The following is a 60,948-nucleotide window of genomic DNA, read 5'->3' as shown; positions in this document are numbered from 1 at the left end:
ATAATTTCACTATTCTGTCATTGGATCTTAAATCTGTACCATTTTACATTCTGAGCTATTGCCTACCAGCTATGCGTGGCTCTGCTCACTGTGCCGGATTCCTTGTCTGATGAAGCGTGCTTAGAGAGCACACCTAAGCTTACGTTCTAAATAAAACTAAGTTGGTCTTAAAAGTGCAACTTGACACCTATTTTGTTCTACTTAAGAGTATTTATGTGTGAGAGATGCCTAGGTATTTCTTTCATAGAGCAGCTATGCTGGTCTGTAGTTGAACAGTTAAGATTTGAGTCTAGTACCTCCTTAGAGACCAACAAAGAACCCCAAAAACGGGTTCACGGTTTTTTTTTAATTTGTGTGTGTGTGCTTGCTTGCATAGCTGGAAGTCATGGCGATGTCTAGTGACCCCTACTGGGGTGTGTTTTTCACAGAGGTGGCTTGTATCGCCTGCCTTTGCGAATACCAGGGCTTCTGAGGTCAGATTTGCCCGGGCTATCCTGGTTAGGGCCAGGGTTCGAGCCTTTTGAGTCAAACCGCCCTTCATTAGACAAGCAGTTAGCTCTGTTTGACAAAGGGAGTTTTGGCTGTCAAAAGTTTATTCCTTTTGTCCTGGCCAGATTAAATGCCAGCTCATTGGTGGCTATGAGGGGCAGGTTTTTGTGCTTACCTTACTCAGAACCAGGGTTGGAATTCTAGCAGGAGCACCTTTGCATATGAGGCCACACACCCGATGTAGCCAATCCTCCAAGAGCTTACAAAAAAGAGCCTTGTAAGCTCTTGGACGATTGGCTGCATCAGGGGTGTGCGGCCTAATATGCAAAGAAGCTCCTGCTAGAATTCCACTCCTGCTCAGAATGTGTTGTTGCTGCTTAGGCAAGATTGACACCATTGTGACACTCTCCTGGAGTGTCCAGTGTGTATCAACTTTAGGAGACACTGTATTTCACCCAATGGGAGAGTTGCATCTTTGCTTGCCCATAAGGACCTCCCTGAAAGCCACAGAAGTTGCAACATTTTTTTTGTTGCTCCTTTTGTCTGTCAGGTAACAAATGATTAATAACTATTATTTACTGCTTAAAATCTATGCTTCATAGAGCTTCTATTGGATGAAAGGAAGAGTGTCTACCCCTGCAGCTTGTTTGTTTCTCAGGAGCTACGGGATTTTAATCATATATATTTCTGGTATATGGCTTTCAGGCAAAATACAGACTGCTTACTTCAACTATATGCATTTAGGATTGGGAGTGTTACCGCTTTGGAGTTCTTGGGGAAAAAAAAATTATACTCCAGCCCCCACCTACAAGATTCAAAAAGACAAATACAACACAACTTAATCACAGGCCTTTAGAACAGTAAAATAAGAGTTTCCTTTCTATGTTTCAAGTGTGCTGCCCCCAGTCCAATCTGTAGTAAACTTGTGCTGCCATCTGCTGGCCTTAGCTTTTTACAGATCGCTACCAATTTGGGTTTTCGTTTTTTCAAAGTTAGCAGTCCTGCACCAACGGTTGATGCAAACTGCACCACAAGCTGAGAGCCAACACAGCAAGGCCTTTCCTCTGCAGGGTTGCCAGGTCTTACCTGGCTGCCAGTGGGGGACCCCAGTCCTTTTCCTGGGGGGCTTTGTTGTGTGTACTTTGCATGTGCATTGTGATGATGTCACCCGGAAGTGACATCATCATGCAGGGGACGCTCTATCCCAAACGCTAGAGCATCTCCCACACGATGTGTCCAGCATGATGACATCATCTTTAGGTGATGTCATCTCGCCCCACATGATGGATGCACCAGAGTTCTTTGGGGGCAGGGCTCTCCCCACCGGCCAGCTCTGTGGTGACAGACTGGAGGCCTCAAAAGCAAGGGAAACCCTGCCCCCATCCAGGGGATGGGAACCCTATTCCTTTGGCCACCGTGCACTGAACAGCTCAGGCAGCCTGGCCCCTTAGAAGGATCTTCAAAATGACGGCAGCAGCATTCTACAGGGCAGGTGAGCCAAATGGTTAAGGCAATTGGGCTCCTTCTAACACTTTTCCCCTGTGAATCCCACACAAAGAAAACAACATTCACTAAAAAATAACCATTATTGAGGTAAAAAAACGTAGATCAGACTGTTTTTCTCCTCTCCCTCCAAGGTTTAAGAAAAATGCAGCTTGGCTTTTCCAAACTGCTCTGTAAGTCCATCCACTGGGCATTTCGTAGACAGAAACAGTGTCCCTTTGTAGCACGGAAAAGATGGTTTTGAAGAGAAACAGTGAGAAAGCTGACATCCTACAGCACCCTCACCGACGGGTCAAGTCTTCATGCAAAAAAAGCCTCCATGGTCAGAGGTCATTTTGTAGAAAAATAGGTGGCGGAGCTCATCCAGGGATTGTTATGCACCTGCAATACTATTCAATGGACAAGGAGGTGGAACTCTCAGGAGGAGGAGGAGCTCTCAGAAAGGTTCAGGAGCTGTGCTCCTATGAGCTCCCACTGAATCTGAGGCCTGTCCATGGTAATGCAGACGGTGTATCATCAAAATGGCTGCCAAAATTTATAGGCAGGTCCACATTCAGTACTGAAGGATTCCTTTTCCGCACTGAGCTGCAAACATAATTGAACTAGGGACTCCCACTTGCCCCCTAGTATAGTGTTATAGTCACCCTTCTAAATCTGGCAATGCCCACGCCCAAGGACAAGATCCTAATATTTACATTGACATGGAAGTTAACTCCACACAGCAAATACTGGGATTTGTCCATAACTCTCCTCTTTTGGTGCTCAGAATTAGATGTCCAAGCATTCCTGAATGGATGACAGATCTGGGCAGGGCAGTCTTTCTTTTATGACTCCTTTTGTACCCTTGCTTTAATTGTGGTTGCTCACTGATTTTTTTTTTTAGGCACTGTAACTGAGCAATTATGATATCTGTCGTAGGGAGAGAAAAAAGCCAAGCACGCTCACCAGAGAATTAAAGTCTTATTTTTCACAACTGCAACATCGTATTTGTGCAGTTATGAGCATCACTTATTTTTAAATCATATTTGATATAAAAAAGGGGGGGGGGAGGAATAATTAGGGGCATCTCCACCCAGGCAGATAATCCATTTAGGAACACTAGAGCACCAAAAAGGAGAACAGGAAGCCGGGAGGGGTACTGAAAAGAATTTAAAGGAACAGGAGGTCCGGAATGCCTCCACAGCTCTTTGACTATTGTGGCAATGTCGGAGCGGGAGTAGCAGAGTGAGGGAGATGACTTGCCCGACACAGGGCTTCAGGAAAGAAAATCAGGCCGACACGTGCAACTAGTGCCAAAAGGTGTATTAACATATATACACGACAAGTGCTCTCTTGTGCAGTCTATACAATATCACCTCCACGGACAAAGTGCTTCGCCTAACCACCATCTCACAGGGAGAGACCTGTGTGATGCACACACAGATCATATATAGTCCAAGCAGCCAATCCTGGCCATGCTGACTCAGCAGATTGCATCACTTGGCTTCTGCCGGCTCAAGCCGGTCTGCTGATCAGGTCACTGTGACCTAGCCTGGCAGCTAGATCACCAGCTGTCATACTGTGGCTGTCAGACTGGGTTTATGTAGATTCTTGCTCCAACACACCTCCTAATCTATTTAAACCCAGTGCACCAAAACACTTTACACAGTTTACATACATGTCCACCAGCAACATTACAGTTCATATTTACGTAGCTCGGAACCCTTTCCGGAATTCGTTCAGGAACTCATCATGATTGTAAAACACATCATCGTGTTCCTGTTCAGCCAGCTCTTTCAGACGCTTGGCTTCAGCCTCCTTCTCCCTTGCCTCGCACTCTGCCACCCAGGCTTTCCATTTCTTAGCCTTTTCTTTTAACATTTCCTCAAATCCGGGTGGGTCTGGATTGACAGTCAGAGTGACATAGGGACACTTGTACCTAGCGGGACGTTGGCCTTTGGTGGACCTGGCAGACACCCGTGGCCCTGTGCTTGGACCAGCTTTGTCCTCTTCGGGTTGCTCTGTCCCCACCTCCTGGGCTGGTTGCTCTGCCCCTGTAATTGGGTGTTGAACCTCCTGACTCTCACACTTTACCTCCAGTTCCTGCATTTGAGGCTCTGCCTCCTGACTCTGCTCGTCAGGCTCTGTGCCAGCATTCGGCTCACCTTCTCCAGCCCCACTGGGTGCCACCTCCTGGGCTGGAGTTCTGGGCTGCGCTCCAACATCGTTATCGCTACTTGGCAGCAGGACAAATTGTTTCTGCAAGGAGTGCAACCTTGGCCAGCTGCTTTTTTCATTGAACTGGGCACTCTTACTAAGTGTTATCTTGCTTTTGCTATTGCAGAAACGATAACACCTGGCCCTTGGCTTGTAGCCCAGAAAAATTAGGCTCTCTGCCCGGACATCCCCCTCCCCGCTACTCGTGGAGTGGATGCCAACCCGAGCCCGTGACCCAAAGACTTTTAAAGAACTCAAATCTGGGGTCTTGTTCAACAGTAACCTGTAAGGCACATTTTTCACAGTATTACACCAAACCCTATTTTGCAAAAAAACAGCTGCATGTATGGTTTCTGCCCAATAGGTCATTGGCAGTTGTGCATCCTCTAACATGCAATACATCACATTCTGCAATACAGCCCCATGCCCATTTTCTCGGGGCGTTGCCGGGTTCGTCAGACGGTGGGCAATGCCCTTGTTCTCCAGCCAACGTTTCATCTGGTTAGATAAGAATTCCCCCCCTCTGTCGGTTTGTACAGCTAGGAGATTAACCCCTAATTGTCTCTCCACTGCTTTGACCCACTTGGTGAATGTCTTATACACCTCAGACTTATGCACCATGGTGAAAACCCACGCGTACCTCGTGTGGTCGTCGGTGGCCACCAAGCAGTATCTCCTCCCCGACAGACTCTTTGGCAATGGGCCAATAACGTCTAAATGGACTAGTTCCAGGGCTCGTGTGCTTTCCCTTGAGCTTTCTTTAGCAACAGCACACGCCTTGCTTTTGGTCTTCTTGCAGACCTGGCAATCCAAGTAACATTTGCAAGGATTTACTTTCAAACTAGGCACAAGCTCCAGGGTTTTCTTTAACGCCCTAAATCCGCAGTGCCCGAGTCTCCTATGGAGCAAATGTATACAATTATTGTGCACAGGCTCATTCGACACCTGAGCCACCTGGGCACAATCACTCTGGACCACATACAGTTTACCTTCCCTCCTTCCTGTCACAAGCAACTTTCCCCCACCTCCCAGGATTTTGCAGCAGGTTTTCTCAAATCTCACCTGGTATCCCTGGTCAAACAGTGTGCTAACACTCAACAGGTTAGACTGCAGTGAGGGTACATACAACACATTTTGCAACATACATTTCAGTGCAGGAAATTCCACATTGCCTGAGCAAACAGAATTGGCAGTGGTCCCATCAGCCAATCTCACATACTTATGCTCAGGACTGTCAATGTTTTTCAACAACTCCTTCTCGCAGCAGAGATGGCTCGTTGCCCCGGAGTCTAAAATCCAAGCAGACCCTGTGCTCTCTACTGCAGACGTGACCAGCCGGGTTGCTTCCTCACACGGGCTGGCGGTCCTCCGCTCTCGCCGCACACGCCCCCGCCTCTTCTCCCTCTCAGGGCAAGCTCGGAGCAGGTGCTGCGACGACCCGCATCCATAGCAGCGACGGACTGCAAACGCAGTCGGCTCCACTTCCTCCACCTTCGGACGCCTGCCAGCAGCAAAAGCTGGCTCATTCTTGGCTGTCTTCCCGGACACACCGATAACAGCACGCTGCCCGGCCGACACCCCCGGACAGCTCACGGCCGCAATTCTCTCTTGGAAGTCAAGCAGGTGGGCACAGACGTATTCCATGGTCAGGGTCGCTACGTCCACCGTCTCCAGAGAAGTTATCAGGGGAGTGTACTCAGGTGGCAACGACGACAGCAAAATGTACACTCTGTCGTCTGGAGCTACAGTCTTGCCTCTTGCCTCCAGCTCAACGAAACAGTCCGTTAGCCGTTTGATGTGATCTTTCACACACCCTCCAGCCGGCATAACGGTGCGGAACATCCTCCTTGTCAAGGCCATGAGGGAACCAGCAGTGGTGCTAACATGCACCGCACTCAACGCGTCCCAGGCAGCCTTGGGAGTGTCCTTCCCTCGCACATAAACCAGCTGGTCATCTCCTATAGACAGCACTATGTTGGCCAGTGCCTTATCCGATAACACAGTCTCGGCAGGAGATAAGTCAGCAGGGGGGTTACTCACGAACAGCCATTGCCCTTCACGCTTGAGGTAGTGTTGCATTCTCAGGCTCCACACCGCGTAGTTGGCTGAGGTGAGCTTCTCAACGGCTACTCCAAGCTGTTGCTGAGCCATCGTGCCGACTCCTCCTCACAGCTGGCTGCCGACGTCCCTCCGGCTCTTTCCAACCTCACAGTCAGCTCAACTCTCAACTCTCTCCTCCGCGCAGCGGAACCGCCCTGGGCCCATAACCCTGTCGGAGCGGGAGTAGCAGAGTGAGGGAGATGACTTGCCCGACACAGGGCTTCAGGAAAGAAAATCAGGCCGACACGTGCAACTAGTGCCAAAAGGTGTATTAACATATATACACGACAAGTGCTCTCTTGTGCAGTCTATACAATATCACCTCCACGGACAAAGTGCTTCGCCTAACCACCATCTCACAGGGAGAGACCTGTGTGATGCACACACAGATCATATATAGTCCAAGCAGCCAATCCTGGCCATGCTGACTCAGCAGATTGCATCACTTGGCTTCTGCCGGCTCAAGCCGGTCTGCTGATCAGGTCACTGTGACCTAGCCTGGCAGCTAGATCACCAGCTGTCATACTGTGGCTGTCAGACTGGGTTTATGTAGATTCTTGCTCCAACAGGCAAGTGTGTGCTAAATGCAAAACAAAAGTCACAAATCAGATTTGAGAGGGGGGGGAAGCAATGTGAAAAATGGTGGAGTGAAAGGGAATGACTACATGGTTGTCTAAGTCCTCCATCTGCACAGCACTAAGTAGTCACTCCATATGAAACGTTTGCATGGAGCCAACCTGTCCCCTCCTTGAGGAATGAACACTTTGGATGTCTGAGAACAAGTTCAGTAGCATTTGTAGAGAGAAACTGAGCATCCAGGATTGCATCCCTCTGGGTGACCTCTCTTCTTCTTCTGCCAGAACATGATCTAGTAAAGTCTTGTTGCCACCACCATGGTAGGCTTTGAATATTGCTCCATCACTCAGAGTTCGTCCTGGTGGTTGGAGAAATCATGGGGTGGGGTGGGGGAGATGGATTTTATGGGAAAGAATTAATTATTGATATAGAAAACAGTATGTGAAATGAGATCGTGCGAGAAAAAAATATTCAATCACATTATTTGCATGTTCCAGCAGTGGGGAAAGGAGAACACTAAATATATTTTCCTCAAAACACATTGCCCTATTATGCTTACACCTCACACAGAGGAATCAGTATTGTCCTCAAAGGTTTCTTGGGGAAAGTAGTAAAGCAAGCAAACAAACAAAGCTAAACAATTTTTTTCCCACTAGGATAATGTCGAGGGATGGCCACAAACCACGTTCTTGTGGTTCAGTTCATAGTTGAACCATGAACCAAGATGCTGGTTTGCAAACTTAACTGGTTTGTATTGGTTCATGAGCCACTTAATTTGTATTGGTTTGTATTGGTTCATGAGCCACTGGATTTTCATGGGAAACAGAAAGCAGGGATTTCTAATAAGCTGAGCCGCATGAACCACCACTCAGCTGCTTGGTTTAATGGCTTGGACCTTACTTTCTGCTCCCTGTGAAAATAATTTTGGCTGGTTCATGGTTTGCATGACTCAGCTGTTTGGAAACCCCTGTTTTGTGCTCACCATGGCTTTTCTCAGGGAGCAGACAGCAGTGGCTTGAATGAGTCTGAGTAATTTAAACCAAATGAACCACCACGGATTGCATCAAAATTCATGGAAGTTCGCGGCAGTTCTTCAGTTTGCGAACATTGCTTCACGAACCACAAACCAGCGAAAATTCACTATGAACTTCAGTGCATTTGCCAGTTTGTGCGCATCCCTAATGTCTCTTTCCTTCTTAAAGATGCAGTATTATTACTGTAATACTACTCTGTCCACCATACTACGATGGTACAGATTGTCACACAATTCAGACACAATTTGAAAATTTTGCTTAACTATTGCTTAATGGTTTGATTGCAAGCACTGCCTCATTGCTACACCTGGTTTTCAAGGCATCTCAAATAATCCGGTTTTTCAGTAGATTCAAACATAAGATGGGTGTCAGCAAATTTGCTCTTTCGAATGCTTAATTTCTATATATACAAGCAGCACAGGGTAAAGGTGTTGAGAGCATCCAAGTTAAAAGCTCTTACGATAAATTGCCTACCTTGTTTCTGGAGGCCTTTTTCCTCTTGTTTCTAATATCTTCAACCTTGTTCAGCAGTAGATCGGCTATGACTTTCACATCCTGACTGTCTATGTGTTCTCCAAAAGCATGTTTCTTTAAAAAACACACACACACACACACAAGAGGCGTTTATCCATTTCTGGCTTAAAACACATTTTTATGTAACAAATAGAAATGCAGAAATACTGCCATTTGGATGAGTGCTTAAAAAATCTCACACCCGGGCACATGCCCATCACAAAGGGTTTTTGCACCCCCGGCCAAACCCTGCGGTCCCGCCCCCACCCCAAGTGTTCTATTCGCATATGCCCCAATGACATCATGCCCCGCAACTTTGCCGAGGCTTCCCTCAGCGAAGTCAGAAAGGCAGCTGGTGTGCTCAGAGTCGGGCTCTGAGCGTGCTCGCTGTCACGCCCCCCCAACTTCATTGAGGCTTCCCAAGCCTCAGAAAAGTCAGAAAGGCAGTGGATGTGAGGAAAGGGGGTGCCTCGTGGCGCCCCTAGGCCAGGTGGTGCCCTAGGCGGCCGCCTACTTGGTCTATTCCCACGCGCTAGCCCTGCCTGGTCGTATGGCTAAAGAGATTGTCTTGATGAAGACTACTTTAAGTTAGCTCTGTTCATGTGCTTTTCCTAAGGTGATAGGCAGATGTTTGGTATTGCAAAGTAGAGACACAAACATCAAACCATGCTGACAAATGAAGCTGTCTTGTACTGATCAGAGTCAGTAGTTCAGATTGATCTCAGAAGGGTCTAATGGCATAGAATCCACCCTCCAGAAGCAGCCATTTCCTCTGGGGGAACTATGGTTGCCAAGCCTCCAGGTGGGAAGCTGGGGAGACCTGTGTTCTACAAAAAAGTCAATTGCAGGGAAATTTGAAAGAATATGCTGCAGTTGCTCAATACAAAGAACTTTTTAAAGACTCACTGTTGAAGGAATATCTCATACTATTTTATAACATAGTAATGTACATAACCAAAATTATAAATCAAAATTACAATAAAGCATTTGCCATTTTTCATCATGAAAGAGTCCATGTAGAGTAAAGACTCCAAGGAGTGCAACGTCCCAGTAGGTGCGCTTGGACCTCTCCTGATGGATGACGATGTTGTCTGCGACGTCAAAAACTACTTTGCAGTATATTGAAGACTCAACACATGTCTTTATAATGAAGTGATAACTGCTAATGCCAGATAAAGAAACTGACTAGTCGCGTCCATATTGCTGTGAGCATTGGTTTCAGATAATATGAAGTGAATTGATCAAGATGAAGGTCTACAACTGAAACATGGCTTTTTAAACCTAGCAAACGTGTTATCATTTGCACTTCGTTATAAAGACATTGCCGCCAGGCCTCAGTTTGGTCATTGTAGATTTTAGGGAGAGTTCAGGCTTGATTTGATTCTTTGCATTGAGCAACTGCAGCATATTCTTGTAAATTTCACTGAAATTGACATTTGTGTAGAACACAGGTCTCCCCTGCTTCCTAACTGTGTTCATCCCGTTTGGTTTGCTTAGACTCCAGGTGGGGGCTGGAGATCACCCAGAATTACAACTGTTCTCTAGATGGGAAAAAGCCACACCTAGCTCCGCCCACTTTTAAGAAACACTTGTTAGGTGCCAGGACAGGTGTCAAAAGGCACCATGGTGCCCATGGGGAGGCCCCTTGCTGTGGCTTCTGTGAGAGGTTTGCATGGCAGCAATCTCACATTTCAGAAAAGTTTTTTGCCTTCAAAGGTAGAACTCTGTCTTGGAAGCATGTGCTGCGGCACCAACTTGTGTATCAATATTTACGCAAGGCAATCAAAGCAAACAACAAAAAGTTCTGTCAGCAGTGCCTATGAGTTGACAATTCCCCCCAGACCTGTACCTTTGTTCCTTGATAGGGATAAAACTTAACCGTCGGATATGCTTGTATGCCAGCAGATTGACACGTCTGACCATATGCCTGGCAGTCAACTTTCCCAGCTTTCACCTTTCCTTTGACAGTCTTGAAGAAAGAAAAAGAAGCTCTGGTTAGACTTCACCTGGAGTATTGTGTTCAGTTTGGGCACCACAATTTAAGAAGGATACAGACAAGCTGGGACGAGTCCAGAGGACGGTGATGAAGATGGTGAGGGGTCTGGAGACCAAGTCCTATAAAGAAAGGTTGAAGGAGCTGGAATGTTTAGCCTGGAGAGGAGGCAGCTGAGAGGTGATATGATCACCATCTTCAAGTGCTTGAAAGGTTGCTTTTTGGAGGATCGTGGAACAGAACCAGTGGGTTGAAATTAAAACAAAAGAGTTTTAGGTTAAACTTTAGGAAGAACATTAGGAAGAACTTCCTGACAGTTAGAGTGGTTCCTCAGTGGAACAGGCTTCCTTGGGAGGTGGTGGGCTCTCCTTCCTTAGAGGTTTTTAAACAGAAGCTAGTTGGCCATCTGACAGCAATGCTTAACCTGTGAACTCAGGGGGAAGTACTTGTGAATTTCCTGCATTGTGCAAGGGGTTGGACTAGATGACCCTGGGGGTCCCTTCCAAGATTCTAAGGGCTGTCATACAGAGGATGGTGCAGAATTGTCTTCTGTTGCCCCAGAAGGTTGGACCAGAACCAATGCATTGAAATTAAGAGGTTTAGGCTAAACTTTAGGAAGAACCTTAGGAAGAACTTCCTGACCATTAAAGTGGTTCCTCAGTGGAACAGGCTTTCTTGAGAGGTGGTGGGCTCTCCTTCCTTGGAGGTTTTTAAACAGAGCTTAGATGGCCATCTGACAGCAATGCTTATCCTGTGAACTTAGGGGGAAGCATTTGTGAATTTTATGCATTGTGCAGAGGGCTGGTCTAGAAGACCCTAGGAGTCCCCTTCCAATTCTGTGATTCTAAGGGCTGTCCTATAGAGGATGGTGCAGAATTGTTTTCTGTTGCACCAGAAGGTTGGACCAGAGCCAAAGGGTTGAATTTAAACCAAAAGAGCAAATTAATCGCAGGGTGGGTCTTCCTCTTCTCCTGCAACTCGTCTTCTCATAATTTGACCAAAATAGAATAGCCTCAGTTTGGTCATTGTAGATTTTAGGGAAAGTTCAGGCTTGATTTGATCTAGAACCTGCTTATTTGTCTTTTTTGGCGGTTATTGGTATCCATAAAACTCTCTTCCAACACCACATTTCAAATTAATCAACTTTCCTCCATTCAGCTGTCTTTATGGTCCAACTTTCACACCCATGTACAGTTATGGGGAATATCGTGGCATGAATTAACTTGATCTTGGTTGCCAGCGATACCTCCCTACGCTTCAGAATCTCTTCTAGCTCCTTCCTGGCTACCCTTCCCTGTCTCAGTCTTCTTTGGATTTCTTGGTTGCAGTCTCCTTGTGAGTTTATATACTCACCCTAGCTAAAATCTCAAATTCTGGAGCAAAATTCTGGCAAGGGCCACACCAAGGAGCGTAAAAATCAACAACCCAGTGGTCTTTCCCATTCAGGACTTTGTCAGTGAAACTCTGAGGTGTCAGATCCAGAGACGCCCGAGGCAAATATCTAAAGGGAAAAACAAAGACAGTGAGAATTCAATGAACCTCCTCCCCCATTCAAGTGATCTATAAATACCAATTAAAATTTTCAGTTACCCAGGATCAAAGGCAAACTTCTCATTCCCTTGAAGCTAATAAAAAAATTTCCAAAACGATACAAATTTCAAGGCTATACTCATTTAGAATGTCAGCTTTGAAATCTGTACAGGTAAAGGTGCAAGCACCAAGTCATTACCAACCCATGGGGTGATGTCACATCATGATGTTTTCTTGGCAGAATTTTTATGGGGTGGTTTGCCATTGCCTTCCCCAGTCATCTACCCTTTACCCCCAAGCAAGCTGGGTACTCATTTTACCAACCTCAGAAGGATGGCAGATTGAGTCAATTTTGAGCTGGCTACTTGAACCCAGCTTCCACTAGGATCAAACACAGATCATGAGCAGAGCTTGGACTGCAGTACTGCAGCTTACCACTCTGCACCATGGGGCTCTTCTTTGAAATCTGTGCCCCCCCCCCCAAAAAAAGAGGCAGTATGTGGAAATTTCAACACTCATCACATTTTATCTGGATTACAAAACAGCAAACTTCTAATAAAAATTAATCAGGAGCAATTTTTCTAAGCCTCAAACAAACAAAAAAAGTTTAATATATAATTTAGCCTATTTACGTAAATGGAAATATCTCTCTAATGCATCTAAACACAACATGCTACAGAGAGAAGTGCATATTTAACACATATACAATAATGTATGCATGCCACCAAAGGAACCTGTGATTGCCCAGAATTTTTCTACCTGTAGATTTTTTAAAAATATGCTTGTTCAGAACAACACATTCTAAGCAAATTACTGGCACAAAAATACAGTTAAGTGGGTTAGATCCAATGTTCTGCTAAATCTCTCTTCAGAAGAGTCACTAGATTCAACCCAGTAACTTAATCTATGAGAACTTGTCAAAAAGACCTTGATATAGTGACTCACCCAAGTGCCCATCTTCTCAGAGAGTAAGCATCTCTGTGCCAGCCATTATAGCTGCTATAAGAAAAGGACAAAAACAAAGTTTAGCATTCAGCTGAGACTGATGTAACTTTCAGTTGGACATAAGAACTTAATAAACTAAGAAAAGCCCTACTGGATCAGGCCAATGGTCCATCTAGTCCAGCATCATGTCTGAGGTCCATCAGTGGCAATTAGCCACAGCGTATTGTTGGAACTCTCTGTATGGGGCAAGTGATGCTCTGTATTCTTGTTGCTTGGGAGGGGCAACAGGGTGAGGGCTTCTAGCCTCACTGGTAAACCTCTTGATGGCACTTGGGGGGGGGGGGGGTTTGGCCACTGTGTGACACAGAGTGTTGGACTGGATGGGCCATTGGCCTAATCCTACATGGCTTCTCTTATGTTCTTATGTCTCACAAAACGGCCAACAACAGGGCACAGAGCCTGAGGCTTTCCCCTGATGTTGCCTCCTGGCTCTGGGATTCAGAGGTTTAGTGCCTCTGAATGTAGAGGATTCACCTTGCTCTGGATACTGAATTCCTACTTGTACATGCAGGTATGTTTTTCTTTGAGGGACAGGAAATTGCATGGATTTTCAATTCGTGTGAAATTTTTCAACGTAAAGTCCTCTATAGGAATAATTCTGAAATCAGCCCTGCGAAAGAGAATACGCTGTGATCAACCCATGACACTTTTCTTTTTAAAGGATGCGGTAAACTAGAAACGTAGTTCCTGGAATGACCACGGACAGCTTTTCTTTTGTCCTTCAAGACGAAAAATAACCTACGCACACAGTGACCGATTCCCCACTAGCCTTACGCTGCTCTCACGCTCCTCTTCTCTGCGGGGCTTCCGTCGGACTTCACACTATCTGCCCCGGGGCTGCAACTAGCTTCACCTTTTTTGGGCAGCAAACAGAAACTGTTTTTTAGAGGATCTTGTTTGCTGCATGAAAGAGGCAGAGCGAGTTGCAGCCCCGGGGCAGATAGTGTGGAAGCCCCGCAGGGAAGAAGAGAATGAGAGCGGCATAAGGCTAGTGGAGAATCGGTCAGAGACAGTACAACTGGCATTCAATTAGCCCTGCTAAGCAGTGTGCAAAACATGCAAGGGCAACTCTAGCTTCCAAAAGCATACTTTAATGTTTTTGCTATACTTAAGGTCAGATCCGTAACAAGCAGGTGTTCTCTTCTGCCTTGGAAACCCTTATGGTGCTGCCATGTCAGCTGTGATTTTCTGACACTTCTCACCACTACAGACCAACACAGCCCCCCACTTGACTGCAATCCTAAACAGAATTACACCATCCCCAAATCCACTGAAATCAAGGGGCTTAGAAGGATGCAGCGCTGTTCAGGCTTGCACTGTTAATGACAATGTGTGGGGATTTTTTGGGGCGGGAGCGCACAGGAGCAGAGCTCCGCCAGGGTTGGCCAGGGCTCCAGCTGGCATGCTGAGGAAGGTGGCGGGAGGCATCTTAAAACACCTCCCTGATGGCTTCAGCCTTCCGCAGTGTGCCCACTGCAGCAGGTGCACTGGGGAAGGCATGGGGGAGCTCCTGCTGGGCTTCTCCTACAACCCCCCCCCCTCCCCGACCATGTGTATTGCCCTGACCTGGATAGCCCAGGTAGCCCGATCTCATCAGATCTCAGAAGTTAAGCCGGATCAGCCCTGGCTAGTATTTGGATGAAAGACCACCAAGGAAGCTCAGGGCTGCTATGCAGAGGCAGGCAACAGCAAACCACTTCTGAATGTTTCTTGTCTTTAAAACCCCAATAGGGGTCGCCAGGGCTTTTTTTGTAGCAGGAACTCCTTTGCATATTAGGCCACACCTCCCTGATGTAGCCAATCCTCCTGGAATTTACAGTAGGCCCTGTAAGCTCTTGAAGGATTGGCTACATCAGGGAGGTGCAGCCTCATATGCAAAGGAGTTCCTGCTACAAAAAAAAAAAAGCCCTGGGGGTCGCCATAATTCATCTTTGACTTGATGGTACTTTCCACCCCCACCACCAAACTATTATTGCCTTCTCTGACTGGACTATTGTAGCTGGTTTACCAGATCTCTTGACAGTTTTAGCCACATATATTTACAAAGCCAAGTATACAATCCCAAGTGTTACACTGACTCACTAGTGCTGATAGGATGAAACGGATTTCTGTGGGAAGAGTCTTATCTCAGGATAGCCTTGAATGTTTTCTTGCTGACAGAGAGAGAAGTATTTTTGACAGTCCACGCTGCCAACGGAGATCATTCCATTCAGCAACTGAAACGAGAGGAGCAACTTGTGCAGCTTGAGTTGTGAAAATGAAAATGGCAGAAGTCCTGCCATCGTGATGTAGATATAAATGGGCTGGATCCAGCAAGCGGTGAGTATGAGAACTGTGGATCTTTCCAGCACTCCCAGAAATCCTTTCTGACCCCAAAAATGTTGGTGGCACAGGTCTGCTAGTTGTGAAACTGCTTGGGGCAGTGGTGGGGGGGAGGAAAGGAGAGACAGGAAAAGATCTGTACCTCTCCTCCTTCTACGGAAAGACTGCTGGATCCAACCCCATGTTTCTTTAGATGCACGCATGGATCTCTCGAAGACATGCACTTTTTGCATTAGTTTCTATGACAGAAAAGGATCTACATGCATGAGAAAAGCATGTATCTGGACTCAAGCGGACTGAGCTTCATGAATATAAATGAGTGCCGACATTTTATTTATGTATTTATTTTAAATACTTGTTAGCCACCTTTCTTCGTACAGAGTTCAAGATGGCTAACATCCCATCCACAAAAGTGAATTAAGTTCTGTATGTATAAACCCAGGAAGGTCTCTAGATATCAGAGAGACCTGCAGTCAGTTATCAGATAAGCAAGCACTTGGGAGCTCAAGCCCTCTGGTACGTGCACATGTTAAGCAGTTCTATTACCAACTTTCCTTCATCTAACTGCTATTTAAACTTGAGAGAAATTTAAAAAGTGATTCCAAAGATTTTGTGGTGAGGTTTCTTTGAAACAGATCCCTCCACTCAACTCTGGTTTGGGTGCACAGAAGGCACATGCACCTGTTAACTGTGTGCCATGATACCCAAGATGGTAGATTTTATTTTAAAATGCACATAAAATATTCCTTTTCAATTCTCATATGCTTAGTCTCTCTCTCTCTCTCTTTCTTAATATAATAGCCCCTGCTAAACTCATATTATATAAAGAACCATTCAGACATGGAAATGCAAACAGACCACAGCACTGAAACTAAAAACACAAGTGTAATGATTTCTACTTTCAGAACAAACTCAGAAAAATAATGCCCTCATTTTAACCCAGAGCTAACATTACAACAGACTCTTCTTTATTGCACGTCACACTCAGGATACCTAATAACATAGACATCAATCTGCTATTCCAACATATATTGCCTTTGTTGTCGTTTCAGCCCAGTCAACACCAATCACCAGACCCCAACTTGTGATTCTTTTAATCTGCTAAAAACATTTCCATGATTTTGCATACTAATTCACTGCCCACTTTCTCTACATTTGCATATTAGGTCAAACCCCCCTGATGTAGCCAATCCTCCTGGAGCTTACAGTAGGCCCTATACTAACAGCCCCGTAAGCTCTTTGAAAAATGGCTATACCAGGAGGTGTGGCCTAATATGCAAAGGAGTTCCTGCTACAAAAAACCCTTGGGGGAGAGGGAAAAAACCTGCATGTGCTTCTTTGGAAACTCCATGCCCACCTAAGACCCCCGTGGGGGTGTCTTTGAGAGTATCCAATACTATGAGATGGAACAGCAGAAATGTTTCCACAGAAATGCAAGGGAAGGTTCCGCTCATCCCTAAGTTCTGTGTCATATTATTGACACTGAGGACTGAAAAGAAGTTTATGACCAATTCTTACCCGGGCCATCCTCTTCCATTCCGGCATTAAAGCTTGACAGGGGCCACACCACGGAGCGTAGAAATCAACCATCCAGATGTCGTTAGTCTTCCTTTTCTTCACGAGCTGACTGAAGGTCTCCACTGTTAGAGAAACTACGGATGGGTTCATGAGATCCTGAGAATGGAGAAGGTTAAATGGAATCTCCTTTCAAGTTTGTAAACTTAAGTCAGTGGTAAAAGGATGAGTCAGGCAAAGCTGAAAACCTATAGTAAGTGAAATACTCATAGTCAGGGCTTTTTTTGTAGCAGGAGCTCCTTTGCATATTAGGCCACACACCCCTGATGTGGCCAATCCTCTTGGAGCTTTCAGTAGGCCGTGTAAGAAGAGCCCTGTAAGCTCTTGGAGGATTGGCTACATCAGGGGTGCGTGGCCTAATATGCAAAGGAGTTCCTGCAACCAAAAAAGCCCTGCTTACAGTACTTAATAAGGAAACCTTAACAACATACCAAGACCCTAAGTACACTGCATCTATTTCATAAGCACAAGTTTAAGAGATCAATTTTTTTTTAATATAAGAAAAAATCTGGAACCAATCAGTGAGCTGACTAAACTGTCCTTGAAGACAACCTAGAAACTGCAACTGGTTTAGAATGCAGCAGCCAAATTATTGTCAGGGGCTAGACAACAGGAATACACCCTGCCCGTTTTAAAACAGCTGAATTAGCCACTGGTTTGTTTCAGAGTTCAATTCAGCAAGATGATTATGACATTTAATGCCCTTCAAACATGGGATCCACACATATCTGAAAAACTCTCTCCGCCCTTATATATCCCTGTGCCAGCTGTGATCCCCAGGTTGCTAACCTGCTAGCTTTTAAAAGTTGGATGGGCACAGGGGTGGAATTCTAGCAGGAGCTCCTTTGCATATTAGGCCACATACCCCTGATGTAGCCATTCCTCCAAGAGCTTACAGTAGGCCCTGTACTAAGAGTCCTGTAAGCTCTTGGAGGATTTGCTACATAAGAGGGGTGTGGTCTAATATGTAAAGGAGCTCCTGCTACAATTCCACCTATGGATGGGCATCTACCAAAGCCTGTGCCTTTTCCAAACCTCCCACCCTACAAAATGTGCTTTCTGAGAATATATATATTCTCAGTCGCCAATGGGAAGGCTTTTCCATGCTGCAGCTGTCATCTGTGATGCAACGTACATCTTTGGTGGGACAGTGGACAATAACATTAGAAGTGGAGAAATGTATAGATTTCAGGTAACAAGCTAAACATTTTGGTATTTTTAGACTAATTGTAGTTCTAAATAATTTTATTTACTTATTCATTGAGAATATTTGTGCCCCACTATGTCTCCTCTGACCTGGGAATTTTTTATATATATAAATATATATATATTTGCCATCTATAAAGATGTCTGAGAGGCAATGCATGGCTATTTTGCTTGCCAGGGCTTTCAATGAGATGTGGCTGCAGATACTTTGAGAGGGCGAGGGAGGTTATTTGGGGTTTGACTGCACTTGGTATGTTTTAAAGACTGGCAGTATTAAGACTTGTCAAGCCACAAAGAAAAGCAGGACATAAATGTTTTGGTAAAGAAAAACCAATGCCACGTTTTCTATCCGGAACTGTTACCTCAATAAACTCCAAAATCTGCTCTGCTGAGTGATGTCCCTCATATTCATGGGTGTCCGACTGGTTGAATACCACAGTTGTAGGGTAAGCTCTAATGTTGTGCTGTGAAATCACAAAGGGGAAAAAAAAACCTCTCAAAAACACCTTGCAAAGATTTCTTTTAAGTCTCAATCATTTTTTGCCACTTCCTTTCCAGTATTTTGGAATTAAGAGTTTTCTAATGTATTATTATTATTTATTCAACTGTTATACTGCTCTCCCCGCAGGGTGGGCTCAGAGTGGTGTACAACATTTACATGAAGAAACATTAAAAACAATCCAATAATCTAAGTATACAGATAAAATAACTTAAGGCAAACAGACGATATATAAAAAGCATAAAACCTATTGTGGAAACTTATGCGTGCTGGAAGTTTAATAAAGCCTGTCTTACTCTCCATTACTGAAAAAAGTGGCATATTAGAGCAAGCTGGCAAATGTTTTAGTGCAACGTTGGGAAGGGTGCTCGGCAATGTTCCTTCTAAGCTGCAGAGTCTTGTGAGCAAAAATTCTACTTTGTGAGCTACTGGAATTAAAGCTGTGAGCTATTGACGTTGAAGTTGTGAGGTACTGCAAAAACTATTGTGCTCTGGGGTCATCCTTCCTGAGCTAAGACAAAAATGTGTGAGCTGGAGGCTAAAAATCTGTGAGCTAGCTCACACTAACGCAGAGGGGACTTAGAGAGAACACTGGTGCTGGGTAGTCTTAAAGAAGACGATATTGGATTTACACCCTGCCGCTTTGGGAACAGGCAGCAATTTTTCTCGAGGCTAGTTTGGCATATGAACATATGAAGCTGCCTTATGCTGAATCAGACCCTCGGTCCATCAAGGTCAGTATTGTGTACTCAGACTGGCAGCGGCTCTCCAAGATCTCAAGCTGAGGTTTTTCACGCCTATTTGCCTGGAGCCTTTTTAGTTGGAGATGCCAGGGATTGAACCTGGGACCTTCTGCTTACCAAGCAGATGCTCTACCATTGAGCCACTGTCCCTCCCAGGAATCCTGGAGGTTTTTTGCCATCTTCTGGGCATGGGGCAGGGGTCACTTGGGGTGTGTGTGTGTTGCAGGGGGGGGGGATATTTGTGACTTTCCTGCATTGTGCAAGGGGTTGGACTAGATGACCCTGGAGGTCCCTTCCAGCTCTGTGATTCTATGCATCAAAGAAGACAACAAATTAAACTTGCGGTTTACCATGTTGCAAATCCCTTCATGAACTGTACAGTCTAATGTCCCAAATTTCAGCTGGCCATACAGTTGCTTTGAAGCTTTCCTCAGTTCCGGGAGTAAAGCTCGACAAGGAGGACACCACTTTAAACAAACGAGAGACAGAGTAATAAAATAGCTGGCTGATTACAAGAAATCATACACCACTTAAAATACACAGCCATCGCACTAGGGGTCCCCAATGTGATCGTCACAGGCACCTGGGTGCCCTACACCTTTCCCTACTCAGTGCCGGCCCTAGGGCACATGGACCCTAGGCAGGCTCCCTGCCTGGCGCCTCCCCACCGCTGTCTCCTGCCCTTCCTCCACCACGCTTGCATGCCCCCCCCGCCCAAAGCTCACCGTGACAAGGCTGGACCCTACCAGCTTTGAGGAAGCTGCACGTTTTTTGAAGCCAGCATGGGAGGAGGCTTCTCCCTGCTCCTTTCCGGAACCAGAAGTGAGGGGGAGTGACGCCTCCTCCAGCGCTGGCTTTAAAAAACCCGTGGCTGCCTCGAAGCTGGTAGGGCCCAACCTTGTCACAGAAAGCCGGGGGGGGGGGTAAGTGTGGTGGAAGGGAGGGGGCTGGCAACAGTGGCAGCAGCAGCAGCGGGGGGGGGGGGAGGAGGCAATCTAGGCAGTTGTGTTGGGCACCGGGAAAGCCCCCCTCCCGGCACCCTAGGCAACTACCTAGTTTGCCTAGTGATCGAGCCGGCCCTGTTCCTACTGCCTGCCCAGTATTTTTAGAAAGTAGGCAGGGCCAGATGGGACATATCCCTATTAAGAGTTCTGATTAGCCACTGGAGACTTGATGGGCTGGTGCAGATTTTTAAAAATGTTGCTTTGGCAGCAGCTGCCACCGTAGCACAAGGATCTTCACTGTGTGACTGAACGTAAGTATGGCAGCCATTTTGTGGCTACGCCCGCCATGTTGTGTCAGAATTCCAAGGTGCCTGGAGGCTTTAAAAGTTTGGGACCCCTGAGTCACAGAAAACCAGTTTCTTTTGTGGAACTATTCAGCTTCCAGACCTGAGTCCTCTCTTCAGAGAAGAACAAGATTTACATATAATAAACATATCATTTAAATTCCAGTTTGCCTTGACAAATACTGGCTGCATCGCCTTCTGTGTAGTTTGGGAGGGTGTTGGTGGGGAACAAGCTAGAATTAAATCACAATTCAGCCATGAAATCTGCATACACGTGTCATACAAATACCATACTTGAGCCAGGGCTTTTTTTGTAGCAGGAACTCCTTTACATGTTAGATCACACCCCCTTGATGTAGCCAATCCTCCAAGAGCTTACAGTAGATCCTGTACTAAGAGCCATGTAAGCTCTTGGAGGATTGGCCTAATATGCAAAGGAACTCCTGCTACAAAAAAGGCCTGCTTGAGGCTATCTGTGGTTAAGAAACCAGCTTCCTGGCTGGCTGGAGGTAGCAGAATGGCCTGCATTCAGACAATCACACTAACCACAGTTAGTGCAAAGGAACAGTTTAAAATTAAACAACTTCTGGACCAAACTGTTTGGAGAATTACAAGTCACTTTCTGCCTGAAATGGATATAAATAATTTCCTGGATGACAAGGAGTATAAAGATGGACTCATTCTATTGAGCCACAGTGATAAGACTGAAGGGAGGTAAACATCAGGATGACTTTCCTAACCCTCCGAGCTGTTCAGCAATGCCTTAAGGAGGCTGCAGCCGCATCCCTTGGATTATTTCAAGGAACGGAACAGATGTTCCTCAGGAATGATGTAATGGCTGCTTTGGGGGCAAGACAATCTACCATTCACCACCACCTTCTGACTCAAAGCACAATTCCCTTAGTGGACAACTCTCCTAAAATAGATTCAGGTTGGAAGCAACAGAACTAGGATTCAATCCAGTGGCACCTTTAAGACCAACACAGTTTAATTCTGGACATAAACATTTGTGTGCATGCAAAGCCAGTTTGGTGTAGCGGTTAAGTGTGCGGACTCTTATCTGGGAGAACTGGGTTTGATTCCCCACTGTTCCACTTGCAGCTGCTGGAATGGCCTTGGGTTAGCCATAGCTCTCACAGGAGTTGTCCTTGAAGGGACAGCTGCTGTGACAGCCCTCTCAGCCCCACCCACCTCACAGGGTGTCTGTTGTGGGGGGAGAAGATATAGGAGATTGTAAGCTGCTCTGAGTCTCTGATTCAGAGAAAAGGGTGGGGTATAAATCTGCAGTCATCTTCTTTCAGTTATGATATCTAGATTAATACTCAGAATTAAACTCTGTCGGTTCTTAAAAGGGGCTACTGGACTCAAACTTCTATAATAGGTCACACTGCACAGTGCAGAACACGTCATAATTATGGTACAATACATTACCACCTGCCCTACTGCAGCTGCTAAACGCATCAATAACATATTCAGCAATACATTTGAGTGTTTTAAAACAACTGGAAATAATGGTGTCGTAGTTACAGGTGCAAAGAAGTCAACAAGCCAAGGCTCCTTCTGTTTGCCGGGAAAATTCTCAGGCCCAAGAGTGATGACGTGAGAGTTCACACTCTCCTTGGCAAAGGCCAGAATATCATACAGAATCTTCTTCCCTTCAAAGGAAAAAAAACAAAACCCTTCATTGAAGATTGATACAACAGTGCTACCTACTATTTTCTCATCAGCACTTTCATTTATTTATTTGGATATTTATATCCCTCTTTCTCCCCAAAGCGCTTTCCCCCTTTCTCCGTTCCATCTGCACGACAACCCTGTGAAATACATGAAGCCAAGAGAGAATGAATGGTTCAAGGTCACCCAACAAGCTTCCGCGGCAACGAGGGGATTTGAACCTGGGTCGCCAAGATCTTAATATGACACTGCAACCGCTACGCTGGCCTTCAATACCATCTATCTTCCTTTTCTCACAATGAGATTCACAAGCTACCAAAGATTCATTGCTCTTCTATCACGAAAGCTTACGAATCTTCATTCAAGATGTCTGCCATTTTCAGTAGTTAAAAGGGAGCGTAAACATGCAGAAGCTTATCATACCATGATGAATTTCATAGTCGTTCATTCCTCTTCCTTTAAAGACCACTACGCACGGCTGGTAAACGTACAAATCGTTGCAGATGTTGGGTGCCATCAGGCAATCAAACCTGCCGACCTATGAAAGAAACAACTGTCAATTTCGTACAATCCAAAAACTGCCACAAATACATGCAAGCTACAGTCCAATCCCGAAGTTGGCCTTTGTTTAGGACTGGGCTGGTAATGCAATCCTACCCTTAACCTCCCACTCCACCGAGTGATGTTTGGAGCTCTCCTCTGACCACAGGAACTCTTCCACTTAAACTGGAGGAAGGGTCCTTGGATGACCCCCCCAACATATTTAGAGGAAACATAATCATACTATCTTCTATGTAATAATGATAATGGTGTGCTGTCCAGTCACAGCCAACTCACGGTAACCCCAGGACCGTGAGGCAGGGCTCCTTTTCTAGCATGTTAGGCCATGCCCCCTGATGTAGCCAATCCTCCTGGAGCTTTCAGTAGGCCCTGTAAGAAGAGCCCTCTAAGCTCTTGGTGGATTGGCTACATCACGGGTGTGTGGCCTAATATGCAGAGGAGCTCCTGCTAGAAAAAGAGCCCAGTCGTGGGATAATGTAGAAAATAGCAATGTAGAAAATACCACATTGTGACAAAGGCAATGTGAAAATACCACATTGTGACATTACCAGAGGCAATGTAGAAAATACCACATTGTGACAAAGAAACTATATTCCTAACGAGAGCGATTAATCAGTTCCAACAAACAACTCTTGACAATGTAACAATTGCAGAATAAATCATACATTCCTACAAGTCCACAAAAGTCTCTATCGAGGCTAGCTTGCTGTGTCTCCCTGCAATTTATCGCAAGCTCTTTGTGCTGCATTTGGAATTGCTCTCTGTTCTTTACTGCTGGGAGTGGATCACAAAAGAACTGCTTTTCTATTAAGAATGTTTGGACTTTTAGGAATGTATTCTGGAATCGTTATATTGTCAAGAAGTATTTGTCGGAACTGTTTTATCATTATATTTAGGAATATAGTTTCTTTGTCACGGCATGGTACTTTCTACATTGTTACTATTTCCACTGTGGCCCCTTTAATTTTCTGCACAATGAACAGAAGTGCCACTGCCTTCCTCTGCAAGGTAGTCCCAGTCTTTCTGGGGGGTCTCCCAGAAAGTGCTAACCATGACCGACCCAATCCTGCTTAGCTTCTAAGTTCTGAACTATTCAGGCTTGAAACCATACTATCTAAATCAAGGGTGTCAAGCATGTAGTCTGGGGGCTGAATCAGACCCCTGGAGGGCTCCTATCAGGCCTCCAAACAACTGGCTGTCATCTGCTTCCTCCTCCCTCTCTCTTGCTTACTTCTGCATCACAGCTTGCTTTCCCAGGCTTGCTCAATCACAAAACCTCTATTTTCTCTATTGGTTGAGGCTCTTTCCTTGAGGAAGAAGGGGGGGGAGGCAAAGCTTGCTTTGCCAGGCTCTCTCAATCACACAGCAGAGCTACTGAGCCAAGCCTCTCTTCCTTCTATTGGCTGACGTTCCTTCCCCTCCTGGTCCCCTGCGGAAGGAAGGAAAGAGCCAGAGCTGGATTCCATGGGAGAGATACAAAGAAAACACCTTTAGAACAAATGAGTGCTAGTGTTTTAAGCATGTTTAAAGGTTTTTTTTTTTTTTTTTTTTTAAATCTTAGTGTTTGTCTGTGTTCTTTAGAAAGTTTATCTCTGCTACCTAATCTTAAATAAGTACACACATGGTCTGGCCCGACGAGGTCTCATTTATGTCAGATTTGCCCCTCATAGCAAAATGAGCTTGACACCCCTGATCAAAGTTTTGTCTGATTTCACTTCAGAAAACAAGTGGGATGTTCCCTCAGCACAGAAAGAAGGGCTCAAAGTACAAGGAAAATCCTTTGCAGAGAGGAAAATCAGAGTAAAATGCTCACAGGATGAAGACAGAGCTCACAGAACAGCCCCTCTCATATGCTGCAGAAATACTATGCGGCTGCAGAAACCAGCAGGCAGAAGCCCCAATGGGCAAAAGGAGAGAACCAAGCTGTTCCCAAAAAGATTCTCTTTATTATGACTAACCAGAAGCCGGAATTCTCAGTTATAGCAGAAAGAAAAAAAATTCAAAGTGTGCACAAGTATAAAAGAGATCTCTGGCTGTCCTCTGGGTTCTATGGGAGCAGTCACCCAGCAGCCCCGAACAATCAAAGATAAGCAATATTCATACTGTATTCACTCTACAGGCTACACAGGTAGATGACAAAAGATACATCTCCTTTCCAAAATCCGTCTCCTTTCCAATTCCACCATATCATACTTCTGACATTTCAGGTACAAGTCCAGAAGAAGCGATTAGTAAATCCCTCAGGGTACATCCCCAGGTGAAAAAGGGAAGGTGGCAGCCCTCCTGCTGTTGCTGACGATGGCTTTGTACGCACATCAACGCATCATACGCCCTGTCCCTCCCAACTGGAAGGCTAAAGAACTGTGGGGAAGCAACATGGGGTAAGATGGCTAAGCCCAGGCTTACTCCAGCCACGATGTTCCCCCTTTCAAAGCACGTTCCAGACGAGCCTGGCTGCAGAGGTGCAGCCGGAAGCAACAGCTTAGACAAGTAGGAGGAAAGTTGGAAAATAATGAGGTTCTGAATAAATCATATTAAGGGGGGGAGAAAGGCAATGTCTTCAAAGCCTTGGGGTTCTGCTGACGTCGCCCCAAATAAGCACTGTGCTTAATAATGCAAGACAGGTCGGAAACAAAACAAACAGAACGCCAGAAGCCTTGGACTGTCTGCATTCTCCCATTCTTACCTGAATGTGTTCTGCTTTAAGTAGAGAACTTAGCTTTTTAAAATTATGGTCGTTAGACTTGCCGCTCTCGCCGAAGAGAAAAAATATCAGCCATCGATGGCGAGCAACACGGTCCTTCCAAAAGGAAAGTATTAACAAGATGTAACAAATCCAGGTAGTTATTCATGTCCATAAGATAAAGTACACCATCGCTCAGGGTTCTAATACAACTACCTTTCTACCCAGAAATCCGGCAAGAGGTTGAACAATTCAAACAAAGAAACAGAACATAAAACTAGTAAACTCTGTAAAATTCTCAAGGCATTTCATAAACCTCCAGAACAGTGAATTTGTTGTTGCGTATACAATTTCTCATTTTGGTAAAAATTACTCCCTTTCTTTGGGTAGGAAAAAAAAATCAAAAGAACTTTTTCCTTGTTTAGACCTCAGCTGCTGAATGTCATCTTAACTGGTCCCCTAAAGAAAGTTGATATATATACTGGTCACCACTGTTCCTAACTTGCAGAGTTCTGCAGGGGTTTGATTCTCTCTAAGTTATATAAGAAGACGACAGATTTATACCCTGCCCTTCTCTCTGAATCAGAGACTCAGAGTGGCTTACAAGCTCCTACATCTTCTCCCCCCACAACAGACACCCTGTGAGGTGGGTGGGGCTGAGAGGGCTCTCACAGCAGCTGCCCTTTCAAGGACAACCTCTGCCAGAGCTATGGCTGACCCAAGGCCATGCTAGCAGGTGCAAGTGGAGGAGTGGGGAATCAAACCCGGTTCATCCAGATAAGAGTCCGCACACTTAACCACACCAAACTGGTTCTGGCTGCCTCCAATCCCATTCAGGGGAGAGAGAGCAGGATCTAAATTTGATAAATAAATGACCCCCCTCTTACACATAATAATGGCTGCCAAATTTCAATTAGATCCATGACCTGTATGTGCTCTCTGAGGAAGACTGTGAGGAGGCCTGGAGTGGGGTGCCACCAATATGCAGACGACACCTAGCTCTACCTGTTATTTGAGGAGAGATCAGTGGCTGGAATTCCACTCTTGGCCTCCTGCCTACTTTTAGAGGTGGTATAGCTAGGTGAGAACTGGTTGAAGCTAAATCCATCTAAAACAGAGATTATATGGTTGGGGAGGCCTGGACCTCAGGGGTGGCTGCTGCTATTGACCCTTGATAGGGTCCAACTTACTACTTTCGACTCTGTTAGAAGCTTGGGGATGTGGCTTGATTCTTTGCTCTCTCTGAACAAACATGTATGCTGGACTCACCGACTAGCTCCCTATTTCTCTCAGTCTCACCCCCTGCCACTTTAATTCACACATCAGTCACTTTGAGACTGGACTATTGTAATGTGCTCTACACGGGGCAACCTTTGATGACGCTTCAGCAGCTGGTCCAGAACACAGCTGCCGGAAACATCCTTCATTTTATAATAAATACATTTATTCAGGGGTGGAATTTTAGTAGGAGCTCCTTTGCATATTAGGCCACACACCCCTGATGTAGCCAATCCTCCAAGAGCTTACAAAAAGCCTTGTAAGCTCTTGGAGGATTGGCTACATCAGGGGTGTGTGGCCTAATATGCAAAGGAGCTCCTACTAGAATTCCATCCCTGCATTTATTTATTATAAAATTTATTTATTGCACCTGCTGTACTGTTTTATATGTTGTTAGCTGCCTCCAGGGCTTTTTTTGTAGCAGAAACTCCTTTGCATATTAGGCCACACACCCCTGATGTAGCCAATCCTCCAAGAGCTTACAGGGCTCTTAGTACAGGGCCTACTGTCAGCTCCAGGAATACTGGCTAATCAGGAGTGTGTGGTCTAATTTGCAAAGGAGGTCCTCCTACAAAAAAGCCCTTGCTGCCTCCAACTCCATTCGGGGGAGAGAGAGCAGGATCTAAATTTGATAAATAAGACCCCACTCTTATACATAACAATGACTGCCAAGTTGGTCGAAGGAATGTCCCATTAGGAAAAACAAGCCTTGAACCAGTAAGCGAATGGAAAGTATTTCCAGCTGAAAGAGTCCTGCCTCCGGAATCAAGATTAGAACGGCTCACTGACGCCCTTGCCACCCTTTACCTTTAATGCAGTTGCGTGGATCATTTCAAAGTCTGGAAGGTGCTGCATGACTTCCCGATATATCTCTTGTGCATCCAAAGAACTGAGGAACTGGGGAAGGAAACACATCATTTTGAGCTTTGTACAGTAAATTTATTTATACTAGCTTTTAAAAAGCTACCACCACCTGGATTAGCCACTATAGTATTTCAGGGCATAGTCACTGCCAGTGTTCCCTCTAAGCTGAATTAGCATGAGCTAGCTCACAGATTTTTAGCCTCCAGCTCACACATTTTTGTCTTAGCTCAGGAAGGATGACCCCAGAGCACAATAATTTATGCAGTAGCTTTAATGCCACTAGTTCACAAAGCAGAAGTTTTGCTCACAAGACTCTGTAGCTTAGAGGGAACATTGGTTAGGATATCTGATCAAAGCAATTTCATAAGAACATGATACAATATTCCATCTCAGTTAAGGAAAGAGGCGCAGTCATTAAGAACTCTGGCTAAGCAGAGTTTAAAGTAGTTGAATCTCACAGGCTTTGACAGGACAAATTTTAGTGTGTGCTTACGCCTTTTCACAAATACTTACATAAGTGAGAAAAAGTGCTTAATTCTGGCTAGACCATGTCTTTTTAAAGGTCTTTAAGAGTGAGAAGCGAAGTATCTGAAGCAAATTTCTGTGCTTCTGTTAAGACAGCAGAATACTCTTCCTTAAGAGATACAGTGGCCACATGTGCAACCTCTTCGCTCTAACAAATGGGCACTTTCATCATGGAGCAGGGGATTCTACCAATTCTCCCTTCAGTAGATTTGCCATTAGTCCTCTGGGCTCGTTATAAGACTCTGCTGATTCCCAGAAACAAAATTTCAGGGGTTCAGTGGGCTCCAGTGTGTGTGTATGTGTGTGTGTAGGTAGAGCCATGAAACCTCCACTCAGCAAGCTGTTTCCAGATCTTGTAGGACGCAGGCCATTGATACAAACTCATCTCATCAAAATGGAAAAGTGGATGGTGAAAGCAGCAGTTTTAGCTAGTTACGTGTTTAGACCGGAAGAAACAGCTGACTTAATACAGGGGTGGGAAGAAGGTCACTGTGGAGTGACCAGTCACTCTTCAAGCAAGTAGAAGTAGGTCTCTGCCCCTCCTCCAGTGTTGCTGTAATAACTTCCTCATACACTCATCTTTGGTCTGGATGGGAAAACATCTGCACCCTTTCCCATCTATTTCTCCACATGCACCCTTCCTGAGGACAGGAAAGGAGGATTTTATTGACTGATTCCCCCCCACCCCACATCAAACCACAGAGATAACTGTATATTCCCCATCCCCCACCCCACCCCCTTTTACAGGGCAATTTACAGTTTGAGGTAGTGGCAGTTTGCTTTGGGAGACAATGGAGAAAAGGTTTTCCACACCAAAGCACAGCTCTTGAGGATACTCACATATGCTTACTATAGGCCATGTGAGGGCAGATTTTATGTTTCTGGAAGCTACTTAACTTTTTTTTCAAGAGCTTTGGTGACAAAACGGTAGCTCAGTGAGTGTTGCTAACCACAAAATGGCAGCTTGTGGAAAAAAATAGTGTTTCACAGCAGCTCTGCAGTGCTTGGGTGTGGAAAACCTTTTCTCCATTGTCTTCCCAAAGCAGACCGCTACTTCAAACTGTAAATTGCCCTGTAAAAGGGGGGGTGGGGGCAGGGAATATACGGTTATCTCTGTGTTTTGATGTGTGTGGGGGGGAATCAGTCAATAGAATCCTCCTTTCCTGTCCTCAGGAAGTGTGCATGTGGAGAAATAGATGGGAAAGGGGGCTGATGTTTTCCCATCAAGACCAAGATTAGTATATGAGGAAGTTATAAGGAAGTTATTACTGGAGAGCTGCTAAATATTGATTTTAGTCAATAATACAAAACAAAACATCCAGTACATTCACTTAATACAAAACAAAAGCTAACTGAGCAAAACAAAAATCTATCAGGAATTAAAAATATTTATATTCCACATCTTCCTTCACCACAACCATCACATCAGTGCATGTATACGCAAGCCAATTGTAAAACAACTCATACCAAAACACCTCCTCTCTCTTTATTAGTTAAGGTGGCTCCAGGTGGAAAGTATGCTGTAGTGCTAGATGAGATATCCAAATTATCACAAAGCTCACCCTGGGTGGCACAGTCCATCCAGCCTACATTAACAAGGCCTTCCTGTGTCAAGACAAGAACAGCAACAAAAACATATTAAACCAGATAAAGACATGACAATTTTGACTACTGTTGCCTACCTCCATGTGGACCCTGCAAATCTTGCAGAAATAAAAGTGATCTCCAGACCATAGTGATCAGTTCCCTTGGAGAAAATGGCAGCTCTGGAGGGTAGTGTCTATGGCATTATTCCCTGCTGAAGCCCCTCCCATCCCCAAACCCACTGTCCCTAGGCTCCACCCCCAAATCTCCAGGAATTAATTTCCCAATTAATTTCCTAGCCTCTCATCGGGGGCAGGGTTCCCCCAACTTCAGGTCGTCCAACTCACCACCATGGAACCTGACCCCAAAGAGCACCAGTGTGCTGTGATGTGCCTCATGCAATGACGTCACCCAGAAGTGGCATTATTGCACTAGGCACATGGGGGCACTCTAGGATTTGAAATCATAGAGTTTTTTCCAAAGTGCTAGAGTGTCCCCCCCACCCGCAATGTGCCTGGTGCGATAATGTCACTTTGGGGTGATGTCATTGGTCCACACATGGAGCCAAGTAAGACCTGGCAACGCTATTCCCAACCCAAAGCTGGCAAACCTTATTTTTTACATCTCACACACATCTTGGTGCCTGAGGGTATCAATAAATCACAACACAGCTCCACCATTTATGCTTTAAATTTCTTGTGAGGTAATCTTTTCCTCAAAAATATGTCAAAGAGGCAAGCCAAAGTTAAAAGCCCTTTCAAGTTTGACAGAAGTCTAAGAGAAAAGTCACTTTTACTCTTCCTCTACTAGGACAGCCAACAGGCTGTAGAAGAAGTGCCCTTTCCCTTTAAAAGAGGCTTATTTACCTCCACATCATTAAAAGCGTCAGCAGCCCGTTTCCATACATGAGCCTCTGTAAAAGGTTGTTGGCAACCCTATGCTTTATCCCAGAAGTCAAAGGGACTTAGATGTGCTTTGCTCTGGCAAAACAGGGGGTGTGGCTCAGTTAATAGACAATATGAGAGATCTCCACCTGGGACCCTGGAGAGCTGCTGCCAGTCTGAGTAGGCAATGCTGACCCTGATGGAACAATGGTCTGGTTTAGAATACAGTGTTCAGTATACAGCAGCTTCAGTTGTGCCAGGGCTCTTTTTCTAGCAGGAGCTCCTCTGCATATTAGGCCATGCCCCCCTGATGAAGCCAATCCTCCAAAAGCTTAGTGAGCTCTTAGTACAGGGATTACTGTAAGCTCCAGGAGGATTGGCGTGGCCTAATATGCACGGGTGCTCCTGCTAGAAAAAGAACCCTGGTTACATCCTGGTCAGGGGGCGTGGCCTAATATGCAGAGGAGCTCCTGCTAGAAAAAGAACCCTGGTTACATCCTGGTCAGGGGGGCGTGGCCTAATATGCAGAGGAGCTCCTGCTAGAAAAAGAACCCTGGTTACATCCACAATTTTAAGAATTCCTTAAATAAAATGCTGCTTACCAACATGCCGGCCAACTTCAGGCGTGTTCGAGAACTTAAGCAATCTAGAGAAAGACAGTAATAAATAACTGAGAAACAATCCCTTCTTAAAGTTTATATTAATACTGCTGTGTGTTTATGTTAAAGTTTCTAAAAACTTATATTAATGTTGCTGTGTCTTTGACCAAATGTTTGGGGTGTTTCCACAATATAAGAGATGAAGATGACTTTCATTTATAATCTGCCTTTCTCATTGGGACTCAATCCATATCACAAACAGATTCCGTTTAATACAAATGTAACTAAAGGCAAGTGAGCTTAAAAGTGTAAACATTCTGGGGCGGAGGGATTCAAATATATTCAGTGCTTACTTTCCTATCATTTGTGTCTTTCTTAGCACATAAATGTCTATTAATTGGCCTACTTATAAAATTTAAACAAATAAACCCTTTAGTTTCTGCAAGCAAAATTGCAATTATATTCACTTCTAAATCAAAGGAAGAGCTGAAATTTACCACTCATCCCATAATCAATGCTCCCTCTAAGCTGCAGAGTCTTGCGAGCAAAAATTCTACTTTGTGAGCTACTGGCATTAAAGTTGTGAGCTGCTGCCTAAATCAGTTTGCTCTGGGGCCATTTTCCTGAGCAAAGACAAATGTGTGTGAGCCGGAGGCTAAAAAACTATGAGCTAGCTCACACTAACTCAGCTTAGAGGGAACACTGCCCATACACACACACACATACATACACACACACACTTCATAGGAATTCTTGTCAGTGTTCTCCAAAATATTTAGTGAAATAATTAAAAAAAAAACTTTCCAGACTTTCAAAAAGCAATTATTTCAAAAGAATAATATTTAATTGGAGGCTTTTTCCTCCAGTGCTCCGAAAGATCTCAATTTTTCCCCTCACTGGAAGTCAAAGGATTATACCACTACATGAGCAGCAGCCAAAATAATATGTCTGAAAACAGCACTAGTGGGAGGAATTTCTCTTTCCACTGCTTCTCTAGATTAGCAAAGGAATTTTCAGTGGCAGCCAGGAAAGTATTCATGCTTGCTTAATTTAATAAGCCCAGTGATAACTACCATAGCGAATATTATGTGCACGTTAATTCTGTGCCTAGAAATTTTGAAGACAGATCAAGATGGGTAGCTGTGTTAGTCTGCAGCACTAGAAAAGAACAAGAGAAGAAAAGAGCAGGAGTCCCTCTAGCACCTTAAAGACTAGCAAAAAACTGAGGTTGGGTACAGTGTTCCCTCTAAGCTAAGTGAGTGTGAAGTAGCTCACAGTTTTTTAGCTTCTGGCTCACACACTTTATGACTTAGCTATGTAAAAATGGCCCCAGAGCAAACTAGTTTATGCAGTAGCTCACAACTTTAACGTCAGTAACTCACAAAGTAGAATTTTGCTCACAAGACTCCACAGTTTAGAGGGAGTATTGGTGGGGTATGAGCTCTTGTGGGTCACTTCAGATCTGAATAAGTGAGGAGTGACTCTTAAAGTTCATACCCTGCCACAAATTTTGTTAGTCTTTAAGGTGCTACTGGGACTCTTGCTCTTTTCTATTAGAAATTTTGAAGCTGAGGGGGAGCAAATATTTCTCAGGGATGGGGGTGGGGAGGAAATGGCGGGGAAAAGTCAAATATAAGTGAAACTGGTTTTCTTATAAAATCTAAAAATGCAAAGTACGGTAAGTGATTTAACACTATAAAAATGTATCATTTTAAACAGCTTATTAGTTATATTTATAGAATTAAAAAATATAAATGCCATAGTTTTCTAAACCAAAATTTGCAAATTTATATATTCTCTATATTTAACAGCAAGCTGCACACTGCTCTTGCCCTATGCTACATCTTACAGGCAGGAAAAATAAAAGTAAAAAAATCCAAATGAATTAATAAGGTTGCCAATCCCCAGTTGGAGGCAGCAGACACTTTCCTCCCCTCCACTTTCTGATGACCCTGAAGTGGGGAGAGGGCCTCCAAACCAGGGGATCCCTTGCCCCCACCTGGGGACTGGCAACTCTACTTATGTCAAAAGTCTGGGATTGGGAGCCATCCTGGATTTGCTTGGGCCAGGCTGTCCAGCCAGGGAACTGCTTGATATCTTCCATCTTTTTTAGAAAATAAAAATACCAGAATAATTTCTTTGTTCTTGCAGACTTAATCACACAAAAATATACAGGGTGGACATAAAAACCACTATGATGGCACAAATAATTTACAGGAACCAATGTGATGCATCTTACCCCCCGATAGTGAAGGCATGTACCAAACTATAGCATTCCAAAACAATATGGAGTGTCTGTAATAGTGCAATACAACATCCAAGTCAAAATAATACAGGCACTAGACAATCAAAAAAATGGAAATGAAGTCCCAAGTAGATAATGTCTTAGCCCAAGTTCTCCAAACGAAGACTCAGGTGCTTTAATTTCTCTGTTTCAATTTCTTTTACAAATCTTCAACAGTGGTTACTACTTACAGTGATGTTATAATTCACATCACAATGTGTAAATAATCAATTCTTGTAGTCAGAGGTTCTGAACTCTCATCTGTAATACTCTTAGTAGTCAGAAGTAGGGACACTTCTGACTACTAATAGTAATACAGATGAGAGCTCAGAACACAGGAATTAATTTCCTTGGTGTCTACAAACATAAGGAGTAACATTACTGGACTGAAATAAGACTCAAGAAGAATTGATTATTTACACATTGTGATGTGAAAAGTCTGCTGTGAAAGCAACATCACCCCAGAGTCAGAAATGACTGTAAAAAGTCTGCCGTGAAAACGTTGTGAAAGCAATGTCACCCCAGAGTTGAAAATGACTGGTGCTTGCACAGGGGACTACTTTTACCTTTTCTTATTACGGACACTCCATATTGTTTTGGAATACTATAGTTTGGTACATGCCTTCACTGTCTGGGGGTAAGATGCATTACATTGGTTTCTGTAAATTATTTGTGGCTCTACATAGTGCATAGTGTAAAACATTGTTTATTATTTGTATAGTTCACTGAGGAAGAAGTCATCGGAAGGAGGTATTATCTAGAATCCTCGTGTGGACTAGGACTTCATACCGGACTTCTCATGGACTTGATGGTCTCCATTTGAGAACTAATGAGTGTGAACTTATAAATGAACTTTGTGAATTAATTTTTTTGCTTATTGGACTATATGAACTCTGCCTGTTGCTTTCATGCTCCATGTTAAGAGGCAATAATATTGTGTAAAACTATAACAAGATTCTGTCATCACTGACATTAATGAAAATTGTTCTTTATTTTTGTGCTATTACAGCTAACTGTGTTGGTTCTATTCGGAGGGTACAGGGAAAAGCAGGTGAGCCAATGTCCTCCACGACCCAATCAGGGTAGCCAGCAAAACAACAGCTTAGGAACACTGGTCTTTCCCACATTCTCATTTTACTGGGTTCTGCCCGTCCCCCACCCGGTCTGCACATGTTTTGTCCCCACTAGTGGTTGATTTCATATCCAACATCTTTATTTCCAGTTTATCTCCCTGAAGTTTAAATCGAATCAGTCACTAGAGGGAATAAAACACACGCAGAACAAGAAAAATACCCCAGAGAAACAGGAACATAACAGCAAGTAAAATGAGAATGCGGAAAACCTGAAAAACCGGAGCTGAAAAGTAACATGCTGAACACATCCTGGCATCAGTTCATTTTATAACTATTAATATATTAAGGGGAGGGGGGTGGAATCGTGACAGCTCTTATCTTTATGCCGCTCCTAACAACAACAATGCATTAATATCCTTCCTGTCTTATCTTCCACTGTCAGTGCCTCAGGTTTGGCACTCAGATGTCAGAGTAACTAAGTTCTGTCTGTAATATTAACTAACCGCAAGGAACAAAAGCATGTATTTACCTCCACGATCGCTGCAAAAAGTGATTAACCAGCCAATACCAGAAGCAAACGCAGTTTGTATGGCATTAACAAAATTTCCTGGAAGAAAACAAACATGCAGTCTGCACTTACAATCCTCTCTTCATTCCGGAACTCAGCTTTGAATAAACTGCTTCTTACACTGCTTAAACATCACAGCACTCCAAGTTTATCTTCATTTTGATGAAGATTAGAGGGGAACAGATGGGGCTTGTTCAGGCCCAGCGCATCTGAATAGGCCAAAGAGGCGGCCATCTAGGGAGGCTCCTGGCCTACAGGAGCGCCGGGTGCCCCCTCCCACCCCCACCATCTCCTAGCAGGCGGCCCAAGCCACCAGTGCAGTTTTCCCGGCTGTGTCGGGGAAAGCTCACAAATAGAAATAGCAAGTGGTCAATGCGGTGGAAAGGAAGCCACTCTTGGCTCCTCCCAGCTGCTCCTCTGCCTCTTTCTGGCTGCCTTGGCTGCATCTGTGGCTGGAGGACCCTCTTCTCACCACTGCTACTGAGGGAGGGAGGCAGGCCGGCAGCAAGAGAAGGGCCACCCAGTCCTTCTTGATGGGGCGGCAAGAGTGGCAGCGGGTGGGGGAGAAAAAGGGCACGCATGTAGTGGGCAGACGGTCGGGGGCACCTTGCCTGGGGTGGTGGCCTAGCGGCCGCATCCTAACACAAGGCTTGTTTATACCTCCCCAACTGTTTCATTCTGATGAATAATAGTTTAACGTTAACTGATAAAAAGTTTACCTGCCCATAATTCTGTCACTGTGCTCGTAACAAACTGCATAGCAAAATTCATTAAACTCTCCTTCGACCTGTCCCCGTGGTATTTCGATGGATTCTACAAGGGGGAGGGCAGAAAAGATGTCAACTGGAAAATAATGTGCCTGTCAATTCTAAGCAGGTTTATATTATTCATGTACACAGATCTGTCTGTTCAGATGCTTTGAAATGGCAGTTTTGAGTACAAACAACTTTCATAATAAACTCCAAGAAATCCTGCAATTTATCTCCCTCTGCTAAAAATTTAACCATGTAACATAGTTCTTCAGTGGAAAATTAAGAATTAAAAAGGCATTTAAAAGATTCAGAAACTACACTATTTGTAAAGCGGTTTCTGCATGAGAGTCTTATTACTAACATTCTATAGAAAACAGTGCCTGCTAATGATGTTACTTTGCCTGGGGCTTCCCCATAAAACAATGCATCCCTGAAGGAAGAACACAATACCGCAAATGAATAATAAAGATTTCATACTTGAACCCTCTTTGTGGTCCGCTTGCCTGGCTTTCTAATGTAAAATCAAATTATACGTTGAGGTTTTTGTATGGCTCCCAGCAGGGTTTTTTTTTTGTAGCAGGAACTCTTTTGCATGTTAGGCCACACCTGATGTAGCCGATCCTCCAAGAGCTTCCAGGGCTCTTAGTGCAGGGCCTACTGTAAACTCCAGGAGGATAGGCTACATCAGGGGGTGTGGCCTAATATGCAAAGGAGGCCCTGCTACAAAAAAAGCCCTGGCTCCCAGCCTGTTAAGATTTCCCTTCCCCCCAATTGTTTCTAGCTTAATCTTGCATCTTCCTTGTTGTAATTCCCACTGTTATTTAATTAATTTTACTGTTCATTGACTTTCTAGCCCTTTTTTGAAATCATGCCTTAAACTATACTAAAAGAGGTTTTTAATTAAAAAAAATGAATAATAAAGATTGCACAGACTCTTTTTCCTGTAGAAAGGAATGCTAGATCAGGACAACCGTTTGCTTGCTTACCATTCCAGTTTTAAAAACGTACAGGCTCGGGTAGCTATTGATTCCTTTGAGTCGACAAAGCATTCTGTTATCACCACAGTTTACAGCTCCAATGCGTATTAATCCATCCATTTCTTTAGCAAATTCTCTCCACTTAAAAAAAGGAAGAATGAGAATTAAAAGGGTTTTTTCAAATGAATGGTTGTTTGTTTTGTTTTTTAAACTGTTGGGTTTACAGCAACTTAATTTCCTGAAGTCACGAGTTAATTAACTGTTTGTTTATGCATGCTGATGCTTAGCTAGTTTAGTGGTAGGGGCAATGAGCTACTCTGCACATATTTCCCGTCAGAGGCTAGATGTCAATATGAAGAAGACTGCAGATTTATATGCTGCCCTTCTCTCTGAATCAGAGACTCAGAGAGGCTTACAATCTCCTATATCTTCTCCCCCCATAACAGACCCCCTGTGAGGTGGATGGGCTGCCCTTTCAAGGACAACTCCTGTGAGAGCTATGGCTAACCCAAGGCCATTCCAGCAGCTGTAAGTGGAGGAGTGTGGAACCAAACCCGGTTCTCCCAGATAAGAGTCCGCACACTTAGCCACTACACTAAACTGGCTCTCTTAATATGCATATTAACCTGTATTGGTAAGCTCTAATGGGCAATCAATACACTGGGGATGGACTAGGGAGAAAGCATTGGGTTTGTTTTACAATCATTTGTTTAATTCTCTAGACCTCCATAGCAGTGGTTGTTTAGACCTGAGAGAGTAAACATATAGTTTAGAGAATACAGAGGATGATAATCCTTTTTTCTTGTTTTGTAGAATTCCCTTTCCTCACTAGATAAGTAATGATTACTTTAAAAGCTAAATGCGGATTGTTTTGTGCTTTACTATGCTTAACTCTGCCAAAGAATCCCTAACAAAAACACATTGCATAGAATTATACAATTCTTTCTCTCCAGCATATGAATTTGGTACCATCTGGGGGAGGGGGAGAGGGAGGGAATGCATATTAGCTGCTTTACAACTTTAAAAAAAAAACCTTCTCAAGAAGTTGGGTCCCTCACAAAACCTCTGCTAATGGAACAGATTTCTGTAAACAAAGTGGGACTTCACTGCTTGCCACTCCCACTGCAGCCCAAAAATGCCTCCCAAAACTGTTGCTCCTAGGGGGCAGAGAACCCCCCTGGAACAGCAAAAAGGGGGGCTGGAGTTTTGCTGCAGAAGGTGGTAACCAGAGAAAATGCACGCACACCCCCCCAGCCGAAACTTTCAATGGATCCAACAAGGGATGGGCACGAACCGACCCACGAATCATGATTTGTGCTAAAAATGGCCAATTTGTGGTTTGTTTCAAGCTGGTTTGTCTGATCCCGCTACACCCAAACACAAAAACAAACCAGCCTTTTTCTTGGCATGTCATTTGGTTCATTTTTCCACATAGCCTGGCACTGGCATGATTCCCTAGCTCCTTGCGCTTCTAAGCTGACTAGAAATAGCAGCTCTACTCTCCGCAGCCGCCAGTGAAACTGACCAGAAGGCAGAAGGCTGAGGAGAGTGGAACTGTCACTTCTAGTCAGTTTCACTCCCCTCCAAGTTTCCTGAAATGGACCAGAAGCTGCAGGGTGGCTTCCCTTTCTTTCCCCAGCTTGACATACTCCTATGAGAGCAGTTTACTGGGTGTAACTGCTTTGGGGGGCTGTAGCTTGGCTCCCCAAAATCCATTTTGCACCACATAAATACCAGGTAGAGGAGAGTCCACTGAAGAGTTTGCCACAAGTTTGGCATCTCTCACCCACTCAGTGGCTGGTCTATGCCTTCCTGAACCAAACAAAGCAACAAACCACAAATTGTTCGGGAAATTGAAAAAAACACAGATCAAACCACCAAATTGGGCACCCCAACAAATCACAAAACGGGACGAACCACCTTTCTTGCATTCCATGCCCATCCCTAGATCCAACTCAAAGAGTCTTACAAAAAAAGAGAGAGAAAAGTTCTTAGTCTTTGGCAGACTCAAGATGAATGGCTGATAAAAATCCCATATTGTATTTATGAAATAATAAATTTGTCATTGTCTGGTGACTTCTTGAATATTGCATAGGAGAGGGCAAGATGACAGATTTCCCAAGTCATTTAATTAGGCCTGTGTACAGAAGAGGGACTCTTTCATACCCAGAAGTCCCTTAAGAAGGAGTTCCTACAATAAAGTCCTTCCCATTCTACCATGCCAGATGAAAACATCAAATGTTCCAACGACACTGATCTATACCTACCATTGGTGCTAAGTCATGGCAATGTGAACATCGAGGGGAATAGAAATTTATAAACCACAGTTCTCCAGAATTTACAGCAGCATCTGTTGAAAAGGAAAGATCAAAGTTACTGAGGTGAAATAGGATAAAATTAAGGTTTTTTAAATTTTAAAGCCAGCTAAGTTAGTTGACCATCAGCATATCTTGGAGTAAGTTCCATAAATAAATGGCAGCGCAGAGCTGTTCTCGTCCCCAGTAGTACTCCAAGAGATACTGAGCCAGCTCCTTAAATAAAAAGGCTTGTGACTTCGACTTCTTAAGGTATCCCGTAATATAAGGAAAGAACCCAGGTGTTTTGAGGATACCTGCCAACTCCATTTCTGTTTTCATGTCCCACATGCCTCCAAAGGAGCTTAACTCTTCCAGTGGCTGACTTTGCTGCTGGCTTCCCACTTCTTCTAACTCTGCTCCCCCGCCATGCCCCTCTGCACAGCTTCACTCTTCCGGTCATGGTGGCTCGCCATCTCTTCTCCCCAGGGCTTTTTTTTGTAGCAGGAACTCCTTTGCATATTAGGCTATACCCCCCTGATGTAGCCAATCCACCTGGAGCTTACTGTAGGCCCCGTACTAAGAGCCCTGTAAGCTTCAAGAGGACTGGCTACATCAGCAGAGTGCAACCCTGATATACAAAGGAGTTCCTGCTATGCAAAGGAGTGACCTGCTTCTCCCCATCCACCAACCCTGCAAGTCACCCTGGTTGACCCAGATGCTGGTTTGTCAAGTTCCCTGGACATTAAGGAGCCTGATAAAAAAAAGCTCATACTTTACCATACCAACAATTGGGTTTGCCAGCCTTCGCACAGGGCCTGGAGATCTCCCTGAACTACAGCTGGTCTCCAGACTACAGAGAACCATTCCCGTGGAGAAAATGGCTGCTTTGGAGTGTGGACTGTGCAACATTATACACTGCTGAAGTCCCTCTCGTCCTGAAATATCACCTTCTCCAGGCTCCATAAGAGCCCTATAGCACAGAGTGGTAAGCTACAGTACTGCAGTCCAAGCTCTGCTCACGACCTGAGTTCAATCCCGGTGGAAGCTGGGTTCAGGTAGCCAGCTCAAGGTTGACTCCTTTCAAGGTCAGTAAAATGAGTACCCAGCTTGCTGGAGGGGAAGTGTAGATGACTGGGGAAGGCAATGGCAAACCACCCCGTAAAAAGTCTGCTGTGAAAACTTCGTGATGTGATGTCACCCCAGCATCGAAAACTGGTGCTTGCACAGGGGACCACCTTTACTTTTTTTTTACCAGGGTCCATCCCCAAATCTCCAGGAATTTTCCTGCCCAGAGTTGGCAACCTTGCTAACAATGCTGGCTAAGTGCTGTTAGTGAAGTCAGCATCACCAATGTGGCAATAACACCCCATTTTTTTTATTAAAAAAGCCATCATAAAAGAGATTCTCAATGCACTTGATAAATAGACTAATGAGGCCGGGTTCGCAGAGAAGTGAAGGGAATTTGGGAGTGTGGGGTCCTTACAGCTATAATTTCACAGATCCAGAAACTTTCCTAAGGAGCACACAGGGAATGAAACCGCCTTCTTAGTTTGTTGCCCGGCAACAGAGACCGGTTCTGCATCCAAACGCCCACATACTTTCATACCAATTTGCTCAAATCCTTTGAATGCGTACATGTGCATATCTTAAAGCAATTTTATGTCCTATCTGAAATAAATGGAGGAAGGGAAGGGAAAGACGCAACATTGTGCTGCTATTTCGACATATGCTTTTTGCAGTGTGCTGGTCTGGTGTAGCAACACCGGGTTCAAGTCCCTGTTCATCAGTAAAAAGCAGGGCTTTTTTGTAGCAGGAACTCCTTTGCATATTAGGGCACCCCCCCTCCCCCGAGGTAGCCAATCTTCTAAGAGCTTACAGTTGTCCCTGTAATAAGGGTCCTGTAAGCTCTTCGAGGATTGGCTACATTGGGGAGGGGATGCCCTAATATGCAAAGGAGTTCCTGCTACAAAAAAAGCCCTGAGTAAAAGATCAAACAAGTGGTAGCAAATAAATGAAAAATCACCCTCAAATAGTTCAATAGCAAAAAGTTACAGCAACCCTTCTACGGCTATTTTCTTTGCAACCATTTGAACATTATTATTTATGCAAGATTAGATGTCGCATTGGGTGAACCTAAAATGCCATAATAATAAAAAAGAAAAGCATACAGCCTCCCAATGGTCCAAATGCCAGCAATGGGAGGATGTTTGCTATATGCACAAACATGTTGTTATCTTACTAAGTACACACATTAGAGGTTGCAAACACCCTGGACAAATATGAAAGGGAATGTGCAAACACAAAACCAGCACTTAGTATCTGCGAATTGCTTCCCTATGAGCAAAACTAAGACATCTGACTTTTGGAGACAATCAAAGGATTTGGAGACATTTCAGGATCACAGTTCCAGTCCACAACTCACACACCACCAAGCATATTCTCCATCCATGAGAAAACCTTATGATTGTGCCGTAATAACAGTTCTTCACTTGGAGAATGAATCATTCTAACAGGAGACACTTTTTGTGAACCGGCAAAGACTCATCACTGCAGATTCAGAGAACTAGGAGGCGGATAACTCTTTTCTTCATGGGGATGTGGCTGGTAGGCTTTGGTTCAGGTCGAAATGGTCGCTTAGCTCTACAAATCTTTATGGTTCAACTGAGTCAAAGGCAGCCTGATGCTGGCTGATTCCGCACTCACCTTGGTCCATTTCCGAGTGGAGCAAGCTGGCGATTTCGCACCAGTTGCTCCGTGCCACCATTTTGCAAGGGGCAAACCTGCGATTTGCCCCGCTGCAGTGTAAACCTGAAAAAACAGGTTTACTGCAGGGGGCAAATCGCAAGTTTGCCCCGCACAAAATGGCGGCGCGGAGCAACTGGTGTGAAATCGCCAGCTTGCTCCATGCAGAAATGGAAGCCTGCCCTGGACCAAGGTAAGTGCAGAATCAGCAGTTATCTCTAAACACCAAACGTGTACGCAACTCTGGCTGACGTTTTGCAGCGTCTGCTGTGTCTACTTCCCGGTATAGCTTGAAAAGCGCAAGATTCTGCTTGGAAAATCCTGTCATAAAATTTCAGGCACCTGACTTTCATCACTTACCAAACTCTCCTCTGTCCAGTGTTATGATTTCGGGATCATCGTCATAAATCCCTAGTAAAACAAAACAACTCGGATCAGAAAAGGAGGACATTTGAGGGTAAAAATTTCAAGAAAGAAAAAAAAATCTGTCAGTAGCGTCTTAATATCTTTGAACAGAAAATCTTGGAAGCTGAAAAGTTTATTGACAGTGTATAAGAATTAAACTCAGATTTGCTAAAGTTCTGATTTCAGGTCTGTAATACTTCATAGCAGTTTTGCTCCCCTTAAAATCATCAGTTTCTTTTAGTGGGAAGTAAAATCTCAGCATGATATTATTGGCTGATGTACTGTGTAGCAGAGAGTGTCTTCTCTTTTTGTCTCCATTGCTAAACATTTGATTCAGCTTCTTCTGTGCTAAAGCACTCCAAGTGAGGTGAGGCAGCTCGAAATTCATCCCACACTTCACGTTTCTCAAAATGTTCAAAACAGGAGAGCCTGTGGAACACAGTTCCTCAAAGAAGCTGAATTCCATTCTGTTTTCACTGAACAAAAAGTCCAGAGGTACCTTACAAACAAAACACATTTATTTCAACATGAGCTTTTTTTGTAGAAAAAGCCCGGCAAGGAACTTATTTGCATATTAGGCCACGCCCACCTAGCCCGGGAGCACGTGGATGTTGCATGGTGCATCAGGCCAGCCAGAGCCCTGGCCAGCCCGGGCAGAGTGCCACTCCTGTGGGCTCCGGCAGAAAAAAAAGCCCCGAACATGAGAATTTCTGAGCTACAGCTCACTTCTTCACATAGCTATGGCAAAGGAAAATCATAGTGAGAATTCTTTTAGGGAAGCAGGACAGGGTGGGTATGAAGGAGAGAGCCAGTCTGGTGTAGTGGTGAAGTGTGTGGACTCTTATCTGAGAGAACTGGGTTTGATTCCCCACTGCTCCACTTGCAGCTGCTGGAATGGCCCTGGGTCACCCATAGCTCTCGCAGGAGTTGTCCTTGAAAGGGCAGCTGCTGTGAGAGCTCTCTCAACCCCACCCACCTCACAGGGTGTCTGTTTTGGTGGAGGAACTGTAAAGGAGATTGTGAACTGCTCTGACACTCTGAGATTCGGAGTGGAGGTGGGATATAAATCCACTATCACCATCTTCTTCAAAGAGGCTTGGTGTGAATTCTTCCATGAATCTTTGACACGTGAATTCTCGATGTAAGAATAAGGGTAAAGGTAGGAAGGCCAGGCATGAATCCTTTCATAAATCAGCCGTTATATATAAGGGATGATGAGAGAGGTAAGCGGTTCAAACAGGCAAGCAAAGTGATGAAGCAGCATTCTCACTGGCCAGACCAAATAACCTTGTGGCCACGTGCGAACTATGTGCTACCAGATGGCCATCTGTGCACCAAAATATTAAAAAGTAAAGATTAATTGAGAAGATGGTTTCCCAAGGGGATAAATATTTAAAAGATACCAGAAGTCCCGGAAACGTACTGCTGAAGGCACACGGAAAGTCATTTAAACATATCGGGAGCAAAGAATGTCCTGTTCCCAAGAACTAAAGTAATTAAGAAAGCCAAGTACACACTGAATACTGTGCTTTTCATTGGTCACAATCCAACACAATGTTAAGGACACCAAAGCTTACTGAAACCAATGAGCTTCAGCCACGTTAACATCTTTGCCAAATTATGCCTACTGTGTTTCCTTGAAGATCGTGTCAGCCTCCAACAAAGAAAACAGGATGTAATAACTCTGCTTCTGCTTTCTTACCGAAATCGTAGCGATAATAGTGCCAGCTTTCATATCCACCGCCTTGCTGGTGATCTTCCAGGCCTTTCTCACCGTATTTATCATACTTCTTCCGCAGATCTTCATCTTTCAACACTTCGTAAGCTCGGTTTATTTTCAAGAAGTTTTCATGTGCTGCTGGGTCATTCTAGAAGAGGAGTAAAGTCTTCATTGATATATAAAAATATTGCGACCTAACATTTTAAGAGGCGATCATCCCATTAAGTGCTTGCGTAATTTGGTTCTTCATCACCAGATCCATATTAAGAGGCGTTTTCAAACTTAACCCATACCGTCTGACTGACTTCATGGCTATGAAGGATGTGCTTGCCTGCGGTTCCCCAACTTTCCGGAGGCCGCAAGCAGCTTTGGAATTCTGACACAGCATGGGGGGCACTGCCACAAAATGGCTGCTGCAAGAGGTGGAGCCAGCTACAAAATGGCCGCCCCAGCTTCTCTTCAGTCATACAGTGATGATCCCTGTGCTGTGGTGTCAGTTGCTGCCAAAACAAAAGATTTTTTTAAAAAAAAACAACAACTGCACATCCATCAAATCTCTAATGGCCAATCAGAAGTTGGTCCTGCCCACTTTTTAAAAACACTTGGTGGGTGCCAGAAAAGATGTTGATGGGCCCAATGGCATAAACAGGAACCAGGCCGGGGACCTCTGTGTTTGATTATGTGTTGTTTAATGTCATACCTGTAGTTCACAGTCAGATGCTGGTATTGAAATGTTGGGTAAAGTAAGAGTATTGTAGGCAATTTGTGACCCACCCAGCTGAATGTGGGCAATCTGCCACTATGAGTGTCCTATCACATTGCCAGTAAATCACCCATTTCTTCTGCCTGCCTGGGTTTCTCATCTGCAATAGAACTGGTAGGCTGCATTTTGCATTATGCATCCAAAATTATATGCTTGGAGGATACTGATTATCACAGTGCTTCCTCATAAAAAAAAGAAATGATTGCGAAAGGAGACAGAAGAGACAGAAATGTTGCATATGAAACGAGTGCTTCTTAACCCAGCGGATTTCAAAATCTTTTGAAGTGGGACCCACTTCTAAACGAAGCCATGACAAAATTACTTCAGTTTTACAAACTCCCCTCAATATTTCGCAGCCAGACTTATTTCTCAGCCTTCAGGGTTTTATATATTAATGCACATATTTTCTTATTATTTCTGCCACAAAACCTTATGAAAAGCTCCCTCCATTTCTTATTATTTTTTAAACTACAACAAAAGAGTTGCAGCTTGCCAATATTGGCATCACAACAAAAGGCCTTATATTACCTAAGTAAGTTTTGTACTTCTACCGGGATTCACCAAGACGCACTTACAATAAACAACTGCTGCAAATACTAGGTACCACAATGGAATTTCTAGGTGCCGCAGCATTCCGGTACTTGGGATCTGTCAAACCCTGTTCTAAACTTGCTGCAATTTTTGGAACTTGCTTACTAAATCACTCCATAATACTTTCCTCTTCCCCAACATAAAAATGCAAGAATCTAAACTGATCAACACTGAACAAGTTTATATATCACTTTTCATGCTGGGCAGCGATAAATAGCGTTTCAGAGCCAATAACTGTTTTTCATGGCCATTTCACGGATTATACAGAAGCAAACCCAGATTTGTCACTGAGCTTCCTCTCCCAGCTCATCCCATTCCTTCTTCACTCAAAGGGTGATTAACACATGGATTTCACTGCCACAGGAGGTGGTGATGACTGCCAGCATAGACAGCTTCAAGAGGGGATTGGATAAGCATATGGAGCACAGGTCCATCAGTGGCTATTAGCCACAGCGTATTGTTGGAACTCTGTGTCTGGGGCAGTGATGCTCTGTATTCTTGGTGCTTGTGGGGGTGCACAGTGGGAAGGCTTCTAGCCCCACTGGTGGGCTTCCTGATGGCACCTGGTTTTTTGGCCACTGTGTGACACTGAGTGTTGTACTGGATGGGCCATTGGTCTGATCCAACATGGCTTCTCTCATGTTCTTATGTTCTCCTCCTTTGGTTCAAAACCTGCTTGGGACACAGTAGTGATCCATTTTGGGTCCTTGTCTGAGAACCATTGGTCATCAACTGTTATTTTCTAAATAACCAAGCCTCATATTGGGCAGGAATTCACAGGAGCAGTGCTCCAGAACCTCTAAATTTTACTCCCCCTCCCCTCAAATAGTTGCTTCTGGGCTCCATTGTTCAACACCCCCCCAGTGAGAATTTTGCAGAACTCTAAGGTTTGACAAACTTTCTTATATTTTCCCACCCACAAAAAGAAAATGGGAGACTAACCAAAACACATAAATCAGACAGATGGAAATCTTCATCACGCCACTGTGGCCACATAGGAGAAAGTAATTTTAAAAACTATGATGGGAGTAAGATTTTATTATGACAATTATAATTCAAGAAACCTTTTAAGGTAGATGCTGAACTGATATAATTTAGTGCCCCTTCCAGGGATGTCAGGGGTGTGTGGCATATGCAAAGAGGTTATGCAAATAAGTTGTGCTAATGAGCTCCAGCACCTCTTTTTCTACAGAATGACCCCTGCAAATAACTTTATCATGGGTTGGATCCAGCCAGTTTTTTAAGCATTTAATCTGAGTACTCTCCAACTACAATCTCCGTACCACACCTTTTGCCATGCAGATGCCCTGGTCCCAAACATAGTTTTGGTAATCAAAGAGGACCCCCTTCCTCCATTTTTCACCAAGGGAAAAGCTGGTTGGATCCAACCAGGGGTGGAATTCTAGCAGGAGCTCCTTTGCATATTAGACCACACACCCCTGATGTAGCCAATCCTTCAAGAGGCTCGTTTTGGTAAGCTCTTGGAGGATTGGCTACATCAGGGGGTGTGGCCTAATATGCAAAGGAGCTCCTGATAGAATTCTACCCCTGGATCCAACCCCATGTAATTGCTATAATTTTCATACCCCATCGTCTGTTTCACCTGGAGCATCAGCAACACTTTTGCCTTTGCCGTATGGAACTCATTCTTCTTGGCAAGGAAACTCACCTGATTCTTATCAGGATGCAACTTCAATGCCAACTTCTTGAAAGCCTGTCTTATCTCTCTACTTGTGGCTTCTCTAGATATTCCAAGCAAACTGTAGAAGTCTTGATCTGGGCAAACAAAGGCAATCAGACACAGTAAAAGTAAAAGGAAGAAGGTTCTTCTAAAGTTTCTGGTGAGCTTTCCTTTGGTTAAGAAATGCTCCATTATGAGTGTCAGAGTAGCGCAAATCTGAAGAGTCTCTCTGTGGGATTTTTCACGGTCATAATCCACTGATGTTCAAGTATTTCTCAAAGAAATCCCACCTGTAAGAAAAATAAAAGATTTCAGGTTGTCTATATGTAACAGCGGGCAATGAAGGAAGCTGACAGGAAAGCTGACTCCTTTGAAATGTGTCTGAGGAGAGTTCTACAGATATCATGAACCGCCAAAGAAAAAGAAGTGGGTTCTAGATCAAATCAAGCCTGAACTCTGCCTGGTAACTGAAAAATGACTAAACTGAGGCTACCATACTTGAGAAAACATGAGAAAACAAGAGTTACTGGAAGAGGCTATCATGATGGGAAAATTTGAAGGCAGCAGGAAATTAGGAAGACCCAACCTGGGATGGACTGACTCAATCAAGAAACCACGGCCCCAGTTTGTAAGACCTGAGCAAGGCTGGTAAAGAGAGGACGCTTAGGAGGACATTAATTCAGAGGGTCAGCAGGGCTTTTTTTGTAGCAGAAACCCCTTTGCATATCAGGCCACACACCCCAGATGTAGCCAACCCTCCTGGAGCTTATAGTAGGCCCTGTACAAAGAGCCCTGTAAACTCTCAGAGGATTGGCTAAATCAAGGGGGTGGGGCCTAATATGCAAAGTAGTTCATGCTACAAAAAAAGCCGAGGCGGGTCAGTATAAATCAGAAGCAAATGGACAGCGCTTAACTCTCACACAAATATGTAACACAGTAAATGTGTTCTCAAAGATGAATATTTAGCGTTTACAATAAAATAAGAATTCACTAAGTTTTAATTTCCCTGCACGCCTTTAGTGTAATTATTCCCTCCCTCCACAAACAGGTTTTCCCTTTCAGCCCATGAGGAGAGAGTAGTATATCATACCCGCTGTCACATTCTAATGACTATAGGATTGCTTCAGTGAAATTTCACTTGCTCCAGAAAGACACGGCCTTTCAATTCTCTGGTGTTGCTATCAGATAAAGAATTTTGTACTGCGATTCAGTTGTGAACAGCACACCTTTTCATCCTAAATTTCTTGAGGTAAAATAATGTTGGTGTAAAATGTTGATTCAGTCCAGTCCTTGAAGGGGGCAAATAAGTCCCAGATGCGCTTACCAGCAATTCAAACCCCCCACCAGTTGACATGATACATCGGACTGAAATGAAGGCCTTGTCATCCATGGGAAAAGAATGTGTGCGTGTATTTAGGCAAGAAGGACTGCTATTCTTCTGTACATTTCCTTAAGGAACAATTCCTATCAAATTCATTCTGACTTATTTCCAAATAAATACATGATGTACTGGTTTGTATGAAGTAGGTCTTTAAAAACGCTCCTTTCAAATCTTGGCTTCAGTCAAGATATTTTCATATTTTGCCTGTTTACAGGCAAGTGTAATATATGTAGGGTTTATCTTGGTACAACATGTCCACTATGTCAAGGAAAAGAATGGTAAGATCGTAAGCACTGGCAGACGAATTAAACATTAACATGGCTAGTGCAGATTTGTATCTTCCAAGGGTGCCTTGCTTTAAAAGTGGTGTGTGGATGCAGTAGCGAGAACCTTAGAAAATGGGGGAGGAATTCATGACAGACAGATGTAGAACAGGCCAAACTGGAAGACGGGGGTGGAGTTTGCTGATAACTGGCTTAAAAAGTAATAGCACGAGAATAAGGGAGTTATTCAAAACTGAGTTGAGAAATAATAGTGTAAGAATAAGGTAGTTGATCATAACATGCATAATACTTTACTAGATGTATCAGTTCCAAATAGGGTTGCCAACTCTGGGTTGGGAAATTCCTGGAAATTTGGGGATGGTGCTCAGAGAGGGCTCACAGCTGGGTATACTGCAGGGGTGGCCAAATCGCGGCTCGGGAGTCACGTGTGGCTCTTTCACACACATTATGAGGCTCTCAAAGCCTCCACTGCCCCATCAGCCAGCTTGTAGAAGGCATTTCTCTCTTTAAATCACTTATCTAATCCAAGCCAGCTGGCAGCTTGGAGAAATCATTTGAAGTTAAGTTTCCACGTCTTTCCACTTCTCCCTCTCTCCCCCTCCCCCCATTCTAGTTTCCTTCCTTCCGACTCTCAAACATCTGACATTCATGTCTTATAGCTCTCGGACATCTGATGTTTATCCTATGCGGCTCTTATGTTAAAAGCAAGTTTGGTCACCCCTGGTATAATGCCACAAACTTCACCCTCCAAAGCTGCCATTTTCTTCAGGAGAACTTAGCTGGATTGTAATTCCAGGCCCCACTGGGATGCTGGCACAACCCTCGTTTGCAAAACTGTGCCTAAAAACCTGGAGGAAATCTGGCTGACAAAATAGTTGTTTGTTCCTTTGATCCACTTGCTCTTAATAAACTTAACCTTTTATTATAGCATCTCTTTGTTGTCGTTTAGTCGCACAGTCGAGTCCGACTCTTTGTGACCCCATGGACAAAGTCACGCCAGGCCCTCCTGTCTTCCACCATCGTCCGAAGTCTGCTCAAATTCGTGTTAGTTACATCAGTAATGCTGTCCAGACATCCCATCTTTTGCCGTCCCCTTCTTCTTTTGCCTTCTGTCTTTCCCAGCATCAGGATCTTCTCCAGTGAGTGCTCCTTTCTCATTTGGTGGCCAAAGTATTTGAGCTTCAGCTTCAGCATCTGACTTTTCAGGGAACAGTCTGGGTTGATTTCTCTTAGGACTGACTGATTTGATCTTCTGGCAGTCTAAGGGACTCTCAAGATTCTTCTCCAGCACCACAGCTCAAAATTATCTATTCTTCTTCGCTCAGCCTTCCTTATGGTCCAGCTCTCACAGCCATACATTACTCCTAGGAAAACCATCGCTTTGACTATACGGACTTTTGTTGGCAGGGTGATGTCTCCACTTTTCATTATACGGCCCAGGTTCACCATAGCTGTTCTCCCAAGGAGCAAACGTCTTTTAATTTCATAGATACAGTTACCATCAGCAGTGATCTTGGATCCCAGAAATGTGAAGTCTGTCATTACTTCCATGTCTTCCCCTTCTATTTGCCAAGGAGTGATGGGGCCAGATGTCATGATCTTAGTTTTTTTGATGTTGCGTTTCAAGCCTACTTTTGTGCTCTCCTCTTTCACCCTCAACAAGAGGTTCTTTACGTCCTCCTCACTTTCTGCCATTTGAGTGGTATCATCTGCATATTTGAAGTTGTTGATGTTTTTCCTGGCAACAGGACAGCATCTCTTGCACATTACTAAACAGTGCCCCCCCCCCCGCCAGCACCACCACCGGGGCTTTTTTTCCCCTGGGGGAGCACAGTAGAACGGAGTTCTGGAACCTCTTCATTGAAACAAAAGTCTCAAAAAATGTTTAAAAGTTCATGACGGCACAGGTGTTGCTCCTTCATTTCCCTCTTGAGAGTTCCAGCACTTTTTCCAGAAAAAATGCCATACCACTTACCACTGAAAAGCAACTTTTCTGTACCCCACAAAGCACTGGGGTCATAAAGCTACCACATATTAGTTTTACATTTTTCACCGAGTTTCCAATGGTATAAAAGGGCCCATGTCTATTACAAAAGGAGTCCTTGAGTGCAACGGTGCTGCAGGAAGACTCTGTTTGGGTTGGGAGGGAGGAAAATAAAACAGCCGAGGGGAAAGAAGCAGTAGAATATGAGGACATGCCAAGTACCCTAAATGAAAACGGAAGTGAGAAGAAACCACAAAAGATGAAAGAGCAGAACAATGTTTTAAAGTTGCACAGAGGAGGGTTGGGGGTTACCTAAGCTCAGGGGTGGCCAAACTTGGTTAACATAAGAGCCACATAGAATAAATGTCAGATGTTTGAGGGAGGGGAGGGAAGGGAAGGAAGTCAAATAGACGGGGAGGTGGAAAGGAAACAACTTTAACTTTATAAGCATTCTCCGGGCCTCTGGCTGGCTTGGCCTGGAGAAGTGATTCAAAATGCCTTCTCCAAGCTGGCCAACAGGGCAGTGGGGGGCCTTTCAGAACCACACGGTGTGAAAAGGGCCACGTGTGGCTCCTCAGCCTCAGTTTGGCTACGCCAGCTCCACAAGCACAAGCACGTTTGCTCGCTGAGTAGGAGAGATGCTCTGAAACGACGCAGGAATTCGAAAGCGTCCAGAGAGGTCGACCCTGGGGTGCTCCCTCCCTCAGCCCTTTCTCCAAACCCCCCAAATCCCCCCAGCGTCTTTAGCCGTGGGAGATTGTGATGGTGTGTTCACACTACACCGAATCATGTGTTGCACATTCGGGTTTTACTGTGCAAGAATAGCAAAAATCCAGACGGAACCCCCATTGTTTAGTGCAGTGGGAACGCACCACGAGACTTCCCCAGAGCGGCGCAACGGGGGAGGCAGGGGCCACCAGAGATTTCCCTCCCCCTTTCTGGTAACAAAAGGAGAGCGGGGGCGGGGGCTGGGCGGCAGATCCCCAGGAAGGAAACTGCAGAGCGGGTGAAGGCGGTGCGCGCTTGAAAAGCCATGAGATGCCCCGGAAGGATGGAGCAAAGGAAGCCGGGGAGGAACAGAGACGCCGGGAGAAGGGGCCCTCTTTTGGGGAGGGAGGCGCAAAAAGAGGCGGCGCACAGGAGCGACGAGCAAGGCGCTCGCTCCCGCCCGCCGGGCTCTCCATTTGCTCCGCGGGCTGCGACGGCGAAGGAGCGAGCGGCGGCCTCTTACCGGGTGGCTGCGGCGGCGTGCGTGGCTCCCTCCTGCCGGCTTTGCTGGGAGGAGGCGGAGGAGGAAGCTGGTGCGGAGGAGGAGGAGGCGCGCGCGGAGCAAGCTGGGGTGGCGGCGCGAGGGGAAGAGGCGCGGATCCGGGTCTGAACCGGAGGCAGCGGGCGGGGCTGCGGGAGAGGGCCAAGCCTGACGTGGCCGCTGCTCCTGCTTCCCAGGCGGGGAGACTGTCCGGCAGGCCGCCCGGGGCGGGACCCGCTCGCTCGCTGCCGCTGAGTTCATCTCCCATGGCGGCGTGGCCCTGCCAAAGCGGCCTTCCCAGGCCCGAGGGCGCCGAGCACCAGCTGCCTTGGCTTTGCAGAGGGGGGCGGGCCTGGTCCCGCGGTTGAGTCCCGTTGTTGCGGAAGGGATATTTAAACTGCATTCCTGTGCTGTTAAAGGGGGGAGGGAGGAAATGCTGAAAACCGTGGAGACTGGATAGATCCAAGAGGGCAGCCCTGTTGGTCTGAAGCAGTCAAACAAAGCAGGAGTCAAGTGGCACTTTTAAGACCGACCAATTTTTATTCAGAACGTGAGTTTTCGTGTGCTCTTAAGCACACTTCATCAGACGAGGAATCCAGCACAGTGAGCAAAGCCATACATAGCTGAGCAGAGCCACACATAGCTGGTAGGCAGTGGAGACTTCCTGTGGAGACTGGAGACCAATTTCGCACTAGACATCTTGCACAGGGGACTACCTTTACCTTTTTAGCGCTGTCCCCAAGCTGACATTCTACACTAAAACCATAGAGTCATAGACCAATTTTGCATTAGAGCTTTAATCCTGGTTTAACTCTTTCCCCAAACTGACTTTCTACACTAAAACCATCGAATCATAAAGTTGGTTTCTCTGATTCTAGTGTTTGGGGACAGAGTTAAACCAGGATTAAAGTTCTAGTGCGAAATTAGTCTGAGTTGGTTTCTCTGATTCTATGATTTTAGTGTAGTTTGGGGACAGAGTTAAACTAGGATTAAAGGTCTAGTGCAAAATTCTGGGATTTGTTGAAGCCTGTCCCGGAACATCACTTGCCACCGCCAGCATTTTTTGTTTCAGCGCTTTCCACTTTGAAAAATTGATGTCTTCTATTGCAGGGGTGACCAAACTGTGGCTCACAAGTGGCCCCATGTGGCTTTTCGTACATATTGCGTGGCTCTCGAAGGCCCCACCACCCGTTGGCTGGCTTGGAGGTGGCATTTCTCTCTTTAAATCACTTCTCCAAGCCAAGCCAAGCCAGCCAGCGGTTTGGAGAATGCATATAAAGTTACTTTCTTTCCACCTCTCCCCATCTATTTCCCTCCCTCCCTCCCTGTTTTATGGCGCTCAAACATAAGATGTTCATGTCTTTCAGCTCTCAAACATCTGATGTTTATTCTATGTGATTCTTATGTTAAGCAAGCTTGGCCACCCCTGTTCTGTTTGGAAGGAGCCCGTGCATCCCAGTCGTCATCATGGCTATTCCTTCTTACCTTCCTGTCTGAAGTCTATATATATCGTCATAGATATCGAGGAGTTAGCTGTTAGTCTGTTGCTGCAAAACAATAAAAGAATCCTGTAGTACCTGTAAGACGTACAAGATTTTATTGTACTTTTGCAGTGTAGATGACTGGGGATGGCAATGGCAACCCACCCTATAAAAAAGTCTGCCGTGAAAACATCATGATGCCATGTCACCCCAGAGTCGGAAACGACTGGTGCTTGCACAGGGGACTACCTTTACCTTTAAACTTTTGAGAAACACAGCTCTCTTCGTCAGATGCATCCAACGAAGAGAGCTGTGTTTCTCGAAGGATTATGCTACAATAAAATTTGTTAGTCTTATAGGTGCTACCGGGCTCTTTACTATTGTGTATCTTGTGTTTGCTTTCAGGCCATGGTGGATGGGGAGCTGGGAACATCTCGCTCAAACACACACACGTAAAATAAGCCAGCAGTTTACTATCAAAAATCTGTCAAGTTTGAAGAGGATGGAGAGATGGTGGATACTGGCCTCTTTGGTCAGCTTTGCTCACTTCCCTCCCACACATCTCTTCATCGCCTCCCCCCAAGAAGCGAAGCTGGCAAGGTTGCTAGATTTTCGGTTTAAAGTCCTCATCTCAAAGTCTCAGGATTAAGGGTGGCTTCGCAGATGTCTGATGTGAAGACCAGTTTCTGACTGAGGTGAGAGAGGGAAATGGCTGAGGATATATTCAGAAGCACTTTAGGGGTTTGGCTTTCAGAGAATTGGACAAATTCCTGGAGGAAAAGATCCTCAGCAGTTTAGCCATGGTGACTAAGGGGAACCTCAGCATGCAGGGGCACTAAACCTGAAGAGCAGTGCTAGAAGGCAGCAGCTCCACACATACACCCCCCCCCCACCGCCTTGCTGGGTGACCATGGGCCAGCCACACATTCTCAGCTTACTCGACCTAACAGGTTTGTTGTGGAGTTAAAACAGGAGAGAAGACAGATATGAACTGCTTTGGCTGCCCATTGGGGGTAAAAAGCCGGATGTAAATAAATAAATGAAAATTTCAACTTGATGAGGAACAACTTCTGCCCAAATCAACACAACAGAACACGGTGGCTATTCTCAGGTGCAGGGGACGTTTTATAGAAAAATAGGTGGGGGAGCTCATTAACAGAACTCATTAGCATATACCACCACCCCCCAGCCCAAAGTAACCTGATGTAAGAAAGGAGAGCCCCGACCGAGTGAGGCCTGCTTGGGCTGGCTAGAGATCCAGCCAGCCCTAGCAGGTCCCGCTCACCTGGGGCTCTCCTGGGCTACCCCCCCTACACACACATACAGACAAAAGGCCAGCAAACCATCTGCCACCCAAAGTCACATAAGTGGAGAAAGGGTGGTGCGGGCTTCTCCAGGTGTTAATGAGGGCAAAGCTCCTGGTGGCTGGCTGGCTGCTCTCCTAATCCAGGGATTGTTATGCAGCTGCATCTACTATTCAATGGACTAGGTGGGGGGGGGGGGAGGAAGAGGGGGAACCCTCAGAAAGGTTCAGGAGCTGTGATCCTGTGAGCTCCTGCTGAATGTGAGGCCTACTCTGGTGATTTCCATGATGAAAAGTGAAAGCCTATGAGACGGCCCATGGAGGATGAAACTGCTGCCCCCTACAAGTATCAAAAACCATAGCTCTGCTGGACCAGATGATCCACCCAGTCCCACAGTTGCCTGCCAGTTGCCCTGGAGGGCCATCAAAAAGGCCCTTCCCCCAGTTCACACAAGCTGACTGTGGTCTGTAGAGCCTAGAGAGGAGGCTGCCACCATAACATCCTCAAATCTAGTGCTGTGCTTTCCCCCAAAGAATAGATGGTAAACTTTTGTTTAGGATTTTAGTGGGATCTAGTCTAAACCAGTAGGAGCCTCGTGCAGAGTGGTAAAGCTGCAGTACTGCAGTCCGAGCTCTGCTCATGAACTGAATTTAATCCCAGCGGAAGCTGGGTTCAGGTAGTGGGTTCAAGATTGACTCAGCCTTCCATCCTTCTGAGGTTAGTAAAATGAGTACCCAGCTTGCTGGGGGTAAAGTGTAGATGACTGGGGAAGGCAATGACAAGGAAAAAGGAAAGGTCCCCTGTGCAAGCACCAGTCGCTTCCAACTCTGGGGTGACATTGCTTCCCCAACATTTTCACAGCAGACTTTTTACGGGGTGGTTTGCCATTGCCGTCCCCAGTCATCTACGCTTTCCCCCCAGCAAACTGGGTACTCATTTTACCAACCTCGGAAGGCTGGAAGGCTGAGTCAACCTCGAGCCGGCTACCTGAAAACCCAGCTTCTGCCAGGGATTGGACTCAGGTCGTGAGCAGAGCTTAGGGCTGCAGTAATGCAGCTTTAACACCGCCACGGGACAGACCACCCTGTAAAATAATAATAATAATAATAAAATTGTATTTATATCCCGCCCTCCCCGCCTAAGCAGGCTCAGGGCAGCTAACAACATCCATAAAATATACAATACAGTAGTTAAGCAAGACTTTAAAATCAACATCTAAAAACCATTCTAAATTCACAGTTAACATAATTTGACAGTAACAGTGATGTTCCTGGCGCTATTTCTGTCAGTTTACGTGATAGCGAGGATCCCTGAGGCAAAATCATTTTGGCGGAGCCATTTGTTTAGCGATCATTAGTCAGCAATCTGCAAAAGCCAGCCTGAAAAGGAAGGTCTTGCAGGCCCTGCGGAATTGGTCAAGACTCCGCAGGGCCCGCACCTCTTCCGGGAGCTGGTTCCATAGGCATGGAGCTGCGATGGAGAAGGCCCGTGTGCGGGTGTTCTGCAATTTGGCCTCCTTTGGCCCAGGGATAGTCAGCTTGTTCTTTCCTGCTGACCTCAGTGCTTTCTGGGGCTCGTATGGGGAAAGATGGTCCCTCAGGTAGGCAGGTCCTCGGCCATATAGGGCTTTAAAGGTAATAACCAGCACTTTGTAGCGAACCCGGTATGTAACTGGCAGCCAGTGTAGTTCGCGCAGCCCTGGCTGTATGTGCTCCCACTTCGGGAGTCCTAGTAACAGCATAGCTGCCGCATTGCACTAGCTGCAGCCTCCAGGTTCGGCACAAAGGCAGCCCCATGTAGAGGGCATTACAGTAGTCCAGTCTTGAGGTGACCGTCACGTGGATCACTGTTGCTAGGTCCCGACGCTCTAGGAAAGGGGCCAACTGCCTTGCCCGCTTCAGATGAAAAAACGCTGACTTGGCAGTGGCTGCTATCTGGGCCTCCATTGATAGTGAAGGCTCCAGTAGAACTCCCAGGCTCTTGACTTGGCACGCCGCTTTCAGTGGCGCACCGTCGAAAACCAGGAGAGGTATTTTCCTCCCCAGAGTGCTGCGGCCCACGCAAAGGACCTCTGTCTTCGTCGGGTTCAGCTTCAACCCACTCAGCCTAAGCCACGTTGCCACAGCCTGCAGTGCCTGATCCAGATTCCCTGGGGCGCAGCCAGGCTGGCCGTCCATTAGCAGAAAGAGCTGGGTGTCATCTGCGTATTGACAACCCAGCCCAAACCTCTGGGCAAGGGGGCGCATATAGATGTTAAATAACATCGGGGAGGGAACTGCTCCCTGGGGCACCCAACAGTCTAGTGTGCGCCTCTGGAACCGCTCGCTCCCGATTGCCACCCTTTGTCCCCGACCCTTGAGGAAGGAGGAAAGCCATTGTAGGGCCAACCCCCTGACCCCTGTGTTGGCGAGGCGGCGGGTCAGTAGCTGATGGTCGACTGTATCGAACGCCGCCGACAAATTTAACAACATCAGCACCGCGGCGCCACCTCGATCCAGTTGATGACTGGGGAAAATGGCTGTGACGTCACCCCAGAGTCGCCTGGTGCTTGCACGGGGGACTACCTTTACCTTTTTTTAGTCTAAACCATCTACTGGAGAAGCTGCCTTTTAAGAACCCAGTCTTTCTCCTGTTCCACACAGACAGGTTTTGGGTTCAGGTTTTCGTCATGCTAGAACAGGGGGGGTCAGACTGCGGCTCAGGAGCCGCAAGCGTCTCTTTCACACATCTTGTGCAGCTCCCGGAGGTTGAGGAGGAACTTAAGGAAGGCTTACTCTCAAGTAAGCATGCTTAGCATCGAGATCTCAGTGCCTTTGAGAGCTGCCCCATTGGTAGGTGACTATTTCCCTCAGGGAAGGAGGAAGAAATAGGCTCACAAGCTCCTCTTCTCCACAACAGGTCACCCAGAGACCTAAAATGGGGAAGAGTGCAAGAGCTGAGGGAGCCCACTGGAAGGAGGGATGGACATAAAAAGGGTGATGCAGGATTTTCCCTTTGTTTCATAGCTCTGGGCATGTAAAGAAAGGGCCACGAGAACTAAGCACTGATGCAACCCTTCTTGCCCTCCTCATGATCTTCCTAAGTTCACAGAATCAGCACTGCTGTCACATGGCCATCTAGCCTCTGCTTAAAAACCTCCGAAGAAGGAGAGCCCACCACCTCCCAATGAAGCCTGTTCCACTGAGGAGCCGCTCTAATGGTCAGGAAGTTTGTCCTAATGTTTATCTAATATTGTTCCAGGTACGTAGAACAATTTGCTCTTACCCACGAGAGCAGCACAAGCTCATATAATGCAAGGGTGGCCAACGGTAGCTCTCCAGATGTTTTTTGCCTACAACTCCCATCAGCCCCAGCCATTGGCTATGCTGGCTGGGGCTGATGGGAATTGTAGGCAAAAAACATCTGGAGAGCTACCTTTGACCACCCCTGATATAATGCATCATTTCCCCTCCTTCCAAGGTGATACATTGAATATGAGAGGGAGATAAAGGCATGCAGAGCTTTGAGACTTATTTATATATATATATTACCCTGCCTTTCTCTCTGATGGGGTCCTGAAGTGGCTTTCAACATTGTTTCCTGCCCTCCCCTCCATTTTATCCTTACAATGACCAGGGCTTTTTTTTGTAGCAGGAGCTCCTTTGCATATTAGGCCACACACCTCTGATGTAGCCAATCTTCCAAGAGCTTACAGGGCTCTTTGTACAGGGCCTATTATAAACTCCAGGAGGATTGGCTACATCGGGGGTGTGGCCTAATATGCAAAGAAGTTCCTGCTATGAAAAGCCCTGACAATGACCCTGTGAGGTAGGCAAGGATGATCCAAGAACACCCAGCGAGCTTCCATGGCAAACAAGATTCAAACTTGGGTCTCCCAGATCCTGGTTTTGAACACTAACCACTACATCACACTGTCACTTGTATAGCTCACTATTATGTTTTTTTCTAAGCCTGTATTGTAAGCGGTGCTTTTTTTTCGTAGCAGGAACTCCTTTGCATATTAGGCCACACACCCCCTGATGTAGCCAGTCCTCCAAGAGCTTATAGTAGGCCCTGAAAAGCCCTGGTTGTAAGAGAAAGGTAGTGCTCTCATCTGGACTCGCAGCGATTTCTGCTTACCACTAAGAGCGATACAAGCATGCAAGACAAATGTTTCCTTCAGTGTGTGGGATGAAATTATATATATGAGGCAGGAGGTGTGAGGGCTTTGAGAGATGCAGTTTATTGCATTCTGCTTTTCTTTGCTCTGAGAGGCAGGCAGTACTGTAGGAATGTGATTACAGGCTCAGGAATGTGATCATGGACTTACCCGTAAGCATGCAACAATCCCGTTATATCCATCATAGTCTTTTCCCTGACATGAACAACCAATACTGAACGAAGTGAGGGGGAAATGCTGAAAAACAGCCATTTCTGGAAATTCCCCTAAGTCAAACGAACGTATTTTAGTTTTCTGTACTGGAAAAAACAATATATCGGTCCAGATAACAGCAAGGTTGGGACAGTCATCTTTCTGAAAAACATAGCCCCCTGCAGTTTTGCAGGATCTTGGTCCCCTGTGCAAGCACCAAGTCATTTCTGACCCATGGGGTGACATCATATCAGGATGTTTTCTTGGCAGACTTTTTACGGGGTGATTTGCCATTGCCTTCCCCAATAATCTACTCTTTACCCTCAGCAAGCTGGGTATTCTTTTTACCCACCTCAGAAGGTTGGAAAGCTGAGTCAACCTTGAGTCGGCTACCTGAACCCAGTTTCCGCCGGGATCGAACTCAGGTCGTGAGCAGAGCTTGGACTGCAGTACTGCGGCTTTATCACTGCATCACAGGGTTAACAGCCATAACAAATGATGGACCTCCACAGAACATGCAAAGCTGTCCTCCGTCTATGAAAATAGTGGGTGAAGTGACCTTAGGATCATCTGAGGAAAACAGGAAGTGTTGCTTTATATGTTACAAAAAATTGGTGGTGAGAGACACAAGGGGGAGCTCCACACATGCTTTTTCCATCAAAGAATGATACCCATTTTCAAGAAGCAGCACCGGAAGCATCTGAGATGTAAAAGAATTGGATTTTTATTGATAAGTGGGTCTCATCCTGCCTCCGCTCGTAATAAGGTAACACTAACTGCACTAGTTAGTATGTGTGTAGTATAAGGAGATTAATAGTGCAGTCCTAAATGGAGTTCCATCTTCTAGTTGGATCCCCAATCTTAGCCCACCCCCGACCCAAGTACAGGCCCTGACCTGGTGGAACCAGCTCCTGGTGGAGGTTCGGGCCCTCCAGAATTTGTTACCATTCCGGAGAGCCAGTTTGGTGTAGAGGTTAAGTGCGCGGACTCTTATCTGGGAGAACTGGGTTTGATTCCCCACTCTTCCACTCGCACCTGCTAGCATGGCCTTGGGTCAGCCATAGCTCTGGCAGAGGTTGTCCTTGAAAGGGCAGCTGCCGTGAGAGTCCTCTCAGCCCCACCCACCTCAGAGGGTGTCTGTTGTGGGGGAGGGAGGTAAAGGAGATTGTGAGCCACTCTGAGACTTTTTGGAGTGGAGGGTGGGATATAAATCCAATATCATCTTCTTCTGTTCCACCAGGCCTATGGCTGAGGCAGACGGGCATTCTACTATTTCAATTGGGCCCCCTTGCACCAATTGCACTGCACAATACTGATTCCTGAACATCTTGAACATCTAGGTTGGGACAAGTATGCCTAATCGATCTGTTTATACCATCTGTGCCGCCTATCCAATGTGAGTTGTGACTGACTTGTTTAAATTTTAATCTGTTTTAACTGTTTGAAATTGGTTTGATTGTTTTATCATGTTGGAAGCCACCCTGAACCCACTAGGTGAAGGGCGGCCTATAAATCTAAGGAAATAAATTAATTAACATCAGTAGACTCAGAAGAGTGTAACTTTAGTTAGGGTCATACCAGGGTTGCCAAGACTTACCTTGGCTTCAGTGAAGGGATAATTCTCACATGCAGTGTGATGATGTCACCCAGAAATGACATCATGCTGGGTACATCTTGCCGGGGACACTCTAGGATTCAGGTAAAACTCTGTGGTAACATAGAGTTTTTACCCAAAGGCTGGAGTGTCCCTAATAATAATAATAATAATAATAATAATAATAAATTTTTTTGTATCCCGCCCTCCCCGCCGAGGCGGCTCAGGGCGGCTAACAACCTT

At 45.3% G+C, this 60,948-nt stretch overlaps 1 protein-coding gene and 1 long non-coding RNA gene across 2 annotated transcripts; one reads left to right on the top strand and one right to left on the bottom strand.

Moving 5' to 3' along the window:
• Nucleotides 1–3,141: 3,141 nt before the first annotated feature.
• On the top strand, nt 3,142–6,903 carry LOC132585392 (uncharacterized). The gene is made up of 2 exons (XR_009556308.1): nt 3,142–3,196; nt 6,863–6,903. It is a non-coding gene; the product is annotated as an uncharacterized LOC132585392 (long non-coding RNA).
• A 56-nt stretch (nt 6,904–6,959) lies between these two features.
• On the bottom strand, nt 6,960–52,010 carry DNAJC10 (DnaJ heat shock protein family (Hsp40) member C10). The gene is made up of 23 exons (XM_060257258.1): nt 51,958–52,010; nt 47,066–47,367; nt 44,025–44,190; nt 42,278–42,328; nt 39,146–39,228; nt 36,888–37,019; nt 35,869–35,962; nt 35,111–35,188; nt 31,228–31,271; nt 29,625–29,762; nt 27,576–27,665; nt 25,494–25,607; nt 22,670–22,784; nt 22,100–22,227; nt 19,635–19,751; nt 18,405–18,506; nt 16,780–16,935; nt 15,022–15,155; nt 12,880–12,933; nt 11,758–11,905; nt 10,261–10,380; nt 8,373–8,486; nt 6,960–7,222 (listed from the first exon to the last, which is right to left on the bottom strand). Exons 2-23 carry the CDS (start codon nt 47,267–47,269, stop codon nt 7,211–7,213), a joined length of 2,394 nt encoding a protein of 797 aa, XP_060113241.1. The 5' UTR covers nt 47,270–47,367; nt 51,958–52,010; the 3' UTR covers nt 6,960–7,210.
• Between the last annotated feature and the right edge of the window lie 8,938 nt (nt 52,011–60,948).

Source organism: Heteronotia binoei, chromosome 16 (genome assembly GCF_032191835.1).
Source record: "Heteronotia binoei isolate CCM8104 ecotype False Entrance Well chromosome 16, APGP_CSIRO_Hbin_v1, whole genome shotgun sequence".
NCBI classification, from domain to species: domain Eukaryota; kingdom Metazoa; phylum Chordata; class Lepidosauria; order Squamata; family Gekkonidae; genus Heteronotia; species Heteronotia binoei.
The sequence above is the reverse complement of the archived record's forward strand: the minus strand, read 5'-3'. Positions and strand labels throughout refer to the sequence as shown.

What these genes read in the sequence shown, in the direction of transcription:
- DNAJC10 (XM_060257258.1), bottom strand. Translation starts at nt 47,269, where the DNA reads ATGGAGCATTTCTTAACCAAAGGAAAGCTCACCAGAAACTTTAGAAGA. An exon ending in CTATTATCGCTACGATTTCG is followed by an intron (nt 42,329 to 44,024) that starts GTAAGAAAGCAG and finishes TTGTTTTACTAG; the next exon opens with GGATTTATGACGATGATCCC. An exon ending in GTTTCATCCTATCAGCACTA is followed by an intron (nt 12,934 to 15,021) that starts GTGAGTCAGTGT and finishes CTTTTCTTATAG; the next exon opens with CAGCTATAATGGCTGGCACA.